The sequence below is a fragment of the Prunus avium genome, chromosome 1 (genome assembly GCF_965620075.1).
Source record: "Prunus avium chromosome 1, drPruAviu1.hap1.1, whole genome shotgun sequence".
Lineage (NCBI taxonomy): Eukaryota > Viridiplantae > Streptophyta > Magnoliopsida > Rosales > Rosaceae > Prunus > Prunus avium.
The window spans coordinates 21,384,696-21,456,784 of NC_142284.1; the positions used below are offsets into that span (position 1 = coordinate 21,384,696).

General features: G+C 38.6%; 5 protein-coding genes and 1 non-coding gene across 7 annotated transcripts in view; 3 read left to right on the forward strand and 3 right to left on the reverse strand.

Annotated features, from left to right (window-relative positions):
- Positions 1–147: 147 nt before the first annotated feature.
- On the reverse strand, positions 148–2,367 carry MSRA5 (Peptide methionine sulfoxide reductase family protein). 2 transcript variants are annotated; one of them, XM_021978085.2, is made up of 5 exons: positions 2,210–2,367; positions 1,572–1,908; positions 1,218–1,330; positions 982–1,126; positions 148–756 (listed from the first exon to the last, which is right to left on the reverse strand). In XM_021978085.2, exons 2-5 carry the CDS (start codon positions 1,872–1,874, stop codon positions 559–561), a joined length of 759 nt encoding a protein of 252 aa, XP_021833777.1. In that variant the 5' UTR covers positions 1,875–1,908; positions 2,210–2,367; the 3' UTR covers positions 148–558. The 2 variants fall into 2 exon arrangements, with proteins under 2 accessions (XP_021833777.1, XP_021833778.1); XM_021978086.2 differs by having other exon boundaries at positions 1,572–1,883; positions 2,210–2,364.
- Positions 2,368–18,756: 16,389 nt separating this feature from the next.
- Positions 18,757–27,108, reverse strand: LOC148297560 (uncharacterized). The gene is made up of 8 exons (XM_088247533.1): positions 26,860–27,108; positions 20,388–20,475; positions 20,062–20,300; positions 19,761–19,961; positions 19,585–19,683; positions 19,411–19,491; positions 18,994–19,314; positions 18,757–18,963 (listed from the first exon to the last, which is right to left on the reverse strand). The coding sequence occupies exons 1-8, from the start codon at positions 27,106–27,108 to the stop codon at positions 18,757–18,759; spliced, it is 1,485 nt and encodes a 494-aa protein (XP_088103659.1).
- A 4,365-nt stretch (positions 27,109–31,473) lies between these two features.
- On the forward strand, positions 31,474–36,738 carry LOC110763276 (uncharacterized). Its single transcript, XM_088250449.1, has 3 exons — positions 31,474–33,334; positions 35,498–35,618; positions 35,754–36,738. Exons 1-3 carry the CDS (start codon positions 31,474–31,476, stop codon positions 36,736–36,738), a joined length of 2,967 nt encoding a protein of 988 aa, XP_088106575.1.
- Positions 31,861–31,965, reverse strand: LOC148297561 (small nucleolar RNA R71). The gene has a single exon (XR_015833258.1). It is a non-coding gene; the product is annotated as a small nucleolar RNA R71 (small nucleolar RNA).
- A 13,452-nt stretch (positions 36,739–50,190) lies between the features above and the next one.
- LOC110773559 (protein SIEVE ELEMENT OCCLUSION B-like) lies at positions 50,191–53,851 on the forward strand. Its single transcript, XM_088247536.1, has 7 exons — positions 50,191–50,373; positions 50,468–50,554; positions 50,735–51,189; positions 51,357–51,454; positions 51,917–52,050; positions 52,574–53,044; positions 53,261–53,851. The coding sequence occupies exons 1-7, from the start codon at positions 50,191–50,193 to the stop codon at positions 53,849–53,851; spliced, it is 2,019 nt and encodes a 672-aa protein (XP_088103662.1).
- Positions 53,852–71,883: 18,032 nt separating this feature from the next.
- The window catches only part of LOC110747015 (UPF0481 protein At3g47200-like), a 3,169-nt gene continuing 2,963 nt past the window's right edge, over positions 71,884–72,089 (forward strand). Inside the window, exon 1 of the mRNA XM_021947232.2 lies at positions 71,884–71,985. The gene's annotated coding sequence lies outside the window, so the exon portion shown is untranslated. The remainder of the gene's footprint in view (positions 71,986–72,089) is intronic.

Here is a 72,089-nt window from a genome sequence, read left to right on the forward strand (position 1 = left end):
AGTTGGACGAGACATGTTCAAACTCATCAATCTTGAACTGAAATAATTGCACTCAATATTCCTAATCCTCACCTCAAAAGAACACTGTCAATCCTTCTCAGAACAAAAAGAAAAACTGTCAATCAGATTGAGATATGGGATCATGAATTCAGACAAGAACAAACTAAAGTATTGAAGAATATTCTCTTGCAGAACTGTAAATTTGGACAATTGGTCATGATACTTATGTTTACAGACCGTAAAGTTGGACCACCGATCAAGTTGGCTCTTGCCTAAATGCGTGAAAGTGTGGTCAAAATTCACAGTTGACAACATAAGATTTCGAATGAATGATCAGAGGATACTATACACCATAGGAGCTCAACAAACCTGCAAAAACCAGATATAACCCTAACATGATGACAGGGCATACAACACTGGTGGGTTACTCAATAATGAACTCAATTGGATTCTCTATCCTACAGATTGGGATTGAACAGGCAGATAAAATGGTGCACATGTGCGAGAACTTGATAGAGCATGCTGCATGTTTGTCTAAAGTTCTAATTTATGGGCCACCTACAAGTCTCTCAAAATAGGCCATCCTTTTTTAATAATTTCATTGATCTTTGCATCAATCTGCCTCTGAATTTTTGGAGGACAAAGCTCTGCAGCATAGCCATTCAGTTTTGCAGCCAATCTTGACCTCTCAAGTTCCTCTTCAGGCAAGTTTCCAATTAATTGGAGAAGAAATGGCCTACGCTTCAGCTCAAACTTCTGCATTTCAAAAAATTTAGGATATAGTTCAAAAGATCTGTTTTTTTTGTTTTTTCACATCTCCAAAGAGCTACAGTTCAAAACATGCTCTAAAATTTAGAGAGAAATATAGGAGACTCCCTTAAGCAAGTTGACAAACGAGGAAAGTTTTACAATACAAAGATCTGAAACAACATCCCCTCTTAAAGAGTTTTGGGAGAAGAGAAAAAGGATATTGAGTAGTACCTGATGTTCAGGCTCAGCAGAATAAAATTTTCCAAGTGGTAGGATTTGAGTAGTTACACTGCTACTCTTCGACTTAGTTTGTTCTCTCTCTTTGCTCGCAACAGCCAATCTGAACTCTTCAGTTCCGTTCGTGAAAATGATAGATCTGTTTATATATGAAAAAAATCTCACTAAGGACTCTTAAGTTATGAGTTCATGTTATGCAAGAAATTGCTGTGTGCTGTCATAACTTTTACCTGTATTGGTTACCCACATCAGGACCTTGCCCAAACACTTGCCTATAATCATGACTTGACCAGAAAATCTCCAAAAGTTGCCTAAAACTAATCAGCCTGTGATCGTATATAACCTGCTCAGGATTTACAGAATTACACATGCGACTGAAACATTCAAAAAGAGAGTAAAATGTATGTAAAAATAAATTATAAGAAGCCCACAAAGTAAAAAACTGCAAGGATTCAACTGCTCTTAAACTTTACAAAAAACAAAAAGACACCACTTGGAGATAGTTTCATTATATTCGAGCCAAAAAGAAAGGTAAAAAACCCATTCATGAAAATCTAAAAGCAACGGGAAAATGGAAGAGAGACCTGGACAGACTCAGCATGATCACCCAAGCTTCTGTACTCAGGGTTGATTTTGGATCCGCCAGCGTAACCGACAGTGGTCTGTACAACCCCATTCAAGCACCCAAAGACAGCTTCAGATCTCCAAAAGCTTCCCAGAGCGAAAACTGCTGTTTTCAAGGACTGGTTGTTGGGTACGTCTCCTGCGGTTTCAATGATCCGTTCCGGAATCCTGATGCAGACACGCCTCTCAGCCGCTAGAATAATCAGGAGCATGAGAGTTGCTAGTAGACGGCTAAGGGAAACGCTGCTGCGAAGAAAAGCCATTGGCTTTGTCTGAAAGAGGAAGGCATGAGACTTTCTGCGTTTGGTTAAAATTTCCAAGATGTTATAAAATGAAAATAAAAAATAAAAAGTCAAGAGAACTAGAATGGAAGATAGGAAACTGATGTCATATAGAAAATGCTCCTTTTTCGAAGCTACAATGTTTTTACAAAGTTGATAACCAAGTTTGAGCACACATCAACTCCTCCAATGTGTTTGGATTCGCTCACCCCCCTACGAATTTCGATCTGGATCGAGCGTACCCAATCGCGGTACGGTATCGATCTGGATCTGGAACGAAAGATTTAACGACTCAGTTCCAGAGGAGAGGACAGTACCTGATAGACGACGTCGCTGCTACGGAACAGAACCTGACCGCCGACAGCAGACGAGCAATCGAGGGCGCATGAGGGAGAGTGCTATAGCTGATGAGCCCACGTTTGATTCTTGGTCTCTTGGCATAAGGGGAAGGAAGATAATGGGTTCGGAGAGGATTATTTTGGACGAATGGATTCCAAGAGAGGACAGCCCAGCCCAGGCAAAGGGCCCCCGGTCTCCCAAAATCAGCTCCAGCGGTGACATCAAACCCGGGCAAGAGGTGGGGTCCATCAAGCCCGAGTAAGGCCCAAGGCAGGATAGCCCAAGCTGCTCTCTCATAACGTTGAAATCAATAAAGAAAAAAAAAATTCTGAAAAATTACCAATACCTAATTTTTATTTATTAATCTCATACATATAAATAAAATTAATTCCATGTGAATAGTAATTACTTTTGGATTGCCGTGGCAATGAGTGGAAAAGTACAAAAAAATTTGATATGGTAGGTACTATTCACATGAACAGTGACCACCTTTAGAGCACTTCCACTCATTTGTCATGGCAAAAGACAAGGGGAGGCAAGAGTTGTTACTATTCACGTGAATACTGCCTACCCTTACAATTTTTTAGTTGGCTTTCCATCCATTGTCATGGCAACCTAAGGGCAACCACTACTCACGTGAGATATGATGAAAGTAATTTGTATAGAGTTTTGGTGCGGGAAGTGAAGAATATGGCTAGGTATTTATTAAAAAAATCTTTTGAAATTTTTGGTTTTTTTTTCATTTTTTTTTCAATTTTTTGTTATTTAAATTGGCTGTTGACGTCAGCATTAGGTCAGCTTGCCCAAGCAGCAGCCTAAGCAAGTCTTGCCTTTAGGCTTGCCTAAGCTAATGAAGCTCAATCCTTACCCGAGCTGGACTTCGTTTTTGGGGGCTAAGGTCCTTCTGCCGGTGCTAGCTTGCACGGGTGGATGTGCTCTTACTTGCTTGCCAAAGAGCAAAGGGAGGTAAGGGCTGTTACTATTCACATGAATAGTAGTTGTGTTTCCACCCATTGCCATAGCAAAGAGCAATTACTATTCACTTAAATTTTTATTTTTATTTTTTATACTTAAACGATTAATTTGGATAAGATTTTTGGTTTCCACGTGTCAATATTTATTATAAAATTAACATCTCATATTTCGAATAAAATTTTCAAATAAGATTTTCGGATAAGATTTTTGGTTGCCACGTGTCCATATTTATTATAAAATTCACATCTCAAATTTCAGATAAGATTTTCAGTTGCCACGTGTTCATATTTATTATAAAATTCACATATAAGATTTCGGATAAGATTTTCAATTGCTACAATTGCGTCACGTGTCATCTTTATCTTCTAAATCCCTCTATAAAACCACAGCCTTAACTCAGACCTCTCACATAATGTCCTCTCTATCCTTTCAATTCTTAGATTTTAGAAAACACATTCTACTCTCAATGTCTTACACAAGGAGGTTGTTGGAGAGGGCCGAGCAAGAAAATGAAGAAAGGATGCTCAAACGTGATGAAGAAGAAATGGAGTAGGAAGAAGATGATGATCAAGTTGCCATGGTAGTGGGTATGCTCCATCAATCAAGCCAACACCATCGTGGTTCATAACCAGAGAGTAGCCCAAACGTGGATAGACGTATGCACTCTCAGGGTAAGAATTTCTTGGAAGATTACTTTATCCCAAATTCGTTGTACTCCAGTTTTGATTTTTGAGGATGATATAGAATGCATCCTCATTTGTTCAATAAAATCATGCATGATGTTTGGAATTACAATAATTCGTTCAAAAGTACGATGCTACTGGGGTTTTGGGTCTTTTTTTGGAACAAAAATTTACAACTTCTTTACGGATGTTGGCGTTGGGCGCATCTACAGACTAGGTGAATGAAATTGCTAGAATGGGGAAATCCATTATTCTGGAGAGTTTGGTCAGATTCTGTGATGCAATCGAAACTCTATACACGAGGGATTATCTTGCAAACCTACGATTAGGGACCTCCAAAGGCTTCTACAAAAAGCCAAGGCTTGAGGTTTCCCAGGCATTATTGGAAGCATCGACTGTATGCACTGGCAGTGGAAGAATTGCCCAACTGCCTAGCAAGGAGATTATGGGAATAGGAAGGGCTAACAAAGTATCATTCTGGAAGCCATTGCATCATTTGATACCTGGGTTTGGCATGCCTTTTTCGGAGTTGCGGGATATCAAAATGACCTTAACGTGCTTGGTCAATCTTTGGTGTTCAACGATGTGTTGAAAGGTCAAGCCCCTCAGATCACATATGAAATCAACAATACCATATACTTGAGTGGGTATTACCTAGCAGACAGAATTTACCCGATGTGGATGACATTTGTCAAAACAATTCCGCATCCCCAATCTGACAAGGAAAAATACTTTGCTGCCTATTAAGGGAGTTATAGGTAAGGTGTTTTAGTAACCTCCAAGTTCGGTGGGCAATCATTAGGGGGCTGCTCGTATGTTTGATGAAGAGGTGCTTCGGAGCATTATGATGACGTGCATCATCCTCCATAACATGATTGTGGAGGATGAGTATGATTATGATGAACCAAAGATGTTCAAATCCAATCCCATGAACACGACATTGACAAGAATTTATGAATGGCCCGTGGGAGCAAATGGACAACCACTGGAGCACGAACTGTTGATTAGGGGCTGTCATTACAACAACTGTATGATTGACCATTATACTGAAATGCAATCTTCTTATGTTCATGAAAGATGTCAAGTTGACTTAATGAAGCACTTATGAGCACTGAGTGAAAATCACGGTCAATGAAGTCAAGTTTAATGTTTAGTTTTGAATTATGCTTTGTTTGTGTTTTGTTTTGAATTATGCTTTGTTTGTGTTTTATTTTGAATTATGCTTTGTTTGTGTTTTATTTTGAATTATGCTTTGTTTGTGTTTTATTTTGAATTATGCTTTGTTTGTGTTTTGTAATGAATTATGTTTTTTGTGTGTTTTGTAATGAATTATGCTTTGTTTTGATGTATGCAATGTTTTAAACAAATAGTTATATTATTGAATGCTTTCTTTATTCAATAAAAGACAAGCAATACAAATAATTAAGAAATGCAACTAATTCAATAAAAGACAAGCAATACAACTAATTAATAAATGACAACTCTATCAATACAAACTAAGGGTTTTCATCATTTAACCAATCTATGTTGCTAGGTCCATCGTCATGGAAAAGCCTTCTTCTCATAACATCCCTTCGTTCTAGCTTCTAAAATGAATTTGTTTTAGGGGACATGTGGCTCGTATCCATGGCCATAGTTTCCCGATCCTTCTTGTCCATGTCTTGTTTGTGTGCATACTCCCTTTCAATTGCAAATGCTTCATCTCTTGCCTTGTCAGCCCCATCTCTTTTTATGTCTCTCTCAATTCTCAATGTGCCGTTAATACCTATTTGCTCCAAAAATTTTGAACAATCCTTGTTCGAAGTGCTCCCTCTCTTGGCCTTTGCTACCTTTCTCCCAATAGGCCTCAGCTCTTTTTGGATTGGTGAGTCTTGATTCATCAGGGAGTCCAACACTGGTGAATTGTGGAGCGGTGTCTCATTCAATACAACAGTCAGACCTATGGAAATAATTTGAATCTTGAACAATTCTTCACAACCTCCTAATACTAGTGATTGTTGAAACATCTTCCATGGTTGTCCAAGACCCTCTACCTTAAATGGAATAGGCTATTTGTATTTTTACACAAACGAAATTTAGGGGTAGAAATTTTGGTGTGGAAAGTGAATAATATTGGAGGAGAACAATTTGTATGAAGATTTGGTGTGGAAAGTGAATAATATTAGTAGGTATTTATAGAAAGAAAAAAAAATCCGAATTTTTCGGTATTTTTTTCAAATCTTTTGGAATTTTTTTACATAAAAAATTGAAAACAGTTGGATTGGAGCATAAAGATTGGATCGGACCCCCCCAAGAAGTGCCACGTGCCTTCTATCCTTTGGGGGAAAAGCAAGGCTGACACGAGGCTGGTGTTAGTGCACGAAATTTTTGAACTTGTTTTACTGTTGGCGCATTAAAAAAAATTCAAAATCATGCGCTAAAGCCAGCTTGGGGTCAACGCTGATGTCACCAGCCTTCAGGCAAGAGAACGAGCTGAATTTTCCTTGGGCCTTGCCTGAGTTGGCTTCCACCATGTCTTGCCTAGGCTGTTGGAGGGTACTGGAAACATCTTCCTAGGCCTAGCCAGCCCTGCACAGTGGAAATGCTCTAAAGGGGAACGTACTAGAGGTTGGGTGGATGGGTGTGTCAATATAATAAAAGTACTCCTTCTGGTTTCAAGAATTCAGTCCCGTTCTCCTAGGCCTTATGGTCCAAGGAAGTTGTGGTTACCTACCCTTGGATCTAATCTAAGGGTTGAGAAAAAACTGGGTTAAATATCAATATGTCATCTTTTATTTTACTTCTACTGCAATAAAATACTAATTTGGTTATTAAAACTAATTTTTTTTTAAAAAAAAGAAGAGCTTAATATTAGAGATGAAAAACATGAACAAAAAACTCATCTGCATCTAAGACCATTGTCTTCGACGCCAGTCATCTTTCTCCTTCATGCATAGTAAATAAGAAAACATGAACCTTTCATGAAAATACAATATAGTTGCAGAAACCCAAGTTTTGGTTCATGAACTAAAAAAAATAAAAAATCCCAAAATTTGTTTATAAAAAATTGAAAGCGACTTGGTTGTAGATCCTTGAAATTCAATCACATTAGAGTGTGAAGGGATGGCTTGATGGCTCCGGATTTGGGTCAATAAATTTTCTTTTGTTTCTAAAAAAATTGAATATTTGAATCTAAATTAAGAGATGAAATAGATAACCAATAAGAATTAGAGTGAATCTTAAATGACACGTGTTCTTGATTTTTGTTTGCAATGCCAAATTTGAAGGTAGTTGTGAACAACAATGGAGAAAGAACATGTTCTTGGTTATCTAAGAGAGAGCGTGTTTTGGATGGAGTGATTTTTTCTTTTTTAAAGTTTTTATTTTTGTTTAAGTCAAATTAATATTTTGTACAGTAAAAGTAATAAAATAATGACATATTGATATTTAAATTAGTTTTTTCTCAACTCTTAGATTATATCTAAGGGCGAGTGATCAAAACTTCCTTGAATCCTAGAGTAAAGAAGAACGGGACTGTTCAAGAATTGTTAAGGAAGAAGGAAAGTCACGGTTCTTTCAATACATCGAACAAATAAAATACATAACTTATTGAATAAATAAAAAACCACTTATTCATAAAATAAATAAGTTCATGATTAAAATTTGCATGCATAAACCAAAATTAAAGTTTATTGTTGAAACTTCAAAACAAACAAAACTGGTCGTTTCCCCTTCGTTTTTGCACTAATCCTTGTGCTTGAGCTCCCTCCAAGAGCAAAGTGATTGAGAATAGAGGACAGTGAGGATGATGCTTGGGCGTGAACACTTGCGTAATCCCCCTCCAACCCTTTCCATCTCATTTCCTCCAATTTTTGACCAAAAGCTAATTTTGCTTGATGTAATTGTTTGTGCCTAATAAATCTCGGCCGATAAGGCCGACCGAAGGAGCTTCTTCTCGGCCATGGCGCCTGCCCAAAAGCCGAACATGGCAAGTTGTTATTCATTTTTTCTCGTAAGACAAAGGTGAGCTGTGAAGGCGAAACCATTACGGCCTCGGTAAGCTTGAACGACGGAAATGATAACCCCTCAAATACACGGCCAAAATAGAAAAGTCAAGTGGCGTTGCCACGTGGCATCGAAGTCCCACACTTCATTTAATGAAGTAATGCCCCTGACTACAGCAGAGGGCCCACGATCCACGTAAGAGCATTTAATGTGAAAGGGAGTGATTGGAGACAGTGTAGTCAGTATATGGTGACTAAAATCAGGATGATTAGGCGCGAAATCTTCTGACCTGAAAGATTAAGTTACCAACCATCAGACCAGAGCATTAAATGCTCCTTCAAGGCCCAAGACGCAGAACCCACGGTCAAGGCGGCGACCGGAATTTATGGGGGTCACACCACCATACTTCACGTTCTCAAATGTTGCCTCGATTACCCACTATCTTTGATCAACTTCATCATGCAGATTTTCAGCCTTATTTTCCTCTCAAGACCTCTCCTATAAATAACAGGCTTCAACTACGTTTGAAAGGGTTCAAGACCAAACATAAGCCTCCAACGGAGCAGATTATATTTTCCTGTCATTTACCTTCTGCCATTTATCTTCCTGTAATGCACTTTCAATACCTTTACTTGCTTTCTTAGGAGTAATGACAACTTGTAGGAAAATCCATTCATCAATATATCATACGACCCTTGGCTTTCAAAGTGCCAGAGCACCATCCTTGTCATTTCCGTCCATCCTACGTGTCATACGACCATTGCAATCCAGCAACGCGCCAGAGCACCACCTAAAAATCCACCAGCACTGCCATCATCAACGGCCTTGTAGCTCAGGCCGTGAACCTGACGGCCGAGATCAGTTCCTCTCTCGGCCACAATCGCTCTGATTAGAAGTTACTCAAACAAGCGCACAACTCACCTATCCATCCACTCTCATCACCCTCGAATGCACGGTAGACCGTGCTGGCACGCCGGCGCACAACCGCACCGCACCAAAGAAGGACGACCCGTGTTGAAGGAGATCCCCTCGGCCCGGAGCACCAGGCCGTGAGATTTGCGGAGATCAACAGTAATTCATATAACTTGTTTATTATGATATATCATGTGTCCGCCAGTATCTTAATTAATTGGATACACCTCTAAGTCTTTCTAGCTTATACACCTGGACATGTTTTGAAGTGCTTTTTTAGGAAGCACTTCTGCTCATACCCGCTTAGCAAAAGTGCTTTTATCATAAAGATGTCGAAATTTCCATAAGACACTACTAGAAAATTGTGGTAAAAAGACGAATTCCATTTGTACTCTTTATGTCAAAGAACAAAAATAATTGTGCTATATGAAAATACCCACGGTGCAGCTACTATGAAGTTGTCGGTCTCCTGTATAGGAGTTTCCATTGCTTAGAGCATCTCCAACCGATATGTCAAATTGCCACATGGACATGAAATGACAAAAATTGAAGGTTAAAATTGCTCCAACCGATTAGTCAAATCCTACATGGATTTGAACACTGGAAAAGATATGTCAAAAATAACATATCAAAAAGGTTGATGTCAAATATTATTTTAATATTTTTTAGTCATGAACCCTACTATCATTTACTCTCTTTTAAAACCTTATGCATATGGACCCCATTTGCTTTTAAAAATATAATAAAATAATATGATATTTGGCATTTTGAGTGGAGTTAATTTTTTTTCAAAGTGTCAAATTGCCACATAAGCCATCAAATTCAAATTTAACATTTTGCATTTGGCATCTCCCTTGGAGATGCTCTTGTAGAGCACAAAATCGTCAATTCGTGTGAAACAATTAAAAGCACAAATGAAACATTTGTGCTTATATTTTGACAAATGACTGAGATGGTAACTGGGCCCACCTATACTCCACCTCTTTATCAGCAACTCTTGGAGAATATTACAATAATGTATTTTATTCAACATGGATACAAATAACTGTGGCTTAAAATGCAAACTTTTATAATAAATAAAAATTTAAATTTAAAAGAACTCAAATACCAAAAACAAATATATTTTGTTACAATAATTCTTTGTACAACTATGAGTATCTACGTATTTTACAGATTTACAATAGAACCCACTGACAATACCCGACCCAAATTCCACTTCGAAATTTGCGCTGAACCGTGTGCGCGTCCGACACCTGGCAGGTGCCGGGCACACTTGACCAAATTGACCTTCTAACTAAGATTCAACAATTCTTTTAAGGTTTGATTTCTGCCAAAAAATCGGCAGAGTCTCTCCTATAAAACGGATATTTCCTAAAAACTTTCCACCTGTAAATATACAATTAATATTGAAAACCAAATCTCAATCGTTCAGCATGCATCAAACAAATAACTTTGAATGGCCTCAAGCCTCTTAATACCAAATAAATCATTCTGGCATCGGAATCTGGTCTCAACTCTTAGAGCAACATGAATACATTATCAAGTTTTAATATAACTTAATTGAACAGATTTTCAGCACTTGATCTTGTGGATGCACCTAGCAACTCTAGGTTGCCTACGTACCCTTACTAAGGGATCAAGCCATATGTAATTCTTTCTACATAAATTGTAAGTAAACAAAGGTAACTTAATCAAATAAAATCAAGAAACCTTCATAAATAATTCAGATCAATCCACTGAAACTCAATCAAGGGCTATTGATGTTAGAACAATCTTCTACTCATCACTCATGTGCATAAATATATATATATATATATAATTAACTTATTACTTATAAGTAGGAAAACGAGCAAATTATTAAAATAGCATTGACCACGTGAAACCTTAATGTCAATATCAATAATTTAAATAAAATATGTTTCCCTCTTTCACATGTAAAAACAAATTCATCACTTAAGAAAATAACCGTGAATTATATAAAATCCTTAAAACTTAGAAAACTCTTAATCCTTGTCTCATAAGTTGGAAAACATATATTAAAACCTTCACCAATAAGTACCAAAATAAAATCATCAATTTTAGTTTAAAACATTTCAAAACTCAAATACTCTCCACCTAGGCATACCCCCCCATCCGTCAATTCCACTAATATTCCGTCAATTCTAATAATATTCTGTCAAGTCCAATAATATTCCATTAATTCCAAGTGCCACATAACTGACACATCCTCGCAAGCCTTAGAAAGACAAAGTCAACCCGAGCCGCATTCCTCGCAAAACTCGGGGGACACGAGTCAGCTTGAAAATGCACATTCTCGTAGAAATTAATTAAGATAAACACAGATTCTCATCTCAACACCCAAGAAGAAGATAAACAAAAAACTACAAAGAAAATTTACTTTAGAGAAATTGTGGTGGTGTTTTGTTACTTGAGAGGGTCTGGGTTGGTATAGGAAGGAAAAAAAGGAGAAGAAAAAGAAAAGGGAGAGAGATAGAGAGATAGAGAGAAGAAGAAGAAGAAGAAGAAAAGGCACAGATTGAGACAGACAGAGAGAGGAAGAACAAGAAGGAAAAAGAAAAGAAGAAAAAAAACAGTGAGGGAGAGACAGAGAAAATAAAAAGAAAAAAGAATGGAAAAAAGAAAGATGAAAAGACAAGAGAGAGGCATGCGTTTTTTTAAATGAAAGAGGCGTGGACCTGGCAATATTGTATATGACCCGTTAACACGACACGAATTCGCACGAAAATTTCAATATTCGGGTTTGAGTTATCGTGTCGTGTTGATATTGTGTTGACCCATTAGCCACACGTTAAGCTAACGTGTTGTGTCGTGTAAATTCTCAAATACCCGTTAAGCTCAGGGGCATTTTTGTAAATTTATATATTTCTTCTTCTTTTCTTTTCTTTTTTTTCCTTTTTTCTCCTTCTCTTCCTCCCCTATTCCCTCGATTCTCCCACTGTCTCTCTCTATAAGTTTCTTCTCTTTTCATTATTTTTCTCAGAAACCAAACATAGCTTTCTTTTCTATTCTTCTCTCTGTCCCTCTCTCTCACTGTGCCACCCTCTCACTCCTCTTCCTTCAGCAAACCCTCTATCTCACTGGCTGTGTCATTAACGGGGGTTTATGGATTGGGGAAGGAGAAGAGAAAGAGAAAGAGGAAGAGAGGGGTTGCGGAATGGTTTTGTACATGGATTTTTTTTTAAATTTTATTTTTCAGTTTTCATTTTTTTGTATAATTTTTTTAATTCTTAATGGGTAAAATGGGTCGTGTCGTGTGATTCGCGAATTGTAACAGGTCGTGTTCGTGATTGACATTCTCCACCAGTTTTTTTATCGTGTCGTGTCGTGTCAACCCGTTAAGAAAAGCGGGTTGACAAGATAGGCGTCTTTTTGACATTATTTTATTTATATTTTTTATGAAGATTTTTGAAATTACTCTACACACGATTTAAAGTATTCGTGCTCTATAGGTCACTTAAAGGGACACAATTTCAATATTCGTGCTCTATAGGCCATCATCATAGTCTAAAATATCGATAATATCGACAAAATATCGAGGATATTATTGTTTTTTCGGGTCACGAATATTTTGGAACGTATCCATACACATATCGTATAAATATTGATAATATCAGAAAATAACGATGTCGATAATTTTGCTTACACTTCAGCAGTACTTTGTCAAAATATCGCCATAATATAAAAAATATTGATGTAATAGAAAAAAAAAAAAAAACACAAGCACACACGCTAAAGGAATTCAAACCCCTGCCATTTCACTCCTCCAACGCCTTAAATACCATGTTGCTTATGTTTTTGTGATAATATACTAAAATATGTATATTCATATTGTTTTGTTTTGAATTGTTTTTGCAAGAATTAGATTTTCACATGAGAATGTGAGTCTTTGACCTTTCCTTTTGGGATGGAATTGAGCGGCTCATGGAAAGAATCCGAGACCCAATCTTCAAATGATTTTGCTTATGGACAACGTCAACCAATCTCGGATCCATATGAGTGGCATGTTAACAATTACATGGAAAACTATTTTGGGGATTTATCATTTGATGACTACTCACAATACACTTGACACATAGAGATGATGAAGATATTAAAAATTTTGAACCTCATAGTCACTCATGTATCTTACCATGCAATGTATAAAGTGTAAAATATTGTAGTAAATCATTATATATAAATAATTATGGTGTGTTTAATCTTCTTTCATTAATTACTACATAATTTCTACACTCACAGTGTTTGTCAGCTCGCTATATAATCAACTTAAATCAGTTATGTTTGTACCATATCTGACCCGCCCTCACGTCATAACACGTGGAAAGAGTATGACACTAGGGAATACCTTATGGCCCACACGGGCAAACCAAGTTGTATGGATCGGTAGGTACCTTTGGTGCCCACGACCGATTCTACGCCCAACATAGCCCTAAAACCCATGCTGGCGAGCCTAGTCCTACAAACGACAGGCGCTTCCGGCTCTATCCTCTGATTGTTCATCAACCATGCATCCGGCACGTCTTGCCGATTCTACGCCCTAAAGGACATCTTGCGGGACATCCTCGAATTCCCCGTTGGGATGTTTGCTGGGACCCATGTCGACCTCAAAAGGCACTTCCACAAGTCCCACATCAAAACCAAGTACCAAGGGAATACCCAACGCCCTCTATAAATAGGGTCTCTTGCCCCAGATACAGGGTAAGACTTTCGACTTGACTCATATGCTCCTGCATTAAAACTAACTTTAGCATCGGAGGGTCTTCGGCTGGTACCACACCAGTGCCTTAGGCCTCATATGCTGTTTTCTCTCATTGACTTAGATCCAGCATCGCCTTCCAAGGAAGAACGTGCTTACCGAAGGCACATCCGGTCCCTAGACCGCCCGCGTCACTTATAAGTTGCTCTTTTCTCTATCTGTAGATTTAGTGTTAATAAGTTAAACTCATCATGCAATGAATTTCCTTCCAATTTTTTGTGATAAACTAATAGATAATTGACTAAATAAACATCCGCCAAAGTTTCACTAAAAATTTCCATGTTTTTCTTACAATTTCCGTGGTTTTTATTTAATTTTTATCGATATCGATAATATTCCGATATTTCCATCGAAATTTCCGTATTTTTGGACTACCGATCTTTCTGATACCATCGATATTTTAGACCTTGGCCATTAGATTTTGAAATGTGTGCAGACTTAACCACAAAAATTAATATTTGTGCCCAATATTATGCCATAATGCTTAAAATAATGTGCGTTTAAGTTTCTTGTTTTTTTATTGGTAAGTAAAAGACAAATAATATTTTGTTGGTATAATTGTTTATTAATATAATTTGTAAGCAAAAGGACACAAAAGTACATTTTTCGCAGTTAAAAAAGCTTCAACTATTCTCGTAGTGAAGTGACAATTCTATGATGATATGATAATTGGACACCAAATTTGTGCCTAAACTATTTAGGGACTCACAGGACCCGCCCCGGACTCCTCGGAACTCGTGGCGAATTCCGTCGTAATTTCCGACATCTTACCGATGTCCGGGCCACTTACTAAGAACCGAGACGTTCTACCAAAATTTCGGAAGAGTCTCCCCTGTAAAAAGAACATATCCCAAATTTCCAACCTGTTAAAACAACACAATTTATAACCCAACTGCGCGCATGCAATTAGACAAACAAAGTGTTTACAAACAACGGCCTCCGGCCTCATAAATGAAACCCTACACGGGCGATAACAGAGCAATCTATGAATTCAAGTTTACAACGGAAACGAAGTTTAACATAAATGAAACCAACTTATCCTATAGAAGCTAGAGATTCAGCACTCAGGGCTCGGCTCGGCTGCTCAGCACAGTCAACTACTGTCTGGGGTGCAAAACATAAAATTGTGAGTGGACAAAACAAAGTTTAGTTCCAATTAAACCAAAGTAATATAATCTCACCATTTAGAAAAGCATGCATAAAACCAATGCATTCAAAACTGTCATATCCATAATTATATAAAGTTTGCTCAAAACCAGAGCTAAATCCGAAATCCATAATGAAACTTACAAATCAACCCATCCAAACCTTTCCTTAGAAATCTCAAATTTAACTCTCGAAATGCGTGCCCGATGGCACAATGAGCGAGGAAGTATCCTCACTGAGAAACAAGAACAAATGAATAGCTATATATATATAATTTTTTTTTTACATGTAGTTATGTAACTATGTATATATACTATAAGAGATATAATATATATGTATATGACACACCTAGTTGTACCGGGGAAACAATCCAACTGGGGATTGTTTGACTAGTCCACATGAAAGATTCCTCAATTGACCATGTGGCTAGGGAACGAGCCGTCCAACCGAGTGACTAACTCTCAGCTAGCACGTACGGACGAATCCTCAAGACCCGTACGCCTGTAACAGCCCTACGCATGCGGACTACCCAATTAAGGGTCTACAGCGACACCCCGTTAAGGATGCCCCGGGTTCCGACATTTCTGAGTATCTCACGTTTCCATGATCAAGTTCCAATCCAGGGGAGGTACACAGGGTAGTGCTTATAGCACATCAAACTGACCTTCTAATCTCACATCTTTCCACATCTCACCACAACACCCCAAGTACCCCACACATACTCAACAAAGATAGTACTTTCCCAAATATTATATATGTATACTCAAGATACCCGAATATGTCAAAACCCACGCGTATCACAAATACTTTATAAAGATAATAAATTCAACTATAAAATATAAGGTGAATTTCAATAAACCCTTAAATTCTTATGCATAAAAATTCCATCATAAAATCATGCTAATAATGTCCACTCACAAGTAGTCCCACGCTGCTTAACCCTGAGAGGGTCCCGCCTGCTAAGTACGCGTGGTCGGAGTACCTATTTCAGAATACGAGCACGACATTAAAATCAAACGCTTCAAATAAGGACTTTAAATTAAAATCCTAATTTCCCAGGTTTCAAGTAAGCATGAGGAACGAGACGTTCCTAAGGTCCAACTAAAGGTTTTGACTGATGGGATAGCCTCAGAAGACGCTCGGTCAACCGGGCGGGTCAAACTTTTCAAATTAGGTCAACCGGGCCTACGGGACCCATGACCTCAGTTTTGCGATCCGGAAGTTCCTAGGAGTTCCACAGGGTCTAGGATATACGTCTTGCAAGTTTGGTCTAGTTCGGATGGTCGGATTGCTCACGATCGCACGATCGGACGGTTATCGTAAAACACAAACTTTAAGTTGTTGAATCGGAACATCTGGGGCTCTGATTCACGATCCGCGAAATTCTACACAATCCTAGGAAAGTCTAGATCAACCCATATTAAATTGGGAACGATCCAACGTTTCAAACCTATCGAACTCGGAAAACGAACGATATGCAAAATCCGTTCGAGGTTCAAATGATATCCAAATTGAGATCCGAGCACACGTACGCGCTTGTGACAACACAAGAATCATTTTAGGACAAAATGTGACCCCACCCTACTGCCCACGCGCCACCCCAAGTGCTGGCAGCGCGTGGGTGGCTTGATAAAAAACTGGCGGTCAAAAAAACTTCAAAATCAAAAGCCAAGACTCCTACCCTAGGTAAAAGACACCATTTGGAGCCACTTTTGTTCTTGGACATACCCCAAAAAGTTGACGGAAGTGGCCAAAATTTCAATTTGAAAACGGGCCAAACTTAGGGTTCAAAATCAAGCTATCTACGCTAGGAATCGTTCCAATCCTACCCAAACATCAGCTAGGGCTCGAAGAGTAGATGAAAATCCATACCTTACTCATCGGGATCGGCGGTCGTACGGCGGAGATCGGAGCCGTGAAATTCGAAAGGAAAACCGGCGGGTTTTCGTGGTTTTCTAGCGAGATCCGTCAGTTCCAAGGGCGGGGTGGGGCTGGCCAGGAAAGGAAGAGGGAGAGGTGGCGCGTCGAACCGGTTCGGTCTCGTGGCCGGTGGTCAATGGTGGCGGCGGTTATGGCGGTTGGAAGGTGCGGCTGGGAGGTGCTGTCGAAGGGGAAGGGGAAAAATCGCGGGGAGAGAGAGAGAGAGAGAGAGAGAGAGAGAGAGAGAAGTGAGGGGTTTTCTGATTTTTATTAAAATCCAGATTTCAAAAATATTACGATTGTGCCACTGAGAGTTTTTTAGATCATATCTCCCTCGTTACAACTTTGATTCAAGCCTACCGCATGTCTACGGACTCATCTCAGTACGACCTACGTAAAAATACCATTTGTTGTCCCAACCTCTCTCCGAAACAAAGAGTGACCATTTTACCCCTACTCTCTCGAGGGTAAAATTGTAACTTCACATTTAATTAAATTAAAATAATTAATGAATAATCTTATTTTGGGTCGGGATGTTACAGGGACAATTATTTCCTTCTTCTTGGCATTAGACACAAAACAATTGTGTTTTCCCTGTGTATCGCACAAATACTACATATATGTGTCAAAGTGTTTCAAAAGGACATGAATATCATTTTTGTGCTCTTTGGATCCTGCTTTTAGCCCAATTTTTCAGTAGTGAGAAATCAAAGGTGCTTCCTGGAAACCCACTTGGAGTACTTATTGAAAAAGCACATGTTAGGTGCTTCTCCACAAAGAGCATATAAACTTTTATGTCAAATGTTGTCAAGATCGCTTTTGGTTATCAGAAAACGCTTTTTTCCCTTCCAGAAACACTGCCAAACAAGCTCGTAGTCTTTTATAATTTGACCAACTCCACCAAAATCACTTGTATAAATAAATAAATAAAAAGGTTACTTTCAAAGTTCCACATTTTTATTTTTGAGTGCAAGTGAGATAGTCTAAATTATAGGAGAGGGAGTTTCTCACACACACGCACATAATTAAGATATCATGGGGTTCTAACCTAAGACCTTTGGTATGCAAGTCAAGGCCCCTTTCCACTGAGCTAGACATCATTGACTCAAAATTCAACATTAAAAGATGACCAACAAGGTAACTTCAACAGTTCGACTTAAACAAAGACTTACAAGGTAACAATCAAATTCTAAAAAGAAATTAAGAGGTCACTCCATTATACATGGCTGGCGATGCCTGTGGCCAATCACTACTAAATTTCACTGTTTGCGCGACGAAGACAAATTTGTTGCGCAAAGTACAAAGTAGTCGCTCAAATAACAGCGCGACGAAATCACCGTCGCGCAAACTCAGTCGCGCGAAGTCCGTAAAGAAAGCCATTGCGCGACAGAACATTGCGCATTTCGTCGCGCAACAAGCTCGTTGCACCAACAGTTCAGGGACGGCTACATTGCGTCGCGCAAAATTTTTGCGCGACGATTATGTGTTCATCGCGCAAAACTGTGCGACGATTTGCCGTCGTTGCACAGACATTTGAGAGGCGGCATAAGAATCGTCGCGCACCTTTATGCGCGACGAAAGAATAATTGTCGCACAAAGCTGGTGCGACGATTTGCCATCGTCGCACAGACATTTGAGAGGCAGCATAAGAATCGTCGCTCAGCTTTATGCGCGTCGAAAAATAATTGTCGCATAAACCTGGTGCGACGATGGACTTTCGTCGCTCAGTTTTATGCGCGACGAAAAAATAATTGTCGCACGAACCATGTGCGACGATGTCCATTTGTCGCGCAAATATAGAGCGACAAAATTCTCGTCGTCGCGTTGCCTTTAGGGGACGACATTTTTCGTCGCGCAAACGTAAATATATTGTTTCTCCATTTAAATTATAAGGGTTTGTATTTTCCTGTGGATAATTTTGCGCGACGACATCACGGCATATGTTCGTCGCGCAAAATAGTAATTAAATTATAATTATTTTTTTTTGGGGAAATTTTTGTTTGGTTTATTTATTTTTATAATTAAATGAAATGACAATAAAAAAATGTAATTAAGAGAAAGTTTTTGTTATAACATAATATAGAGTCAAATACAAGAAAAATGTTTCAAATGTCATAAAGAAAATAGAAAACTAATCAAACATTGTTTGATAATCTACTTGGTCACCGATCTGGACATTGTGGACAGGGGCAGAGGTTTGATGGCCATGCTCGGGTTGGATGGGCTCAGAGGTGGATGGAGGAACAAAAGACGGTACGGGAATGCTGGACTGGGCGAGGGAGTGTAAGAACGAATCCATCTGGGACATCCGGGCTTCAAGCTCGCCCATCTGGGCCACCTTTGCTTCAAGCTCTCCCATCTGGGCCACCTTGGCTTCAAGCTGGTCCATATGGGCCACCCGGGCTTGAAGCTGGTCCATCTGGGACATCCGGGCTTCAAATTGGGCCATCATTGCTGTCATAGCACTGTTTGACTGGGACGATGAACGGGATCTAGGTTCCCGCCGCCGGGCATTCCCCATCCCTCGACAATATGTCCCTGGCCGCCTCCCGAGAGTCTGATCCAAAGCTTCCGTCAAGATCTGAAACCCCGCATCTGGTGGAGGAGCCACGGACTCGAGTGGCGTATCGGGAGGAAGCTGAGAGGCGAACTCCTGAAGAACCAATTGGCTCTTCTCAATCATGGTCATCTATTTAACATAACATAAAATATTAATTAAAACATTCATATAATAAAGTTGAAACTTGAACGTGTAAGAGAATAATTATAATTAAAGACTACTTACATGAATGGACTCTGCCAACTCATTCCCAGGTCGAACATAAACGTCGCCAAAGACGTCAATCTCTGGGAATTTGGACCCCTCCTAATTGAACAAGAGAAAAAAAAATGTTAGTACAAAAAAAACAAATTAATATTAAATACATTAAAAAGTAAATAAAAATTATATAATTATTACCTGCCGCCGCGCCTCCATCCTATAGGAGAAGGGCCTGGCACCTAAATGGTGGAGAAGAGTCTTCTTCGCCCTATTGCCCTTATTTGCTTTGGCCATCTTCTGTTATACAAAAAATAAAATATTTTAGTTGAAAATGAAATGAAAACAGAATTTTGAACTTAGTATAAAAAAAATACCACATAATCTGCCCCCTGAAAATGACCACAGAGCCACTCCCAACTATCCTCCCGCCCCTCAAGCTCCTTCGGGCAACCCTCCAGAAGAGCGACCTGCGGATCATCATATGCCTGAAAATGGTGGTGCAGGTCGCTCTTCCACTGCTTGTACCTATCCGCAAACAGTCTATCGATGTACCCGAACAAATCGTCGTTGAGATTCTCTAAATTGTAGTTGATCTGCAATAAATTAATTACATGCATTAAGTACTAGAAATATATAAAATTGGAAGGGAAAACAATTAAAAGGTAGGGTACATACCGACAGCTGTCCACGCACCTCCATCTGCACCTCGTTAGGCATGGCCTTCCAAGACTTCCATTTCATCGGACAATGGGTCCGAATGACTGAACCAACATCGTGGGCCAATGAGCTATGTTGGTCTGTGGTAGGTGCAGCCCGATGACGCTCATCGTATCTGATGTTGATACGAGTGTTGGTCACCCGAGTGAGCTTCGCCGTACTCAACTGGCGACAAGGTCCCCGGGTGTTCTTCTTGGCTGCAAAGATATATAAAATTAACGTTAATTAACAAATTATAAAAAAAATAATGGTACAGTTTATCTGTAGGTAAAGGAAATCTTTACCTGGTTGAGAACCCGACGCACCAGCAGCAGAGGTCGAAGCGGTGTCGATCAAGTGGGGAGGGCGATGACGCCGCCTGGCGCTAACAGGCTGCGCAACTGAGGCTCTAATGACGCTTGTGCATGGGAGACGTTCGGAACAGATGGGATCTCGTTCAACTGTGCTGGAGCAGTGACAGCTGACGTCGCAATCGGGGGAGGCAAACTATGAGTACTCGTCACCGTCTTACGACGTCTGATAAGGTTCGACATCTGCACAACTGATAAGGTCTTAAAATTAAAACATCCTTGCCTAAAATGTTTGTTTATTTTTAAAAAAACAACCTCAACAACTAATCAACAACAAATTCAATATTTAGCATACAAATACACAGAAACATGTATTCTTATAAAAAATAATAATAATAAACAGATGCACATTGTTTTAAAGCAAACAAAACAAAAACAGATATATATTAAAAATAACATATGCACATTGTTTGCAAACAAAACTGTTTGTACCATATCTGACCCTCCACTCGTACAACGACACGTGGATCTTATAAACTCGCCCAAGTACCCAAGGCCTCGGACAATCGGCATCGGCCACCGATGGCATTGTCTCAAAGCTGCGAACAGCCATTACGAGCCCAACTCGTCTACAATCGGCATCCCCTACCGATTGTAGAGAATCAGCCTCGAAGTATCCGCCCAAAATATCTAAGGACTCGTGTCAACCTCATAGGGCCCTCCCACGAGTCCCACATCGAAAATGAGTACTAAGAGCACACAAGATGCCCTCTATAAATGAGCCCCTTCACTACAATACAGGGGTAAGACTTTTCAGCTTGACTTTTATACTTCTATATGGTCAACAGTAAGAGCTCTTAAAACAACAAACTTACTTCGGCATCGGAGGGTCTTAGGCTGGTTCCACACCGGTTCCATAGACCTTACGAGTCTCGACTTCTTTCTATTCAGGATCGGCATCCAAGGACAGGAAGAATCGGCATCCAACATTCAATCGATCTCTCGATCGTCCATCTCGCTTGTAAGTTGCACTCATCTCCATCTGTCCAGTTTTTAGTGCCAACAGATTGGCGCCGTCTGTGGGAAACGACACAAAATGCTATGTCGTTCTCCTTCACGAGTGCTCTCGGCACCGTTTTGAGCCATGCCCTCGGCACCTCCTACAATCGGCCTTCGGCCTTCGGCACCCTTGCATCATTCGGCGCGTGCGATGTCTTCACATCCCCCCAATGATTCGGCATCTGCCATCGGCCTTCGGCACCCATCATCATTTGGCGCGTGCGATGTCTTCACATCCCCCCAATGATTCGGCATCTGCCTTTGGCCTTCGGCACCCATCATCATTCGGCGCGTGCGATGTCTTCACATCCCCCCAATGATTCGGCATCTGCCTTTGGCCTTCGGCACCCATCATCATTCGGCGCGTGCGATGTCTTCACATCACCCCAATGATTCGGCATCATGCTTCGGCCATCAGCATCAGCTTCAGCCATGCCGAACGACCCCTTCTAGGAGACACTTCTCCAGTCCAGCGCCTTTTCTCAAAGCCATCAGCTTCAGCCTTCGGCCATCAGCTTCAGCCTTCGGCCATCAGCTTCGACCATTAGCTTCAGCCATGCCGAACGGCACCTTCTTGGAGACACTTCTCCAGCGCCTTTTCTCAAAGCCATCAGCCTTCGGCCATCAGCTTCGGCCAACAGCCTTCGGCCATCAGCTTCAGCCTTCGGCCATCAGCTTCGGCCATTAGCTTCAGCCATGCCGAACGGCACCTTCTAGGAGACACTTCTCCAGCGCCTTTTCTCAAAGCCATCAGCTTCGGCCATCAGCCTTCGTCCATCAGCTTCAGCCTTCGGCCATCAGCCTTCGGCCATCAGCTTCAGCCTTCGGCCATCAGCCTTCGGCCATTAGCTTCAGCCATGCCGAACGGCACCTTCTAGGAGACACTTCTCCAGCGCCTTTTCTCAAAGCCATCAGCTTCGGCCATCAGCCTTCTGCCATCAGCCTTCGGCCATCAGCTTCAGCCTTCGGCCATCAGCCTTCGGCCATTAGCTTCAGCCATGCCGAACGGCACCTTCTAGGATACACTTCTCCAGCGCCTTTTCTCAAAGCCATCAGCTTCGGCCATCAGCCTTCGGCCATCAGCTTCGGCCATCAGCTTCAGCCTTCGGCCATCAGCCTTCGGCCATCAGCTTCAGCCTTCGGCCATCAGCCTTCGGCCATCAGCTTCGGCCATCAGCTTCAGCCTTCGGCCATCAGCTTCGGCCATCAGCCTTCGGCCATCAGCTTCGGCCATCAGCTTCAGCCTTCGGCCATCAGCCTTCGGCCATCAGCTTCAGCCTTCGGCCATCGGCACATCATGCCGTCTCTTATCCAAGCTCACTCCCTTGGGCACTTGGGGGACTACATACCACCATCGGCAACTATGGGACCATTGTGTCCGGGTCAGAATGCCGAATACACATTCAAGTCCCCAACCGAGAAGCTTCTCAATCGGCAACTTGGGGGACTACTGTTTGTACCATATCTGACCCTCCACTCGTACAACGACACGTGGATCTTATAAACTCGCCCAAGTACCCAAGGCCTCGGACAATCGGCATCGGCCACCGATGGCATTGTCTCAAAGCTGCGAACAGCCATTACGAGCCCAACTCGTCTACAATCGGCATCCCCTACCGATTGTAGAGAATCAGCCTCGAAGTATCCGCCCAAAATATCTAAGGACTCGTGTCAACCTCATAGGGCCCTCCCACGAGTCCCACATCGAAAATGAGTACTAAGAGCACACAAGATGCCCTCTATAAATGAGCCCCTTCACTACAATACAGGGGTAAGACTTTTCAGCTTGACTTTTATACTTCTATATGGTCAACAGTAAGAGCTCTTAAAACAACAAACTTACTTCGGCATCGGAGGGTCTTAGGCTGGTTCCACACCGGTTCCATAGACCTTACGAGTCTCGACTTCTTTCTATTCAGGATCGGCATCCAAGGACAGGAAGAATCGGCATCCAACATTCAATCGATCTCTCGATCGTCCATCTCGCTTGTAAGTTGCACTCATCTCCATCTGTCCAGTTTTTAGTGCCAACAAAAACAAAAACATATATATATAAATAAATAAAAAACAGAAACATGTATTCTTTTATAATTAAAAAAAAACCAAAAGCACATATTCCTGAATATATCAAATTGCTGGCCAAATTATGAAAGAGTCGGTATGTGATTACAAAAAAGAGTTGAATAGATAAAACTCGTAATGAAAATCATAAAACAGAAGTAAACTATAGCATGGTTTATTAAACAAGCTACCAAAGTTGTCGGCATATACACTATGTAGATAACGAGCACAATACACGGACCACAACAATCAAATATTCATCTCAACAAAGTGAACATCTAATTTGGTTAGTTGCACATATCTTAAATCTGAAAAGCAATCCAAATACAAAAACCAGAAAATTACGAAAAGCAATCAAAATACAAAAAACATAAAACATAAAATTGTGCTCCAATCAAATTTAAAATCTGAAACCAAACCAAATACAAAATCACAAATCCAACACTATTTCAATATTTCCAATAAAATCTGAAATCACAAATGCAAATCCAATACAAAAAGGAAATTGAAACGGAGCAATCCTAACCAACCACCAGACTAAGTAATGTAAACACTTACAAAATAAATATACAAATTCAAACAGCAGATTTCAGAAATTTAATCCTAACATATATTTTAATCCACAAATTTCAGAAAAAAAAAATCCAAAAACTTGTAATTATAAATCAGGGCTAGAGTCGGGACTTTTACCTTGTGGGTTTCGACGGTGGAGAGCGAGAGAGAGAACGAAGGGCCGTCGTCTGATGGAGGAGCGAGTGACTGAGAGCGGACGGAGGAGACAGGGACAGAGAGGGATGAGTGGAGACGGAGGAGAGAGGGATGAGTGGGGACGGAGGAGAGAGCGGCTGAGAAGGATGAGGGGCGGGGCTGAGAGCTTGCGATAGAGACTGGGTGAGAGATTTGGGGGTGCGAAGGAGAGAGACCGGGTGAGAGATCAATGGGTTCGAAGGAGAGAGAGATAGAGGGGCTGAGAGGTTGAACACGAGAGAGAGAGTGGCTGAGAGATTTGAGGGTTCGACGGATTTTAGGGTTCAAGGAGAGAGAGACAGAGGGGCTGAGAGAGGTTGAAGACGAACAGAAATGCGCGTTTTTTTTAATAAAAGCTTCACCGACTTGCGCGACGAAACATATATAAAATGTCGCGCAAATATAAATATCGCACTTTGCACGACGGACAATATAACCTGTCGTGCAAAGAATTTTTAATACGGGGGATAAACTCCGCCAAAAATTTGGGCGACTTGCGCGACGAATTTTTTAAATACGTCGCGCAAAGATAAACCCTAAACCCTAAACCCTAAACCCTAAACCCTGAAACCTGGTCCAGAAACCCTTACTTACATTGCGCGACGGAAATAACTTCTTACGTCGCGCTTAGAACTATTGCGCGACGGGAAACATCTTATTCGTCGCGCAAGAAAAGCATGGAAATGTTAGTGAGTATATTGTTTTAATGGGGCTACGCATTCTACAATACTAGTTTCACCGATCCAACCGTCAAACTTGTTTGTTTATACTTAGAGATCGTACACGCCAAAAATTGAAAAAAATACACATTCATAGATGATGTTACCAGACCAAAATTTTCAACGGTTATAAACAAAAAATCACGATTTAACGGTTATTTTAACTCCGATTTTGATGATATTTTACGGATGCACTCCTTTACCGTATATAAATACAATTACTGAATTTGATCTTCATTGAAAAATATTTACACTAGTGGATACCACAACATCTTATGTTATATTTAACAAAAGTACATCAACAACTCTTAATGTTTGTGAATATATAGTTTTGATGACATACGCATTCTACAAAACTATTTTCAACGATCCAACCGTCAAACTTGTTTCTTTAAACGTAGAGATCGTACTTAAAGAAAATTGGAAAAAATATACAGTCCTAGATGACATAATGGGACCACAATTTTCGATGGATATATATGAAAAATAACGATTGAACGGGTATTTTAACTCCGATGTTCAAGATTTTCTATGGGTGCACCCCTTTAATGTATATGAATACAATTACTGAAGTTGATCTTCATTTAAAATTATTTACACTAATGGATAGTTCGTTTAATTTCTTAACTATCATGCCATACAAAATAAATAAAATTAAAAAACTTGGTTTGGGCGACGAATAAGCCCCTTATTCGTCTCTGAAGGTTTGCGCGACGTATATTCATGTTCGTCGAGCAAAGATGATTTATCTATTTCGTAAATTTTTGTAATATTGGGAACAATGCGCGACCGATAAATCTCACTCGTCGCGCAAAGATGATTTTTTTAACATTATTATCACATATTTGTTTTTGCGCGACAAAGATGTTCGTCCCGCACAGCATGATTGTGCGACACAAAAAATAATTATCCGTCGTGCAAATATAAAGACCGGTCCTCCAGCGTAGACGACCGGTCGTTTTTTCACATATTGTAATTGCTCTTTTTCACTTCCAACCTATTTTGCGCGACGAGCAAATCCGTCCCTCCAAGCATGATTGTGCGACGCCAACTATTTGATTTCGTCGCGCCAATTTAACGACCGGTCGTTTAGTGTCGACGACCGGTCGTTTTTCCACATATTCTAATTTTTTTTTAACTTCCAACCTTATTATGCGCGACGACTATATCCGTCCCTCAAAGTATTATCGCGCGACGCTCACAAATTTCTTTCGTCGCGCAAATTTAACGACCGGTCGTTTAGTGTCGACGACCGGTCGTTTTTCCACAGATTCTAATTTTTTTTAACTTCCAACCTTATTATGCGCGACCAAATGTCCGTCCCGCAAAGTATGATTGTGCGACGCCGACACATTGTTTTCGTCGCGCAAAGTTAACGACCGGTCGTGTTGTGTAGACGACCGGTCGTTGTTTAACAGATTACTGATTACCACTTACAACATCTGTTCAGTTTTGAATCCATAACTTCTTAACCATATGTCCAAATTTCATGTTATTTATACGGTTGGATTCAGCACAGAAAAACAAAGAACGTAGCACGGACCAAAAGTCAAAAACAGTTACGAAAATGAACAGAATTCAATAAAAGAAACGAAGAATGTTGCAAACACGTTACAAAGTTCCCCACATATATTGAAGGTTTGGATATACATTCCACAAATATTCGAACAATATTCAAACAAATATTTAAGGTTTGGATAATCATTTAATATGTTTTACATGGCAAGTCGCAAATAAATTACATTATTCATCATCTGAACTATAATAATCTTCGTTTTCGTCGCTATGATCACTGTCGGTCTCCCAATCATCCTCCTCCTCTTCCTCTCCCAATCATCCTCCTCCTCTTCCTCCTCCTCCTCCTCCTCCTCCTCAAGTACATCATCATCGTTGTTCGGGCCCACGGTTGGATCGTATCGCGGAAGATAACCGAGGTCAATTGTAATTGACTGAATCGGTATTTCTCTTGGAGACACTCCTTCAAGCTGAAAAGGTTCCTGTATGACAATTGTATCTCGAAGTGTTTGTGCATCATGTTCCATGGAAGATTCGAAACGTTGGTCAGCAACGTCGACGTCGTTGTCAGATGGGTCTAGTTCTGGTATAGCATACACATTCCTCTGACCCATCTGCTGAACAACTTTCCACCCGCTCCCTGCTTTAGGGTCATCTAGATAGACAATCTGTTTTGCCATGGTTGCCAAAATGTAAGGGTCGTCATCATACCAAGTTCTGCTCATGTTCACAGATAATAACCCATGATCGATTTTAATACTTCCCTGCCTATTTTGGTTCGTATCAAACCATCGACACTTAAACATGATCACTTGGTATCGGTCTTTGTAAAGCAATTGCACGACAGTGGTGAGTTTGCCATAGAAATCAATGTCTGTACTTTCGCCTCCACCTGGAACATGGACACCGCTGTTTTGCGTACACAACTTGTCATCTCGTGCACTCACCAAAAACTTGACGCCGTTAACATGGCAACCCGAGAACAATTCAGCCCGAAGTGGGCTGAATGCTAAGTTATATAACTCTTCACTGTAAGTGGGGGAATTCTCTGATTTCAACTTGGTCACCTAATATTATTAAAAAAAAATTCAATAGCATGGAAATGTTAGTTTGACAATTTTAAATACTACAATATATATGTCAATTACAAAATACTTATAACTTACATATTGCAAGAACCATTTTGGAAATAATTCACGGTGTTTCTTGGAATACAAATGTGATGGATGTTCTCGCTTCATCATCTCTTCATGCTCATCTAAGTATGCCATTATCTCATCACAATTGTTCAATACGAACCAATGAGCTACCTCCATATCTTTCCTGGAAAATGACTCCCCTTGTACAAGATCTCCAAAGGGTCGTGCGCTTTGAGAAAAAACAGAAAGTTGCTCATTTCTCACACCTCCGTCATTATTGCGCTGAGGTCGATTGAAAGCCGTGTCCACATCTTTTAAATACATTCCACAAAAAGTCAGCGCCTCATATTGAACCCAAGCCTCTATAATTGATCCTTCGGGCTTCGCTCTGTTGCGTACGCTTCTTTTCAGCTCTCCGAGAAGCCTGCCAAAATATAATGAAAAGATGAAAATCAGGAAGTAGCAAGAATACGAACCAATGATGCATACAGAAATGATGCCAAGTTATATACCTTTCTATAGGATACATCCGGCGATAGTTGACTGGACCAGCAAGTAATGCCTCTTCTGGCAAGTGAACCATCACGTGGATCATACTTGTGAAGAAAGCCGGAGGGAATATCATCTCAAACTTGCATAGGACTTGGACAATGTCATCGCGCAACTGATGAATGTCTGTCTTTTGCAATGTCTTTGCCGTCAGTTGGGAAAAAAATCTGGACAACAATATGATTGGCTTGACTACATCTTCCGGCAACAGGTGTCGAATCCCAACAGGAAGTAGGCGTTGCATAAACACATGGCAGTCATGACTCTTGAGTCCAGTAAATTTACCCCCGTCAACATTCACGCAACGTGCGATATTAGAAGCATACCCATCAGGAAACTTTACAGACGACACAAACTGTAGAAACTCTTTTTGTCATTCGGTTTCATGGAGAAAAACGCAAGATCCCTTATAGCTTTATCATTGCCCCTTTTCAGCCATAAACCCCTTCGTATGCCCATTCTTTCTAAATCAAGACGAGCTTTTATCGTGTCCTTTGTCTTGTCCTTGATATCTAGAATCGTTCAACATGCATAACGTCGAGATTGTGCCTCAATTTTAGTTTCGACCAATATGGGAGCTCAAAAAACATAGACTTGTGCGTCCAGTTCATATGTGTAGCAGGTCTGGTTCGACTAACAGTTTTCCCGAACGGAGCAAAATCCAAATGGTTAAGCTGTTCCAAGATCTGATCACCGGACGATTCTCTAGGTCTTGCACGATGCTCTTTGTTCCCGTCGAACTCTTTATCCTTTTCCCGCCACTCGTGATCCCATGGCAACCATCTTCGATACCCAAGGTAACACACTTTTTCAGCGTGCCAACCAGAAGTTACATCTTCCTTGCATACAGGGCATGCCATATAACCCTTTGTGCTCCACCCCGACACCATTGCATATGCGGGAAAATCATTACAGTCCACATAACTGCCGCTCTCAAAGTGAACATCTTCCCAGTGGATTTATCGTACGTGCGCACACCGTTTGTCCATAAATCCTTGAGCTCATCAACCAACGGCCTTAAGTACACATCGATTGACCTGCCAGGATCCTCATTTATCAAAACAGTCATCATCATGTACTCTTTTTTCATGTATTTCCAAGGCGGCAAATTATATGGGAATACGAAAATCGGCCAAGTACTGTGATGTTGGTTTAGAACCCCGTACGGATTGAATCCGTCAGTGGCAAGTCCCAGCCTAACATTTCGGGGATCAGCAGCAAACTCGGGGAACATTCGATCGAACTCTTTCCATGCCTCCCCATCTGCAGGATGCCGCATCACATCGTCGTCTACCCGTTTTTCCTTATGCCATCTCATGTCTGTGGCAGTATGCGTCGACATATACAATCGCTGCAATCTTGGTTTCAGGGGCAGATAACGCATGACTTTTTGTGGAACCTTAGTCATTCTATTCTGAGACTTCTGTTTGAACCTCGACTCATTGCATATAGGGCATGTATCCAATGATTCATACTTGATGGGTATATTTTATATTATATTTTTAACCCCATTCTTGGTACATTTTTGTTCATATTTTGGAAGAATTTTGATACTTTGAATTGTTTTCTCAATATAGGACTTTCGACTTTCTCTGGAGCAAAACATAATCAAATGGACGAATTTTGGAGTAATTCCAGTTGGAGGATGTTCGTGAGTCACTTGGCTTGATCGTATCAAAATTTCAGACTTTTCTACCAAGCGGTTATTTTCTGGCGATAAAATAAAGGAGCAGTGTGCAGTGCTGGAAAGTGACGTGTTGGGCTTTTATGGCGTTTTTGGAGCCCGAGATGACCTCTGATGGATTCGTGGCCTTCTGGAGAAGTGTTCAGAACGTTTTTATCTTTAAAATGAGCTGTATTGGGCCGGATTTGGATCAGATTTGAGGCCAAGACGTGGCTGGGCAGATTGGGGGCAGATTCTCCTAGTCCAATTTGGATTTTATGTCATGTCATTATTTTATTTTATTTAGTTTCCTTGTGGGGATAGAAAAGCAGGTTCTGGGCAGCTAGGTTTTAGGGAGTATTTAAGTTCTATTTCACCGAATTTTGGGACTTCTCTTTTGGCTTTTGAACACGACTTTGCTAGGATTTGTGAAGAATTTCTACTTCAAGGTGTTTTCGATCTTTATTATTTGAATGAAGAACTTGATTATTTTTATTATGAACATGCGTAACTAATTCTCTTTTGCTAGGGTGAGGCCACGAGCCTTAGCAAGAATATGTAATTTCTATCCAATTTTCTTATGATTATATGCATGCAGGTTTTCGAATTATTCATCACTGGGTTAAACTATCTAAGTGTCTTGATGCTTGATCACCATTAGGATGTTTAGAAAAGTAATTTGATGCAGTTTTGGTCGGAGGTCGGTCCCTGAAATTGACGAAGGCTTCTTGTGATTAATATGTGCAAGTTCACTTAGGATGAATACCACGTCTTAAGGGTTGCATGGTTTTTCAAAAGGTTTCACAGAACTTAATGAGTCATGTATGTTTAGATTTGATCTGAATACCACAGACGGATTGCATGTGTGATATACGCTCTATGTTGGGGGTCCAAGTAGGCATATATTAGGAATACCTAACCTTCGAAATATGCATGTATAGATCATAAGTAATTGGGAGAACTATATAGAATTGTTAAGGTGACGGCGGATCCCTAGTGCTTTCTTAATTTGATTTCTAAAAACACAACTATTTCTCTTGCCCTTAGCTTTAAGTTTGCATATTGCCTTATTTTTTATTAGTTAAATTCGTTTTAAGTTAAGGTCTTAAAATCAAACATCTCAACTTTCTCTTTTACAATAATTAATTAGAATTTGGTTGCTACGAGTTATTTAATAATCCCTGCGGAGAACGACCTTGCGAGAATCATTTATACTACAATAACCTTGTCATTCTTGCAAGTTTTGTAGGAGTTTTAACCCTGTTTGCGCAGGTACTGAAAAGCCTATCAAGAAATTGGCGCCGTTGCCGGGGATTATTTCAAATAATTCGTTCTAATCAGATTCTGCATTAATTATTGCTGTACATAAAAATTTAAAAATAAAAAATAAATAAATAAACTAATTTTCGTTTTTATTTTATTTTTACAGATCACAGCAAGGCAGTGCAGATTACAATCTGTGCATGGTCAGCACACGTTCAACAGTTCAGCAATTGTTTCCGTTTGATCCAGAACCTGAGCAATCTTTAAGGAGGAGAAGCAAGGAGCAAAATTTGCTGTGGGTTCCTTCACTCCAAGGAACTTTTCTACAGTCTTTATATTCTGAGGACCTGCACAGTAAAGAAACAATGGCTTTTGTTATTCCAGAGGCTGGTGATCCTTTGGGTAATTCTTTAACAGCTCATGCAACTAACATACCAGGTTGCATTACATATCCAGCAGTGGAGGAAGGGTCTACATTCGAAATCAAGCATCACATGTTGAGTATTCTACCTACATTTCATGGGTTATCAACCGATGATCCTAACATGCACATTGCAGAATTTTTAATGGGATGCAAGAATATTTTGGTGAAAGGATTTTCAGCTGAATCTATTAAGCTTCGTTTATTTCCATACACATTGAAAGATCAAGCAAGGAGATGGCTCCTCACACTTCCATCTGGAAGCATTAGCACTTGGAACCAACTCAGTGAGAAATTTTTAAACAAGTATTATCCAGCTTCAAAGACTCTTGACATGAGAACTCAAATTTTATCTTTTGCCCAAAAACCAAATGAAGAGTTTCATGAGGCGTGGGAACGGTTTAAAGAGTTGAATAGAAAATGTCCACATTCTGGTATTAGCAGTACGGATCAAGTGCATATATTTTTCAGAGGGTTAAATATGACAACAAAAACTCTTGTCAACGCTTCATGCGGAGGTTCGTACAAGGATAAAAATGCACAAGAGGCTTGTTTATTATTTGAAAAAATGGCAGCAGATACACAGCAATGGGCAGTTGAGCAGCCACAATCTAGGTCTGTTTTTGAGATATCTAATGGTTCTCCATATATGTCGGCACAAATTGAAAAAATGGAGAAAAAGCTTGAAAGATTTGATGCAAAATTTGACATGTTATTACAAAGAATTCCAGGTTCACAGGTTGCTGTACAGCAACCTTTACCAGCTGCCTGTAGCATTTGCAATGTGACAACCCATGATTTTTTGAGCTGTCCGCATAAAGATGCTTATCCGGAATTTGCAGCAGAACAAGTTAATGCATTTAATAATTTTCAACGTCCAAGATATGACCCATATTCAAATGTTTACAACCCGGGTTGGAGAGATCATCCTAATTTTAAGTGGGACAGAGATCAGCCTGCAAGGCCACAATTTCAACAACCGGTACAGCAAACTGCTGCACCTAAGGCTGCTTGGGAGGTTGCAATTGAAAAATTAGCAAATGCCACCAGTCAAGAATTCCAAAATCTGCAGGCAACAGTGAAAAACATAGAAAAACAAATGGGGCAGATTGCATTCCAAGTTTCAGAAAGAGCACCAGGTACATTTCCTAGCCAAACTGAACAGAATCCAAGGGGAGGCGCAGATTGTAAGGCAGTTCGAGTTCTACGTTCGGGTAAAAGTTATGACAATAGAGGGGAAATTTGTGCTGGAAATTCGCAGGCAGCATCACAGCCACAAACAGATTCAGGAAAATTTGCAGATTCTGAAATTTTTGCAGATTCTACAGCATCTATGGGCAGATCCGAAAACAGTGAAAAAATTGCTGCCGAAACTGTAGAACGTGTTTATGTGCCTCCAATGCCTTATCCCGAAAGGTTGAAGCCCAAAGTTAAAGATCAACAGTTGACAGATTTTATGAAGACATTGGCCAAAGTTCAGATCAATCTCCCATTGATTGATGCAATTAAGAACATTCCATCTTATGCCAAGTTTTTAAAGGATGTATGCACAAAGAAAAAGAAGCTCGTGGATTTTGAAAAAGTTATTCTTACAGAACAATGCAGCGCAGTTTTATTACACAAACTGCCTCCCAAGAAACAAGACCCAGGGAGTTTTACAATTTCATGCACAATTGGAAATTCTAATTTTAAACGTGCTTTAATTGATTTGGGTGCCAGTATTAATTTAATGCCTTTTTCTGTTTTTCAGAGACTAGGACAAGGAGAAATCAAGCCTACATCAGTTATTCTACAACTAGCGGATCGTTCAGTTGCTTACCCTAGGGGAATTATTGAAGATCTCATTATTAAAGTGGATAATCTCTATCTTCCTGCAGATTTTGTGGTCTTGGATATGGATGAAGATATGCAAACACCGATTATTTTGGGGCGTCCGTTCATGGCTACTGCTCGAACCTTAATTGATGTTGAGGCTGGGACAGTTACACTTAGAGTGCAAGATCAGTCCGTTATTTTCAGTTTATTTGAAGTAACCAAAAGGCCAGCTGATGTGCAAGATTGTATGCGTGTTGACATGTTAGACAGCTTAATGCATGCTGAAATTATGCCCCGTTTGACATCAGATCCATTGTTAAAGGTGTTGCATGGGTTGGAGAATAAAAACACTGCAGATGAAGAGGTTTTTGAGTATGTTTCAGCTTTGGAAAGTGCTCCTTTTCTACACCCCCGTTGGAGGCACGTTTTTGAGAGTTTAGGGGAACTGAAAAAACAGTTGCAGCCCTCTAGAGTACAACCACCTAAACTAGATTTAAAAGTACTGCCAGGACACTTGAAATATGCTTATCTGGGTGCAAATTCTTCGCTGCCAGTTATTATTGCTGCTGACTTATCACCAACAGAAGAAGAAAAATTGCTGCGTATTTTAAGAAATTATCAAGATGCAATTGGTTGGACTATAGCAGACATTAAAGGGATCAGCCCTACAATTTGCATGCACCGAATTCTGATGGAAGATGGAGTAAAACCCACCATTGATGCTCAACGTCGTTTGAATCCAATTATGAAAGAAGTTGTTCGTACTGAAGTTATGAAGCTTCTAGATGCTGGGATGATCTACCCAATTTCAGATAGTAAGTGGGTTAGTGCAACTCAAGTGGTGCCCAAGCGTTCTGGAATTACAGTTGTGAAGAATGATAATAATGAACTTGTGTCTACACGTTTGACTACTGGGTGGCGTATGTGTGTTGACTACAGAAAGATCAATGCTGGTACTAGAAAGGATCATTTTCCATTGCCTTTCACTGATCAAATGTTGGAAAGGTTGGCTGGTCGTGCTTTCTATTGTTTCTTGGATGGGTATTCAGGGTACAACCAGATTCCAGTTGCACCTGAAGATCAAGAGAAGACAACATTTACATGTCCTTTTGGGACTTTTGCATATCGAAGAATGCCCTTTGGTTTGTGCAATGCTCCTGCAACGTTTCAACGATGCATGATGAGCATATTTTCCGGATTGGTTGAACAGGTAGTTGAAGTGTTTATGGATGACTTTTCTGTTTTTGGGGATTCTTTTGATGAATGTTTGAACAATTTATCCCTAGTTCTTGACAGATGCATTAAGACAAACCTTGTTTTAAATTGGGAAAAGTGTCATTTCATGGTTAAGCAGGGGATTGTCCTGGGCCACTTGATTTCTAACAAGGGTATTGAGGTTGATAAGGCCAAAATTGATGTAATTGCAAAGCTGCCACCACCGACAACTGTTAAAAGTGTTCGTTCTTTTCTTGGTCATGCTGGGTTTTACAGACGGTTTATCAAGGATTTCTCCAAGATTAGCCGACCATTGTGTAATTTATTGGCTAAGGATGCTCCTTTTGTTTTTGATGATGCTTGTTTGGAGGCTTTCAACAAGTTAAAGACGCTCCTCACTACAGCACCCATTATTGCAGCACCTAATTGGAGTTTACCTTTCGAATTGATGTGTGATGCTTCAGATTACGCAGTAGGAGCGGTTCTTGGACAGGGGAAAGATAAGCTTCCCCAAGTCATTCATTATGCTAGTCGGACTCTCAATGATGCACAGCTGAACTATGCGACCACAGAGAAGGAATTGTTGGCAGTTGTTTTTGCATTAGAAAAATTTCGGTCTTACTTAGTTGGGGCTAAGGTGATTGTTTACACAGATCATGCAGCTTTGAAGTATTTGTTGTCGAAGAAAGACGCTAAGCCTCGATTAATTCGTTGGATTCTTTTACTGCAAGAGTTTGACTTAGAAATCAGGGATAAGAAGGGTTGTGAAAATGTTGTGGCTGATCATTTGTCCAGGTTGATTGTGCCAATTTCTGCAGAAGATGACTTGCTGCCTTTAAATGAAAATTTTCCAGATGAACAACTGTTTGCTGCCCATATCATTTCACCATGGTTTGCTGATTTAGTTAATTATTTGGCTAGAGGGGTACTTCATCCAGATTTTACTTTCCAGCAGAAAAAGAAATTTTTGGCAGATGCAAAGTATTATTTTTGGGATGAACCATATTTGTACAAATATTGTTCAGACCAAGTTATTCGCAGGTGTATTCCAGAAGAAGAGCATGAAAGTGTTTTAAAGTTTGCACATCAGTATGCTTGTGGGGGACATTTTGGCCCTAAAAGAACAGCAGCTAAAATCTTGCAAAGTGGATTGTTTTGGCCTACTCTCTTCAAGGATGCTAATAGTTGGTGTAGATCTTGTGATCGTTGTCAAAGGGTGGGTAATCAGTCCAAAAGAAATGAAATGCCACAGCAAAGTATATTAGTCATTGAATTGTTTGATGTTTGGGGTATTGATTTCATGGGACCATTTCCAATGTCCCATGGCAATCAGTATATTTTGGTGGCTGTTGAATATGTTTCTAAATGGGTCGAGGCAATTGCAGCATCAACCAATCAAGGATCAGTTGTTCTGAAATTCCTCCAAGGGGTAATTTTTCCACGATTTGGAACACCGCGTGTCATTCTCAGTGATGGGGGTAAGCACTTTGTTAATAGATCGTTTGCTACGTTGCTAGCTAAGTATGGGATCACCCATCGTGTTGCTACTCCTTATCATCCACAAACATCAGGACAGGTTGAAGTTTCAAATAGAGAAATCAAGCGAATTCTTGAAAAAACAGTTAGCTCTACTCGAAGAGACTGGAGTTTGAAATTGAGTGATGCTCTCTGGGCATACAGAACTGCATTTAAAGGCCCAATTGGGATGTCCCCATTTCGGCTGGTTTATGGTAAGGCTTGTCACTTACCTATGGAGCTAGAGCATAAGGCGTTTTGGGCTATTAAAGAGTTGAATTTTTCCTATGATTCTGCTGGAGAAAAACGTAAATTGCAGATTAATGAGCTTGAGGAAATTCGTAATGATGCTTATGAGAGTTCGCGCATTTACAAAGAAAAAACCAAGGCATTTCATGACAATCAAATTCTCAGAAAGAATTTTCATCCAGGGCAAAAAGTTTTGTTATTTAGTTCAAGGTTGAAGTTATTTCCATGGAAGTTAAAGTCTCGTTGGAATGGTCCCTATTTGGTTACTAAGGTTTATCCTCATGGGGCGGTTGATATTACAAGTGAAATTAATGGCAACACATTCAAAGTGAACGGTCACAGGCTGAAACCATATTTGGAGTCGCCCTTCGATATTGCACGCGAGTCACTGACTCTGAAGGAACCAGTGATCTGACCACTAGGCTTCTGCGACGTCTAGCTACAGACTTAAAATAAAGCGCTTCTTGGGAGGCAACCCAATTTTTTTTTTTTTTTTTTTTCTAAACTTGTTTCTGTTTTTCCTTTTCTAGTTGTTTTTATTTTCTTTCCACCCCTAACACATATTTGATTCAATGCAGGACAACCATCAGCAGCAGCAAACATACTAGCAGATAATCCTACACTGGAATCATGCACCCAGTAGCAAGTCTACATGAACATCAAAGGCAGCTATTCCTATGCTGGAATCAGGCACCCAGCAGCCAGTTTACGGAATTCAAAATTATACCTGCCAGATGCCAGATCTGGGATCCTCGAAATTTTTTTTTTTGGTGCTGCGTTGTCCTCTGAGTTTGTGTGTTCCCTGCCTTGCCCTTGCACCTCTCCTGGATATACCTTTTTCCTACACAATGCACATCCATATCAGTACTTGCAGAGACAAAGAACAAACCTCCATACAGATCACAACCCACCACAAACTTGGTTGGTTATCTTACTTTCATATGGATATCAGAGCTGTTCATAGCTGCTACCTTTGCACCGAGGCCACATTGGGGTTCCTACACATGCCACAACAGACTATTACTCAGAATATGTTTTTCATGAACCAGATTATGCCTCATGCCCAATATTCAAAGTGCGAAGCACAAGGACAAGTGTTTATACCTTCCGGATTCCTCTCTCGCACATTGGGAGATGTCTCTTTCATTTTCCTAACAGATTTGCTCCTTGCGCAACTTTTCTCCCCAGATCTCTCAGATGGCCGCAATCTGCGACCAATATGGGTTAGGTCTCTGAACCAAAAGGACACCACCAATGACCAGATCGGATTTGGAGACTCACGGACTGAAGTTTCAAAGAAAGGCTGTTTATGGTTTGAGCGACGATCTGCTGGTGTGTTGAGTTTCGCTAAGGGAAGAGAGCGTTCTGTGTTTTGACAAAAGAGAGAGACCCAAATCGATCTTGGGCGCAGGTGATTGAGCTGACAGAGAGAGGGAAGGGTTTGGGTTTTGAGAAAACCACAAGAGAGAGATTTCGATTTCTTTTTGATCTGCCAAGGAGAAGTTGAGCGATAAATGACGACGGAGAGACTGATGGAGGCTACTAGCTGGCGTCCATTCCCATTTGGGTGCGTCAATTCAATTCAAAACAAGAGACAAGAAAAGAAAAAAATAAAAAAAGAGCTACAGACAACACTTTCAACATTTCATCCAAGTGGGTAATGGCCAGCGTCCACTCTTGGGGCTCGTTTGGTACGGCGGACTGTCATGGACTGGACTAAATACTGGGACTGTCTTGGATTGGCTTGGCCTGGCATAAGCTGGATAAGACTTGTCCTGCGTTTGGTGTAATGTCGGACTAAGAAGCTGGATAACGAAAATAGTACTATCCTGTGTTTGGTGTATACTTGGACTGGGACTAAATATATATATATTTTTTTTTAGGTGATATAATATTTTAATTAGAAATTATTTTTACGATAATTCCATAGCAAAAAATTAGTATTAAATTTTCCAAAACTTTGGGAACATGCCTATATTTTGAGAATATTTCCCAGATGTGAAAGCTCAACTTCCCTAACACAAATTACCAAACCGTCGCTAGGTAATTGCAAACACAACATGCAATTGCCATCACAGTTTGCGAAAACCAACTATCTGTTTGTCAATTGCCGAACCACTAGCCACATGACCTCTACACTTGGTTTTATGCTTCCTTTCTTCCTCCAAACATGGTGAGACAAGCTCCAAACCATCCCGACATCATAGCAAGCCAATTTTCATAACATAAAGTTCTACTTAATTCATTGTAAATATCCAACACCAAGTTCACAAAATAAGATGATCAATGGTGCATATACAACACCAAGTTCACAAAACAAGAAAATCAATGGTGCATATCCAACAACATTCACAAAATAAGATTATCCATAGTGGATTTCCAGCACAAAAATTACAAAAGAAAGTACACATGTTAGTGTTCACAAACTAAGACAAGTTACCATGACCATATGTAGTTTGTGACATAATTGTCATCCATAACCAAGACACCATAGAAGCACCGTCATCCTCTAGCATGGTCATTAAGCAATTTTTGAACAAACACTTCTTTGACATCATCATCTAATGACTGAAACACTGCCACAGTTTGTGGTTTCTCCAAAATGAGAGTCAATGCATCAATTTGATCCATAGGAGAAAGACCCATGTCCTTGAGCATTTTGGCAATGTCACTACGATCTTCATTACCTTTCACTATTGCCTCAGTTACTATTGCCTCACTACGATCTTCATTACCTTTCTTCGATCCATATCTAATAATTGTTATACAAACAAAACAATCTTGGTTTAGCTAGTTGTGATATTAAAATAAAATGTACGTATAAAACATAAAAATAAAATCCAAGACAGAACCCATAACATTCATACAATCCAATTAATATGCTCATACAAATTTCATAAAAAAAAAACCTACACTAAACAATAACCCATAGCAAAGAACATATAGAAAAATCGAAAGAATTGCAGAAAAATGAGTAGAAAAACTTTAAAAAGACAAACCACCCATTGCTAACAATAAAGGCTGTAAAGCCTAGAGGCATGAGGCAAAAAAGAAATATGTCAAAGCTCTGTTTTGGTTCTGAGTTATCAGCTATTTGGGTCAAAAAAGACACACCAAAGCTTTGACATATTTATTTTCTTCATGCATTCCTAATACCTCTTCCCCAATGCTTCCCCTTTCACAACAAAAGCAAAACAATGACCCATTTCTACTCCATATTAAAACCCCCAAAAAAAATTTCTAAAAACCTTGCATCCGTTTGTTATTCCAAGTTTTCTTCTTCTTCTTTAAAAAAAAAAAATCTTCTATGTAAGAAGCATTCTTACTCTGTTCTTTAACCTATTTATTATAAAAATTTCACCTAATGGAAAATTTTCAATTATTCACATAACCCAATCCTTGAACTAGCAGATCTAGCCATTATAATACGAATTACACAACCACTTTTAATTATCTCACTCAAAAGAACAAAGAAAATATCTCAAGAAGGACCCAAAGAACGAAATATTCCAAAACAAAAAAAACTGGCAGAAAACCTAAAAATAAAACAGAGAAAAATCTCAAAACATCTGCAGATTCATACCATAAACTAGAGAGAAGAGAAAGATTGAGTACAATATTCAATCAAGTTGAGAGAATAGGAAGATTCAGAGATAGAGAGAGTGGTGACCTGTTGAGAAGCAGTGAAAATTGACTTCAGTTCGCTTGGGAAGCACAAGACGATAACAAGCGATGAAAACACGCGAACGCTCTAATTAGTGAGCGTACTAATTGTCCCCCCCTTCCGCACGGGCTTAGCTAAGAACCCCTAAGGAGGTGTTTTTGGTGGGCCCAGCATTAGTAGTCCCCATTTAAAACTAGAACTAGGTCAACCAAACATGGGCCTAATTTTAATCTAGTCCAGTCCATGCATGGGAGGTGTACCAAACGAGCCCTTGCTGTTCAATTTTAGTGACTCCTCAACAATTTGCCAGGTGTGCTCTTCTCCTTCTTTTCTTGTTTTAACTTTTTCTTCGGTTCTTTCTTTTATTGGTGCTCGCATTTTCTTTCTCTGTTCTATTTTTGGCTTTGCTATTTTTCTTAACTTCCTTATTTTATTTTCCACACCTTGAGGACAATGTGTGACTTAAGTTTGGGGGTGGGAAAGTAAATTTTAGATTTTTAAAATTTTTTGAGTCTTGTTTAAAATTTTCGTTTTAAGTTAATATCCATAGATTATTTTAAAGGTTAGAACAAATGGACATGGTGAAGATCAATCCCTCATTAGAGTCTTTTCTATTTATTGTTGCTTGGATACTAATTCATGAATTACACTTTGAAATTTGCACATCACACCAACATGGTTTGTGGGGAGTGAGATCAAAATACTTACTTTTTGTCCAAGTGTGTTTTAATTTTTGTTCTATATAAAATAAAGTTAGTATGTGTTATAAAGTAATAATTGCCTCACCCGACGCTTTGCTAGTAACCGGGCCAGTCCTGCCTAATCAGCAGTGATTCTCGAGTCAAACGGTAGAGTTTTGGCATGGGGCAGGGTGGTTAGTTGGTTTCGTAGCCTTTCCAGCTCGGGTTAATAAGTCCTTAGGGGTGTTCTACACCTAGTGCCCTAAAGCCTTAGTTGGTTTGGGAGTCATTGACCTAAAGCTCGCTACATGGGTTGGATCGAAAGCTTAAGTGATCCGACATTGCATGACCACCATTATTAAAAAAAAAAAAAAAAAAAAGAGAAAAAAAAAAAAGAAAGAAAAAAAAAACAAAAAAACAAAAAAAAAACAAAAGTGAAATAAGTGTGTGAAGTTTGAATAAAAGGGATGAGAGGTAAGGGTTTTAGTCGAGTCTCCTTAACTATGATGGTTCACTTTACACCAAAGGAAATTTGTGAATTCTTTTCTAATTGACTCTAAATGGCTTAGACTCTGTAGTGGGATTGGTTGAAACTGTTGAAAAGATGTTCTGATTTTTAACATTTTCTATAGATTGAAACTTGAATGGAAATTTTGTTTAGTTAGGTTTTATTTAAAGTTTTTCGTTTATTAGTTTTTATTTATTTATTTTTGTTGTTTAGATTTGTTTTGCTTGAGGACAAGCAAAAAGCTAAGTTTGGGGGTATTTTGATGGGTATATTTTATATTATATATTTAACCCCATTCTTGGTACATTTTTGTTCATATTTTGGAAGAATTTTGATACTTTGAATTGTTTTCTCAATATAGGACTTTCGACTTTCTCTGGAGCAAAACATAATCAAATGGACGAATTTTGGAGTAATTCCAGTTGGAGGATGTTCGTGAGTCACTTGGCTTGATCGTATCAAAATTTCAGACTTTTCTACCAAGCGGTTATTTTCTGGCGATAAAATAAAGGAGCAGTGTGCAGTGCTGGAAAGTGACGTGTTGGGCTTTTATGGCGTTTTTGGAGCCCGAGATGACCTCTGATGGATTCGTGGCCTTCTGGAGAAGTGTTCAGAACGTTTTTATCTTTAAAATGAGCTGTATTGGGCCGGATTTGGATCAGATTTGAGGCCAAAACGTGGCTGGGCAGATTGGGGGCAGATTCTCCTAGTCCAATTTGGATTTTATGTCATGTCATTATTTTATTTTATTTAGTTTCCTTGTGGGGATAGAAAAGCAGGTTCTGGGCAGCTAGGTTTTAGGGAGTATTTAAGTTCTATTTCACCGAATTTTGGGACTTCTCTTTTGGCTTTTGAACACGACTTTGCTAGGATTTGTGAAGAATTTCTACTTCAAGGTGTTTTCGATCTTTATTATTTGAATGAAGAACTTGATTATTTTTATTATGAACATGCATAACTAATTCTCTTTTGCTAGGGTGAGGCCACGAGCCTTAGCAAGAATATGTAATTTCTATCCAATTTTCTTATGATTATATGCATGCAGGTTTTCGAATTATTCATCACTGGGTTAAACTATCTAAGTGTCTTGATGCTTGATCACCATTAGGATGTTTAGAAAAGTAATTTGATGCAGTTTTGGTCGAAGGTCGGTCCCTGAAATTGACGAAGGCTTCTTGTGATTAATATGTGCAAGTTCACTTAGGATGAATACCACGTCTTAAGGGTTGCATGGTTTTTCAAAAGGTTTCACAGAACTTAATGAGTCATGTATGTTTAGATTTGATCTGAATACCACAGACGGATTGCATGTGTGATATACGCTCTATGTTGGGGGTCCAAGTAGGCATATATTAGGAATACCTAACCTTCGAAATATGCATGTATAGATCATAAGTAATTGGGAGAACTATATAGAATTGTTAAGGTGACGGCGGATCCCTAGTGCTTTCTTAATTTGATTTCTAAAAACACAACTGTTTCTCTTGCCCTTAGCTTTAAGTTTGCATATTGCCTTATTTTTTATTAGTTAAATTCGTTTTAAGTTAAGGTCTTAAAATCAAACATCTCAACTTTCTCTTTTACAATAATTAATTAGAATTTGGTTGCTACGAGTTATTTAATAATCCCTGCGGAGAACGACCTTGCGAGAATCATTTATACTACAATAACCTTGTCATTCTTGCAAGTTTTGTAGGAGTTTTAACCCTGTTTGCGCAGGTACTGAAAAGCCTATCAATACTCTTTGTAGAATAACATGCAATTGTTTTTGCAAGCGTGGATTGTTTCATAACCCAATCCAAGACCACTCAACATCTTCTGTGCCTGTCTGTGGTCTTTCGGCAAACAATTGTCCGTCGGAAGCATTCTCTTGAAAACCCCCAAAAAGTAATCGAAACTCAGGTTCGACATACGGTACTTTACTTTTCCATGCATTAGCTCCACAATGGCCGTCAGAACGGAAAAGCTCTCGCACCCCGGATATAACTCTTGGTTGGCATTTCTTAACAGTTTTTCATACTGTTCAAACTCTGCACTATCCGTTGGTGTAGGCACATCATCTTTCCCTTGCTGATTGCTGCTCGTCGATGCAAATGGAAAAGCATCATTTATAATATCCATGACTTGTTCATTAGGTTCCACAATAGGTTCAACATTGTCCACTCTTGTGGCCCTTGAAGACGAAGCAATGTCTAATTGTTCCCCGTGATGGTTCCAAGTGCTGTATGTCTCAATCATTCCATTCCTTACTAAATGAAATCGAACAGTTTCAATTGTCTCCCACAACATGTTGTTACACTTCCTACAAGGACACCGGATTCTAGTTGCACCCGGGTTGTGTGACCGTGCAAAGTGAATAAAGTCCTCGATTCCATCCAAGTATTCGTCTGCGCACCTGTTAGGGTTCTATATCCACCTTCTGCTCATAATTCCTGGAACCACAATCACAATACAACAATCATGTTGTATTCTTACAAAATCATAACGTCACCTTATGCCTCCGGTAAGGGCCCTATCCCATTCGGAAATGCATAGTCATGTCACGTAATTTACAACTACATGAGATTAGATTTCGACGTGGATGAATTTCGGCAGCATCTCGGTACAGTTCTTGAGGCGTACCGTAGATATAAAATACCTACGTAGCACCCGAAGAACGTACAGAGATGACACCGAAATCTCCACAATCGAAACCTAATCCTGTAGCTGTAAACTACGTGACACGACTATGCATTTCCAAACTATCCAAAGTATGGGACAATTCAAGAATTAATTGGACCGTAGTCGTGGTTTACCCACCCATGCGCAGTCCAACTAACCTCGAACGGGAACTAAGCTTTACAAAAAAAAATGTATGAAATTAATTTCAATTAACTTCGTACATCAACGTGCATAACTGAACAACATAATATAAATATAATTTCACAACACAATTTAAACATAATGTAATTAATTTTATATAATACCTTCGCAATTGTTCTCCACCAATCGCTAATCACATATAATATCCCTATATACAACGAAATTAATGACGTTAGTATGAATTTACAGTAATATTTTTACACTAACGACAAAAAATACATAATCAATGAACTTACCGGAGGCAGAAATAGTTTAACTCATAAACGAAATGAGATTGATGCGTTTGCTTGGCATATGACGTTTGAGATAGAGGGAGAGAGTGGCTGAGGCAAGCTGCAATTGTTTTGCAGTTTGCCTCTGCCATGGCTGAAACTGAATAAGTAATAAACGACGATTTTGCGCGACGGACAGCTTATTTCGTCGCGCAAAACTGTAAGACATTGCGCGACAAATAAACATATTCGTCGCATATTGTTCGACGCGCAAACGTATTTGCCGTCCCGCAAAATTTTTTCCCCAGCGCGCATGGTGGTGCCGACATCCATTTTTGCGCGACGTATTAAACTTTAACCGTCGCGCATATATCCGTCGCTCGAATACCAATCGTCGTCGCGCAAGAATACAATGAATTTGCGCGACGAATATATCGTCGCCCAAAGTTCGTTGCGCAATCATTTGGCTCCAAAGCGATAAACCCGCGATTTTTTTTCCGCTGTTTGTTTGCGCGACGACGAAAATTTTTTTTGTCGCACATTATACCTTATCGCGACTAAACTTTTCGTAGCGCAAATATGGAACACTGTTTGTTTCCCGCTATTTATTATGCGCGACGTATTATTTTTTTGTCGCGCTAAACATCATAGGGCGACGAATACATCGTCATCGCGCAAATAGTTGTCACGCAAACGTGTTCATTTATAACATTTGAATATTTTGTCCCATTTCTAGATCTCTGAATATTTGTTATTTGCGATTTTTGGGGTATACAATCTCACAGTATATACAAACACGTTTAACGGTTGGATCGTTGAAATTAGTTTTGTAGAGTTGAATGAACACTTTTTAGTTTCAAAACATATGGAGGTTGATAACCCTACAAAAAGATTCGTACGTAAATTGGTAACCCTGAAATTTATTCGTATGGAGGTTGATAACCATACAAAAAGATTCTCCTCTACTATTCCCATAATTAAAAGGGTATGAATGATGATCTTCACTAAAATCAATGAAAAACATATGATTTAGATGGCAAAATTAAAATTAAGGCTTAGGATTAATGGTTTTGTATATCGTACCTTGCGCGACGGACAGTTCTTTGTCGCGCAAAGATGTCATTTGCGACGAGTTTAGTCGTCGTGCAAGAATTAGGCGCCAGAATATTTGTTCGCGGTTTTTTCCCCTTGTTTTACGCGACGGTCGTTTTTCTGTCGCGCGATGATCTTTTATGCGACGAAATTTCTTCGTCGCTCTAGTTTGCGCTACGCATATGATTTTCCGTCGCTCGATGATCTTTTATGCGACGAAATTTCTTCGTCGCTCTAGTTTGCGCTATGGATATGATTGTTTGTCGCGCGATGATCTTTTATGCGACGAAAGTTCTTCGTTGCTCTAGTTTGCGCTACGCAAATGATTGTCCGTCGCGCGATGATCTTTTATGCGACGATTTGTCCTTCGTCGCGCAAATAGAAAAACGTAGTAGTGAATATTTCTTTGACTTTATTTTTTTGGTTTTCTAAGTGTTTCCTTTTTCTTTTCTCTTGATATGAAGTAGGGAGGATTCAATTTCAAAGTTTCTTCCAGCAGGATACGGAGAAATATTCCTTAGATAATAAACTTCTCATTCATCTTCATATTTTTTTTCTCGGAGGATTCTTATAAGTCTTTCCTAAATAACAAATATTATTTGGAGTAGTCTTTTGTAATTTGACCACCTCCACCAATATCACATGTATAAATACATAAATAAAAAGGTTACTTACAAAGTTTAATATTTTTATTTTTGAGTAAGCGACAGTCTAAATTACTGGGGAGGGGGTTTCTCACACACACACAATAAGATGTCATGAGGGTTCGAACCTGAGACCTCTAGTATGCAAGTCAATGCCATTTTTCATTGAGCTAGACCTCGTTAACTCAAAATTCAACATTAAAAGATGACCTACAAGGTGACTTCAACAGTTCGACTTAAACAAAGACTTGCAAGGTAACAATCAAATTCTAAAAAGAAATTAAGAGGCGACTCCATTATAAGTGAGCAAATATGACAGCATAAAGCCTTCCACCTAAGTGACGTAGACTATGCTAATGTCAGCACTCAGCAATATCCAAACGGTGATGGTGGTGCACTGGTGCTCGTGACTTCTGCATATATGAATTCCATGATTCTCGGATCTGCGGAGAAACAAAATCCAGAAAGTTATCTTTTATATTGATTTAAATATCAATATGTTATCTTTTATTTTACTTCTAGTGCAGTAAAATACCATTTTGGTTATTAAAACAATTTTTTTTTTTTTTAAAGAAGAGTTTAATATTAGAGATTAAAAACATGAACAAAAAACTCATTTGCATCTAAGACCGTTGTCTTCGACGCCAGTCATCTTTCTCCTTCACGCATAGTGAATAAGAAGACATGAACCTTTCAAGAAAATACAATATAGTTGCAGAAACCCAAGTTTGGGTTCATGAAAAATATTCCCAAAATTTGTTTATAAAAAATTGAAGTTTTCCCAAAACTGGGATCATTAGTCATTCAAATCTAACATTTATAAAGAGAAAATTGATCATAAAGGCAGAGAACAACATGAAAGTGACTTGGTTGTGGGTCCTTGAAATTCAGTCACGTTAAAGTGTAAAGGGATGGCTCGATGGCTCCGGATTTGGGTCAATAAATTTTCTTTTGTTTCTAAAAAAATTGAATATTTGAGTCTAAATCAAGAGATGAAATAGATAACTAATAAGAATTAGAGTGAATCTTAAATGGTAGGTGTTCTTGATTTTCGTCTGCAACGCCAAATTTGAAGGTAATTGTGAACAACAATGGAGAAAGAACATGTTCTTGGTTTTCTGAGAGAGCACATGTTTTGGTTGGAGTGATTTTTTTCTTTTTTTTAAGTTTTTATTTTTGTTTCAGTTAGAATAATATTTTGTACAGTAAAAGGAATAAAATAATGACATATTGATATTTAAATAATTTTTTTCTCAACTCTTAGATTAGATCTAACGGCTAGTGATCAAAACTTCCCTGGATCCTAGGGTCAAGAGAACAGGACTGTTCAAGAATTGTTAAGAAAGAAGGAAAGTCACGGTTCTTTCAATACATCGAACAAATAAAATACATAACTTATTGAATAAATAAAAAAACCACTTATTCATAAAAAAATTAAGTTCATGATTAAAATTTGCATGATAAACCAAAATTAAAGTTTATTGCTGAAACTTTAAAACAAACAAAACAGAAATTGAAAATACTTAAAATTAAAAATATTAATAGCAACTTTAGCCAACTGGTCGTTTCCCTTTCGCTTTTGCATTAGTCCTTGTGCTTAATCTCCCTCCAAGAGAAAAGTGACTAGGCATAGAGGACGATGAGGATGATGCTTGGGCATGAACTCTTGCATAATCCCCCTCCAACCCTTTCCATCTCATTTCCTCCAATTTCTTAGCAAAAGCTAATTTTTTGTGATGTAATATTAATTCATATCACTTGTTTATTATGATATATCATGTGTCCACCAGTATCTTAATTAATTGGACACACCTCTATGTCTTTCTAGCGTATACACCTGGGCTTGTTTGGGAGTGCTTCTCTAGGAAGCACTTCTACTCATAAGCGCTTAGCAAAAGTGCTTTTATCATAAAGATGTTGAAATTTCCATAAGAAATTGAAGTGCTTCATGGAAACCCACTTGGAGTACCTTTTGAAGAAGCACAAGTCAGGTGCTTCTCAACAAAGAGCTTATAAACTTTTCTGTCAAATGTTGTCAAGATCGCTTTTGGTTATCAAAAAGCGCTTTTTGCCATTCCAAAACAACTATTAAACAAGCCCGTAGTCTTTTATAATTTGACCACCTCCACCAATATCACTTGTATAAATAAATAAATAAAAAGGTTACTTTCAAAGTTCCACATTTTTATTTTTGAGTACAAGCGATAGTCTAAATTATAAGGAAGGGGGTTTCTCACACACGCCCACACAATTAAGATATTATGAGGGTTCGAACCTGAGACTTTTAGTATGCAAATCAATGCCATTTTCCACTGAGCTAGACATCGTTCACTCAAAATTCAACATTAAAAGACGACCAACAAGGTGACTTCAACAGTTCGACTTAAACAAAGACTTGCAAGGTAACAATCAAATTCTAAAAAGAAATTAAGAGGTGACTCCATTATATATGACTAGCGATGCCTATGACCAATATTTCTTCGACTTTATTTTTTTGGTTTTTCAAGTGTTTCCTTTTTCTTTTCTCTTGATATGAAGTAGGGAGGATTCAAGTTCAGAGTTTCTTCCAGCAAGATACGGAGGAATACTTCTTAGATAATAAACTTCTCATTCATCTTCATATTTTTTTCTCAAAGGATTCTTGTAAGTCTTTCCTAAATAGCAAATATTATTTGGAGTAGTTTTTCTTAATTTCACCACCTCCACCAATATCACTTGTATAAATAAATAAATAAAAAGGTTACATTTTTATTTTTGAGTACAAGCGATAGTCTAATTTACAGGGGAGAGAGTTTCTCACGCACACACAACAAGATGTTATGGGGGTTCGAACATGAGACCTCTGGTATGCAAGTCAATGCACTGAGCTATACCTCGTTGGCTCAAAATTCAACATTAAAAGATGACCTACAAGGTGACTTCAACAGTTTCGACTTAAACAAAGACTTGCAAGGTAACAAATCAAATTCTAAAAAGAAATTAAGAGGCGACTCCATTATAAGTGAGCAAATATGACAGCATAGAACCTTCCACTTAAGTGACGTAGACTATGCTGATGTCAGCGCTCAGCAATATCCAAACGGTGATGGTGGTGCACTGGTGCTCGTGACTTCTGCATATATGAATTCCATGATTCTCGGATCTGCAGAGAAACAAAATTAATAGTTTCCAGAAAGTTAATACAGAGTACTTCATATATATATATATAATATATTGACTCGAGGGGAGAGATATTATACTAAAGAGCGTTCAGACTGATCTTTGTTACAAACTTAATTAGAAGCTTTAAACCTTTGGTGCAAGATGGATAGGAAATTCAGATTTCGATACGAAAATTTCAACCTTTGAATAGCAAACCGAACATCCTAAATTCCTAAATTTGAAAATTCCAAAAAAAAGTAATAAAGAAGAAGAATTGAAATGGAATTGGAGTGTATCATAGAATTGCAAAAATTTCAAATTTCAAAATATATCAGGATCTCAAGCTTGAACTACCAACAGTTACTCACATCATGTTGAAATAAATACAACACGCTCACCAAAGGATCATAGACAAGTTGTCCTAGTAAGAACAACATTTTAGTACACGATAGTTTATTCGGACTTGGTAATGAGTTTTTCATTCGAAGCCCAATTTAACCTTTCAAATTTTGGGTATGTTCAAAATGTTGAACCAGTTTGGTATTCAACTTGAATCCAACTTTTTAAACTCAAAAACAGAATTTGAGTCCAAAACAAAGAAAACCTGTTTGATAGCCCTATGTTTAAAAACTCAAACTCAAGAACAACTAAAAAACACCCCAATTATTAAAAACAAAAAAAAAAACAAAAAATCTATTTTTTTCAGGGGGGTTTTGGGATTTGATAGAAATGAGATCTGCCAAGAAACTTCCACTTATTAATTTGACTTAAAATAAAAAGTTACTGATATTCGTATTAAGATAATATAAAACGGAGACTCTCCAAGGCCTATCCTCAACGAACAGTCTGTAAATCCAAATGGTGTACCCTGCATGGCAAGTTGGCAATATTGAAACAAGAAGGAAGGGGCTATAAATAGGGGCAGCGGGCATTGTATTGAACTCACCCCAAGACTTACAGGCCATTAGCCCTAAGTCTGATATTTCTCTCTTCTTTCTTCTGCCATACTGAACGCCACAGTTAAGTCCTCTACCTATAAGGGAGGAGTATCTATTAGTACCACCATGACTCATGAGGAGCACATCTGGGTTGACAACGTTTCTGAAGACCAAATCTGGACTGTTGTTCATGAAAACCATTTTCCTGACCAGAACAAGCTCAGCTTTAGCATTCAAGATCTTTTATCGGTCACTGGGAACATCATTGATGATGCAGCCAATAACTCCGTCGTTGATAATATTCTACAGGTAAGTCTCTAAAAAGTTTTAGTATGTATTAGCTAGAACACTAGTATTTTTAGTACACTGATTACTTAATTCTCATCACTTTTATTTTCTGCAGCAAAATGCACCTGACATGACAAATATCTACAACGGGAAGGACACCTTCATCTCTCCATTATGCCTTCTGAAGTCCATTAGCTGCCAGGTCATATTACATTCATAGTAATAATTAATTGTTGTTTTTAAGTCGAATTTTTATTTTTATGCTTATATATATATATTATTATTATTTTTTCTGGAGAACACATATAGACCTTAATATATACATAAATTATTGGATCTATATGTGCACATTAACATAATTGATATTGCGATGAAATTCCAGATGTCATCATGTAAGGATGGTGAACAAGTTTCCTTCGCTTTAAGGACTGAAGCAATATTTAAAAAGCTAAAAACGTTTTCATGGGAAGCGAAGGCAGTGCTAACCCTAGCAGCCTTTGCTTTGGAATATGGAGATTTCTGGCACCTTGCCCAGCACTATGGTAAACTTGACAAACTTACCAAGTCAGTGGCAATCCTTAAGCGAGTGTCGATCCTTATCAAACATGAAATCCTAGAGAAACGCAAGGCTGCGGTTACTGAGCTTAACAATTTGATCATGGAAACATATCATGTGATTGGTTACATCTTTGAGCTGGAGCATCTTCTACAGCAGAACAATCCAAATGATGTTCCTACATTGACCACTGCAATCAAAAAAATCCCAACGGCAGTGTATTGGACAATCTACTCTATTGTAGCATGTACGGCTGAGATCAACCGTCTTACCAGTGATAAGTAAGTTTCTTCCATTTAATCAGCACAATATATATATACATATATATGCAAGAAAATTTCTTCAGTAATACCTTTTTTTTTTGTTCTTGATATACCTAAACAATACATAATTAAAATGTATCTGTGTAATTGTGTATCATGACCAAATATGATTTCCTCCGGTACAGGGAAGAGCCGGACAATCTACCCAAGCAGCTTTCCCTGAAAATCAATGAAATCCACAAGAAGCTTAAGGAAGATTATAAGAGATGCATGAAAGAAAAAGGTGGATTACCTGTGCGTGTGTGTGTACAGATCTATGGATTTTTCTTTCTAGCTCTCTGTGTTTACCTCAACCTATTCAAGGACTCTTTTTCAAATGCCCCATGACAACCATGGTTAAGGGAATATATCGTCAAATGAGCTTGAGCAATTTCAGTATATGTCTTAATGACTTTCAATTTGTCTATTTTGTTGGTCACAACTAGATGTCTTAATGTCAGACCAAAAAAAAAAAAAACTAGATGCCTTAATGTTTAAAATTTGTCTAAGCTTTCGCAATCATATATATATAATGTCTCTTTATATATATGACGGATTTGCAATTTGTCAATAACATATATATAGTTTAATAGTAACGGAAAGTAAAGTATGACAATATATACTAATTAGTTATGATGAGTTGAATTCGTTGTGTTTCCAAGAATTCAATGCTAAAGGCTTCTTTTGTTTTACTTATTCAATACAGCGGAGACAATCAAGTACCTATGGATTTCTAAGGAACTTGTAATCTGTGAAAACATCACGAAGGTTATCAGCACCTTGATTCTTTACAACGATACTGAGCAGCCCGTCGTTAGTCGTGATTCTAATAACAACAAGGTTTGATCTCCTAGTACATATTGCTTCATCAACTTATATATTGACCGACAAAAATGATAGTCATACTATATTTGTATACTATCTTGTGTACCGCTTCCCTAATAAAAGTGGGCCCCATTGTATTGGTGGGCCCCACCTCCTGTTAGAGAGGTGGTATACAAATATGGTATGCCAAGCTAGCATTGTTGTTATTGTTGACTGATTTAAATTAAGGGTAATGCTAGCTAGGCTTACCACATTTATATACCATATTGTGTATCACCTCTCTAAAAGAGGTGGAGCCCACTGATACAATTGAGGCCACCTCTACTAGAGAGATGGTAGACAATGTGGTATATAAATATGATATGCCTAACATTTTCCTTTAAATTATGGGTTCAATATTTAAACTTCCTTTATTGTTAACAATAATAACTGAAGTTTATAAAGTTATAAATTTGGTAAATAAAGTGGCCCTGGTGTTTTGGCGGGCTCTAATAAATAAAATTAAAAATCAAAATTTTGCTTGATGGATGATGAACAGATCGATGGAGATACATTTATCAATGAGGTGAAGGGGAAATATCTGTTGTTATATATCTCGAGCCTGAAAAATATATCGAAAGAAGAACTTTTGCGGCTCACAAATCTGTATAAAAGAATTGATCAAGAGTATAATTGCAAGATTGTGTGGATCCCCATTGAGGGTGACTGGACAACTGAAGCCAAAACAAAAGAGTCGCAGTTTATGGAATGGAGGAAGATGATGCCGTGGTACGCAGTGCAATATTTTTCCTCCCCATCATACATGTACCTCAAGAAAGAGTGGAAAGTCAGGGGAAATTCCACGGTGGTGTTGATCAACCCCCAAGGAAAGGTTAAAAACACCAATGCGCTTCCCTCGATTAAGGATGCCAGTATCAATTTCTTTGATTTCCTGGATATTAAGGTCCACACAATGCTTAAGCCAGTAGTGGCTCATATTACAAAGGAGGACACCCAACTTCAACAATCGGTACGTATTTATTAATCAATGATACTATTTGCATTTCTTGATTACTTTGTTGACCAACTCTCTAATAAAAATGGAACTCACTAATGTATGTAGGACCTACCTGTATTAGAGAGGTGGTCAGCAATGTGGTCAATAAATGCGTTATAAATAACAGCGCATTTTGTATAAATTGTGCAATATTAATGAGTAATTATTCCGTTAAATGAGCTTCAACAGATGGAAAACAAAGGATACACTTTCTTCATTGGAGGCAAAAACCAGAAAACGACCAGTGAGTTGTGCAACAAGATAATAAAAGCAAAGCCTGCCATTGAGAAAGAACTGAAAATACAGATTGGGTTAGCTACTGTTACGGCAGCATCAGAGACTGAGAAGACTTTCTGGGCCGGCATGGAAAACCTCTTCTTTAGCTTGGCTCACTACAGCAAGGAGTACGAGTACGAGCAGGTGACAAAAGAAGTCCACAAGCTACTTTCTTACAAATTACACAAAGACGATATCGACGGATGGATTATGCTTACCAAAGGATGGACTGTGGTGACCTGTGGTCAGTCTAACACTATTTTCACAACCCTAGAGGAATTTTCTTTCTGGAAGCAACACATAATTGGGAAGGAATGGGGACATGCTTTCACCAAGCACCATGCCCGTCTTATAACTGGGAAAAAAGGACTCTCCTGCATCACCTTTCAGATTGCTGGAAATGCCCCAATGCACTTGGACTGCCCAGTCTGTGACGACCCCATGGAGACCAAGTTGGTCAAATATAACTGCTGCCACCCTAGTCTGCAGAATGCTGCAAATTAAACAATGTCGTCGTCATCAAATATCCATGGCTTTGTGTCCTTACTAAAAATGGGAGCTTTTACGTGCTGTTTTTTGTGTGTGTGTTTCTGCGGTGTCTGTAATTGGTTAAATAACGGGCAATGTCGTCGTCGTTACATTGGTAATGTCAGTCTGATGCCCGGCTGTGTGTTTAATTTCCAGTGTTCCTGTACGAAATAATTTGTTCATCTTTTGAATAATATGCAATGTGCTTTTAATTTCATGCTTGCTCGAATATATTTATTTTCTTGGATATCTATATTGCTTGAAACACTACAAGGAAAACAACTATTAGTTGCCATCCCAAATGCTGTTCATTGAAAAAAAAATTAGTGAATTCCTTTATCAGTCATTGATGAAAATGCTATATATTCGTGATCTCGAGTTTGATCATTAAAAGGCTTATAATTTGGTCACTGAAACACGAGTCACTTTGCCTATATATTACTGACCCATCTATTTGGTCATTGAAACACATGTCACATAAATATAAGAGGGTTCAAACTCAGAAATCCATAGTCACCTCTAGATAAAATTTTAATACTCAAAAATAGTATAAATAACACAATGCAGTCCAAAAACTATGCATGTATCAACATTCCTCCAGCAAATTCACAAGACCTAACCTTTCTCAGAAACAAAATCCTAGTACTAGGATATATACTAACCATGAACAATCAGAGGGTATTTTGCTGAGCCTGTAAACTTGCTGAAAAAATTATTTTGTTGAACACTTGGGATTAGTGTCTTATTTTGATAAATACCTTAGGCAGTAGGAACCTTCAATAGTGTTCAAATACTTGGGATTAGTGTCTTATTTTGGTAAACACCCTTAGCCATTAGGCAGCCACAAATAGTGTTCAAATTATTCATTTTTTATTACTACTTGTAAAAAGCTTTGGACACTTGAGGCATGCAATTGCATATTTTGTATATTTTGATGTGATGTAAAAGGGTTCAAGACTTTATGAATGTAAAGATTGACTTTGGTGTTAAGTGCTCCAAAATCCTTGTGCCACTTCTCATCCCAAGTTCGGTTATTAGAGAGAACTCTCCAAAAGCATCTCCAACCTGTAATCCCAAGTTCAAATACTGATTTCAGTCTTTTATAATTCTACTAGAAACTATAAATATCATCAGTACATAGTGAGATTGTTTATCCTTCTCGAGAAGGTTTCAGATTGGAAAGAGTATTTGAACAGATTGATAGAGCAATCGGTACAACTACTTCAAAAATCAATTTGTCGATTTTCATTTTTCTTCTTTACAAATGTTTTACGTGGATGTGCTATGAATCTATGATGTTTAAATAAATAAAAAAGTAGTAGAATATTTTTATTGAGAAAACTCCAAAATCTGACGATGAACGATTAAGGATGGTGATGGGTTGATTTAATGGAGGAAGGGAGTGCAACGAGGGCCCGTTTGGAAGTGCTTCTGGAACAGTTAAAAGTGTTTCTGACAACCAAAAGCGCTTCTGACAGCATTTGGCATAAAAGTTTAGAAACACTTTTAGGTCTTAGAAGCGCTTTCTGGAGAAGCACCTGTCATGTGCTTCTTCAGAAAGCACTCCCAAGTGCTTTTCCAAAAAGCACTTCGATTTCTTATGAAAATTTCAATGTCTTTATAATAAAGACCAAGTTAATAAAGAAGCACTTGATTTTCACTTTATCAGAGAACGAGTTCAGCGTCATGATTTTTGATATGTCAATACTGAAATCCAAGTTGCCGACATTTTCACAAAGGGCCTGCATAGTCCATTGTTTTCGAAACACCGTCACAATCTTAGTGTTGGTCCAGCCACCACTGCGATTGAGGGGGGATGATTGGCAAAAGACATGTATATAATGCTGACATGGCATGCTGAATTGTGTAGTTTGTTAGAAGTTCACGTGGATTCACGTATTTGTTAAGTCGTAGCTGAGAAGCTAAGTGCTTCTATCCTATAAATATTAGATATTGTTCATTGTAAAGCAGATGGTAAAAGAGAGAAAATTAATACAAGAAATTGCAAGCTTCTTCTCAAAGTTTCTTCCTATGTCTTCATTGAACTTTGTTATCATGGTATCAGAGCTTTGGCTCTTGATCCAATAGCTTCCGCGTGATCTCTGTTCATCAGAATTTTTCTTATCTCTACACTTCTTAATGGCGCTTGTTCTGTACTCACTGTGGATGAAAATTGCGATGATTCTTCTCAACTTTTTCAGTGCGATTATGGAGGTATTCTGCTCTCTCATCGTCTCGAGTGGAATTTATCTTTTCTCGCACTAATTCAGCGATCTGGTATGATTCTATCGTTGTTCGGAATTGTGCCATTTGCGATTTAGGCACGAAGCCTCTGAGTTCTTAGTTTACAATTGAAGCACGAAGCATCTCTGTTCTTGCAAGTGATTTAGGCACGAAGCCTCTGAGATCTTGTTTTACAATTGAAGCACGAAGCATCTCTGTTCTTGCATCTGATTTCAATTTTTTTTCTTTTTTGGCACGAAGCCTCCAAGGTTTTGTTTGAGATATCAACAATTATTGATTGGTGATTGTATTCTTTGTTGTTCCGTGCTCAGTTTAGACAAGTTGTTTCTTGTTTTTCTCTGGATATTGTTTAGGCACGAAGCCTGCATCAATTCTGTTATTTTGCAACAATGACATTTGTGATGCCTAAAATCGAAGGACTTCTAGGAATTCTTACCATTCGTTTGTCTGAGGATAACTTTGTTAAGTGGCACTTTCAGTTCCAATCAGTGCTACAAGGTTACGATCTCTATGGTCACTTTGATGGCTCTAGTAGTTGTCCACCTAAGTATGTTGTCACAGAAAGTGAGGGCGTTACTGGTGAACTTACTGAAGCATACAAGCAGTGGATACAAATTGACAAAGCTCTATTGAGTTTGTTGATTGCAACTCTTTCAGATGATGCGATTGAATATGTTGTTGGTTGTAAGACAGCTAGAGACGCATGGCTTAATCTCACAGACCGTTATGCATCTGTATCAAGGTCTCGTGTCACACAATTAAAAACTGAGCTTCACACAATTAGTAAGGGTGCAGATTCTATTGAACGTTTTTTACTCAGACTTAAACATCTTCGAGATCAACTGACGGCTGCTGGTGTCAAGCTGACTGACGATGATATTATTATTGCGGCTCTTAATGGTCTTCCTGCTGAGTTTGATATAATCAGGACTGTTATCTTTGCTCATGAGACTCCCATTGTCACATCCCAGGATCGGCTCCGCCGTAGCACGATATTGTCCGCTTTGGGCCCCCTCTCTGCCCTCACAGTTTTGTTTTTGGGAGCTCACGACAACTTCCCAGTGGGTCACCCATTCTGGGATTGCTCTAGCCCCCAACTTGCTTAACTTCGGAGTTCCCATGACTCCGAAGCCAGTGAGCTCCCAAAAGGCCTCGTGCTAGATGGAGGCGGGCATGTACATATAAGGCACATCACCCCCTCTCCGTTGGTCGATGTGGGATCTTACAATCTACCCCACTTAGGGGCCCGACGTCCTCATCGGCACACTCGCACCACACGGCAGAGTGGCTCTGATACCAAATTATCACATCCCGGGATCGACTCCGCCGTAGAACAATATTGTCCGCTTTGGGCCCCCCTCTCTGCTCTCATGGTTTTGTTTTTGGGAGCTCACGACAACTTCCCAATGGGTCACCCATCCTGGGATTGCTCTAGCCCCCAACTCGCTTAACTTCGGAGTTCCCATGACTCCGAAGCCGGTGAGCTCCCAAAAGGCCTCATGCTAGATGGAGGCGGGCATGTACATATAAGGCACATCACCCCCTCTCCGTTGGTCGATGTGGGATCTTACACCCATCACTATGAAGGAATTCTGAGCACAATTGCTTTCTGCTGAGCGTACAATAGAGTCACAGGTGATGGCCTTGTCTCATCAAATGTCTGGTCTCATGAGTTCTGTTTCTTCCACTCATGGCTCTAGCTCACAGTCTTCTTCTCTCTCAGCATCGACTGTTGGTATTATTCATGGACAGCCTACATCTTCTCATGGTTTTACTGGTGTGAAACAGTCGGGGCATCCAGGTTTTCGATCGAATTGTTATTCCCGGTATCTACAACCCTCTCAAGGATTTTCTTCAGGGTCTGGCAGAGGCAGAGGCAATTACAATTCATCACCACAGTATTCAAATCCAAGGGGGAATTTTCAGTCACGTCCTTCTTTTGGTTCCTCTGTTCAAAAGTCTCAAGTAATTCCTGAGTGCCAAATTTGCAACAAACGAGGACATACGGCTCCAAACTGCTTCTATCGAGTTCCTGACAATTCTTCTGTGACTAATCCTGTTGTGGAATGCCAGATTTGTGGAAAGAAAGGTCACACAGCCTTGGACTGCTACCATAGAGCTAACTTTGCCTATCAAGGCACTGCACCTCCTGCTCAGCTCCATGCAATGAAAGCTCAAAACTCCCCTTCATTTTCTACTGATGAGTTTTGGATCGCCGACAGTGGTGCGTCTCATCATATGACCAATAATGTGACTCAGTTGGCTCAAGTTGCTCCTTATACCGCTGATGAGAAAATAACAGTTGGAAATGGCGAAGGTTTGTGCATTGCTCATGTTGACAATGCTTCCATTCCTAGTATTTCTGGTTCTCTTCGCCTCAATCGAGTTTATCACGTGCCTCAGTTGGCTGCCAGCTTGTTATCCATTTACCAATTGTGTAAAGATAATAAATGCTGGGTGATTTTTGATGACTCATATATCTATGTGCAGGACAAAGCAACGAAGGCTCTGCTGTACAAGGGTCGCAGTAACAAGGGTCTGTATCCAATTCCTCAAGCTCTTGGTGATTTGTCAATAAAGTCCAGTACCAAGTCTTCACCAATTGTGGCTGGTGGGATTGCCTCTACTCCAACAGCTTTACTTGGGAAACCAGTATCTTCAGTTCTTTGGCATCAGAGATTTGGTCATGTGTCCAATGAAGTTCTTAATTAGAAGTTGAAACAGTCTCAAATTTCTAGTGTTTTAGATTCCTCTCAGAGTTTATGTAGTTTTTGTTTGAGTGGTAAAATGCACCGCCTTCCGTTTGCTACTTCACAGTCTCGTTCTTTATTACCTTTTCAGCGATTACACTCTGATGTATGGGGTCCTTCCTCCTCTGTAGCCTTTGGTGGATATAGATATTATGTGTCAATCATAGATGACTGTACTCGATTCCAATGGATTTTTCCATTAATCAATAAATATGAGGTTTTTCCCACATTTGTGAAGTTTCAAGGGTATATTACTAAGCACTTTCAAGCTTCTGTGCAATATTTTCAATCTGATGGCGGTGGGGAGTATCGTAAAGCATTTAAAGATTTCTTGGCTTCTAAAGGCATTCTCCATCAGATTTCATGTCCTTATACCCCTCAGCAAAATGGGGTTGCTGAGAGGAAGAATAGGCATATTATTGAAACCATGATTACATTACTTGCTATTGCTGCCTTGAATGACAAGTTCTAGTACTATGCTGCAGCTCATGCTGCCTTTCTCATAAATCGTATGCCTTGTCAGCTTCTTCAAATGACATCTCCATACTTCAAATTGTTTGGTCATAATCCTGAGCTTCATTCATTAAAGGTTCTTGGATCTGCAGTATATCCACTTCTTCGACCCTATAATTCTCACAAGTTGGAGCCACGATCAGCAGAGCATGTATTCCTTGGATATTCTCTTGGTTATAAGGGTGTTATTTGTTTTCATCCTGACACTCATAAAGTGGTTATTTCAAGACATGTAATTCATGATGAAACTCAGTTTCCAATGAAGCATTGTTCAGTATCCTCAACCCAATCTGCTTCTGTCATGACACAATTATCTCCTTCAGCTATATCAGTTTCATTGCCTCATCGATATGTTCCTACCACGGAGTCTGATCACTCTCCTCTCCCATGTTCAAATGAGAATTCATCTTCTTCAGTATCTACATCTGTGGCTCAAGAGGTCTTAGGTTCTGCTCAGACTATGCAACCTATTTTGGATCCTGCGCAATTACAGGTTTTGCTTCCTCTCTCTGTCACAGATGCCTCTAGTTCTTCTTCTCATGTTTCCATTCCACAGCATGGTCATTCTATGCAAACTCGTCTTAGAAGTGATATTAGCAAGAAGAAAGATTTTGGTGATTTTCAATGTTTTTCCACTTGTTTATCTACAATTACTGCTCATGATGAGCCTCATACTTTTCGAGAAGCTAGTACAAAGTCTGAGTGGCAACAGGCTATGACAGAGGAAATTCAAGCATTACAAACTCAAGGTACATGGGATTTAGTTCCTCCACCCTCTGATAAGAATATTGTTGGTTGTCGTTGGATTTACAAAATTAAAAGACATGCTGATGGACGTATTGCTCGATATAAAGCTCGTTTAGTTGCACAAGGTTTTAGTTAAGAACAAGGTATAGATTTTGACCGAACTTTTAGTCCTGTAGTTCATCATACCACAGTTCGATTGATTTTAAGTTTAGCAGCAACTCATAGATGGTGTTTGCGTCAATTGGCCGTTAAAAATGCCTTTCTTCATGGTGATCTACAGGAGGAAGTGTACATGAAACAGCCTTTGGGATTCATTGATGATCATTATCCAGATTATGTATGTCGGCTTCGAAAGTCTCTTTACGGTCTTAAACAGGCACCACGTGCCTGGAATGCTAAATTCACTGGATATCTTCCAGCTTTGGGCTTTGTATCTTCACACTCCGATCCTAGTCTCTTTGTGAAGCATGATGGTAGTAATTTGGTTATTCTTTTGCTGTATGTGGATGACATTATCATCACTGGTTCAAGTTCTAACCTTGTGCAATCTGTGATTGATGATTTGGGACAAGTGTTTGATATGAAAGATATTGGCCAGCTTACTTATTTCTTGGGCTTGGAGGTTTCTTATCAGTCCAATGGTGATTTGTTTGTCAACCAAGCTAAATATGCTCATGATTTACTTAAGAGAGCTGGCATGGAAACTTGTAAACCATCAATTACACCTTGTAAGCCTCATTGTCATGTTCTGAAAACTGTTGGTACATTACTTACTGATCCTACAATGTTTCGCAGCTTGGTTGGAGCTCTTCAATACCTCACATTCACACGACCAGATCTGGCATATGCTGTGAACACTGTATGCCAGTTTATGACTACTCCTACTGATATTCATATGACTTTAGTTAAGCGTATATTGAGATATGAGCAAGGCACTTTATCTTATGGTTTGACATTTACATCTGGTTCTTCTGGTTCTTCTCTTTGGTTGGTTATAGTGATGCGGATTGGCCTGGGGATCCGTCGCTCTACTACAAGGTACATTGTATTTCTTGGGCAGAATCATATCTCTTGGTCCTCTCATAAGCAATCTTCTGTCTCTCGTAGTTCTACAGAGGCAGAGTATCGAGCTCTTGCCAATTGTGCTGCTGATATCTCTTGGATCAGATATGTTCTTCAAGACTTACATATTGTTGTTCCTAAAGCTCCAATCTTATATAGTGACAATTTATCAACATTGGCCTTAAGTTGTAATCCAGTTTTGCACTCTCGCATAAAGCATTTAGAACTTCATTTTCACTTGATCAGAGAACGAGTTCAGCGTCATGATTTTCGATATGTCAATACTGAAGACCAAGTTGCTGACATTTTCACAAAGGGCCTGCATAGTCCATTGTTTTTGAAACACTGTCACAATCTTAGTGTTGGTCCAGCCACCACTGCGATTGAGTGGGGATGATTGGCAAAAGACATGTATATAATGCTGACATGGCATGCTGAATTGTGTAGTTTGTTAGAAGTTCACGTGGATTCACGTGTTTGTTAAGTCGTAGCTGAGAAGCTAAGTGCTTCTGTCCTATAAATATTAGATACTGTTCATTGTAAAGCAGATGGTAAAAAGAGAGAAAATTAATACAAGAAATTGCAAGCTTCTTCTCAAAGTTTCTTCCTATGTCTTCATTGAACTTTGTTATCACGGACCACTTTGATCATGTACACGTATTTATTGAATTAATGGAATTTTCGGTTATGCGTTACACATGTATTGGATCCCGTACAAGTATTAATTGAATTAGTTGAATTTTCAGTTCATGTATTGAATCCCGTACAAGTATTAATCAAAATTAGTAGAATTTTCAGTTCATGCATTACACATGTAGTGGAATTTTTAGCTGATGGCAACACTCGGTGACACTGACTTCTGCATAATGGACAGCTGGCAGCAAAGTATCAAATGGACTGTACAATAATGAAGAAAGAAGAAAAGTAACCAACATATTATTATTTATTTTTTTGGTCTAAACCACGAGGTGGTCCTGGATGAGCCCCAATTATGGGTGGCACCTTTAAGCCTTAACCACAACCTAGACTAATCCCCGCTCACACCGGGTCGGCCCGTAAGGGATAAAGTGCTGGCCAAAGTAGTGACTCCATACGAGAGTAAGGATCGAACTCCTGACCTCTCTTAAGGAATGAGAGTGCCGAACCACTCACACCAACCACCTTGGTTAGTAACCAACTTATTGACTTGGTCGTCTACAAGACTTTATCTTCTCTTTTTTTTATATAGAATTTTTATCACAAATGGTCTCTAAGGTTTGCGAAATTATCTCATTTCGTCACTAACTTTTTTTGTGACACTAATGGTCCTTAAGATACCTTCCTCCACACATCAAAATGGTCACTGATGTTAGCTTCCGTCAAATTTTTTGTTAAATTATTGATGTGGCACATGTGTGGAGCGCATACATCCAAAGGTATAGAGCCACGTGACTTTAAATAAAATATAAAATATTTTAAAACTTAAATTCAAAAAATAAAAGAATAAAAAAAATTAAGTTTTTTTAGGAAAAATTAAAAACCATGCAGCAGTCCCTCCACCTAAAAAAAAACCCTCCTGCATATCCACCAAAGGACATGCGCATCTTCTTCTTCAACCTCCATTTATTTTGATGATCTCCCCTTAACCAATCCAAGGCAAGGGAATGCTCTCTCTTCAACTCCTCCCCACCATCATCAATGCCAAGCCCTCATCGTCCTCCTCCTTCCTCACCCACCAAATCCAAAACCCTAAAACCATCCCTTCTTCCGTCCTCCAATACAATAGGAAGATCCAATTTTCCGGAAACATCCCCCGCGTAGTTATCATCACCTCTGGCAAAGGCGGCGTTGGCAAGACCACAATCACCACCCATGTTGGCCTCTCCCTCGCCCGCCTCGGCTTCTCCGTCGTCTCCATCAACGCCAACGTCTACCTCCGAAACCTTGACCTCCTCCTCAGCCTCATAAGAACCACGTCAACTACACCGTTGCCGGTGTCCTCAACAGCGATTGCAGGCTTGACCAGGCCACGTGACTCTATACCATTTAAAGCCACGTGACTCTACTCCACACATGTGCCACGTCAACAATTTAACAAAAAATTTGACGGAAACTAACGGCATGGACCATTTTGATGTGTGGAGGGTAACCTTAAAGACAATTAGTGTCATAAAAAAATATTATGGACGAAAGGTGATAATTTCGCAATCCTCAGGGACCATTTGTGATAAAAAGCCCTTTTTTTTACAAAATAAAATAAAATTTATACAAACGATATTAGGATTGGAAGAATAGAACATAGAACCTCGAGTGCATAGGTAAACATTTCAACCACATGAGCTAAAAGTCCCTGACTTATAAGACTCAATCCTTAACAAGAAATCTATAAATCCAAATGGTGTGCAAACCCTACACCCATGAGGTCTTAAATTGTTTTCACAAAACTCCTTTCTTAAAATTCCTTCAAAGAATTGTTAATTTCATATATATAAATATTATAAATAACAAATCTGCCCCTTATAATTAATGATAGTAAAAACACAATAAAATAATAATAAATCTACACATTTTCAAAACTCAAAAAAGAAAAAAGTAAACCTAAGCACACATACTCTTGAGAATTTATCAAAAATAGTCAAAACTTAACCCTTAATTTCAAAAATGTCAGTTTTTGTAAAATATTTCAAATATAGCAACAACAAAAAAACTCACCTAAATAGACACAAATGCCCTCAAATTTAAATCCAAAATGTTGCTCCTAGAAAATTACATACTGAAATGCAAATTAAATATAAAAGAGAAGTAAAAACCATAGAAGTTAGGCAAGGAAGTTTAAAGTGCAATATCTGCAGACAGAGGAAACTTTTATCTTGATGTGAATGGAAAAAGTCTGGCTTATGTTCTTATTCACAATTCAGATTCACAATATACAATTTTCTGTTTAATTCACCAACAAAAAAAATGTTGTTTTTCAATGGTTTTTGGATGTCTGCCCTATATGTAATATAATATAGTATGAAGAATAAACGAAGAAGAAACTGAACGAAGAATCAAGGAAGAGCTACACTCACCATTTGACTAGGGCAACAATACGTCTGCAAACGTACGTAGAAAGATTCCTAACATAATAGAGTTTTATTTTTTAGGTGTATGTGGGATTTAAATTTGTGGGCATTTGTGTCTATTTAGGTGAGTTTTTTTTTTTTTGCTATATTTGAAATATTTTACAAAAATTGACATTTTTGAAATTAGGGGTCAAGTTTTGGCTATTTTTTTTATAAGTAGAGCATACTCTTACACCCCCACGGTCTAGACAAAAACCCCAACCTCTTGCCCTGCTGGCCATGGTTGCCAGCGATGCCCTTCTCTCTTTCTTCCCCCTGTCATCTCCTCTCTCTATATCTCTCCTTTCTGTCCTCCGCCTCCCACCAACCATGGTTGACGACGATGACCCTTCTCTCTTTCTTTTCATCCTCATCATCAAAGCCCACATAATATGCACAAAGTTACAATACATGTTTAGCTTGATGGCATATTTAAGACATGTGAAATGAAATTATATGATTAATCCTTTCATATTAGTAAGATATTTTCTAGAGAGTGTAAAACGACATTGTTTGACTGACACATTACATAATCTACTCATCGAGTGGTGGTTTGCTCACCCATCACCCTTTTATTTTTTAGATGAATTAGTGGGTAAGACAATGACTAAACCAGCTGAACTTGAATTCGATAGAGTGAATAAGTTTTATAACAGGACCCGACCCAAATTCCACTTTGGAATCTGAGCCGAACCATGTGCGTGTCTGACACTTGGCAGGTGCTGGGCACACTTGACCAAACTGCCCTTCTAACTAAGTATCAAGATTCTTTTCAAGTTTGACTCCTATCGGAATTTCGGCAGAGTCTCCTCTGTAAATTGCTCGTTTCCCAATAACTTTCCACCTGTAAATATATCATTAACATAAAAAAAAAAAACAATTCCCACATGCATCAGAGGAGAATAGCTTTGAATGGCCTCAGGCCTCCATAAATCAAATAAAACATTCCACCCTCTAAAACTGAACTCAACTCTTAGAATACTGAGAATTCTTAATCAACTTCCAATAAAATCCAACTGAACAAATTTTCGGCACTTGATTTTATGGCTGCACCTAGTAACTTTAGGTTGCCTACGTACCCTTACAAAGGGATCAAGCCATACGTAGTTCTTCCAGCCAAACTTATAAGTAATTCAAATCCATCCGTTGAAACTCAAACCAGGGTTATGGGTGTTAGAACAATCTCCCAATTATCCCATGTGCGTAATAAATATACATATATACTTAACAGTAGGAAAACGATAAGATTAATAAAATAGCATTTATTTATAGAAAATCCTTAAATTCTTGTCTCATAAAATCCAAATTTTTAAGTATTAAAATTTCTACTCAAATTACCAAGATGAAACCATCAGTTTTAGTTTAAACCTCCTAAAACTAAAGTATTCTCCCCCCAGGCATACCTCCATTTCTTTATCCGTCAACTTCACCAATTTTTTCCGTCAATTCTAATAATATACCATTAATTCCACGATTTCCTATTTATTTCTCACATTATACCGTATATTCCTTGTGTCATATAATGTGATACATCCTCGCAGCCCTCGGTAACATAAAGTCCACCCGAGCCGCATTCCTCCCAAGCCTCGGAGACACAAAGTCAACCTGAGTCGCATTCCTCGCAGAACTCTGGAGACATGTAGTCAGCCCGAGAACACACATCCTCGCACCACACGGTTCAGGCGTCCCAGAAACTCGTGAGGCATTGTGGTAAATGATAAAACTATTTCAAAGGCAACTGGGGGGAGGTACTCCCGTGATGGGTTTGAAAACCATATTCCAAGATCATAAAAAACTATCCCTTATTCCACAATCCATTTTCAAGCCACTGAGTATATATAAATTAAATTTAAACATATAATAAGATATCTAATTAATTTTCTCGTCCACTCCAAACCAAATAATAAGCCGTTTCCAGCTTTACACAATTACGCATAATATAATATCCTTAGAAAGTAAAACCGATTACATTTAAATTCATAAGCAATAAATCATCCACTAACACACCATCCGATACCTTAATAATAATCCCAATAATAATAATAAATAGATAAATAGATAAACAAATAAATAACTAGATAAGTAAGTAAGTAAATAAATAAATAATAATTTCAAGAGATTCCATCACTTCTAATAATACCAATCTCAAAATCCAACCCTAATCAAAATAATTCACAAATAGTCAAGCCTCATTTATACAGTCGTTTTAGCACTTCTCGAAGAGTAAAACTACCTCGGAAGACTCACGGTCAACCAAGGGATCAAACTACTCGAACTTGGTCAATCGGGCCCATGGGGCCCACGACCTCCGATTTCTGATCCGAAAGTTCCTATGTGTTCCACAAGGTTTAGGATACACGTCCTGCAAGTTTGGTCCGGATCGGACGGTCGGATCGCACACGATCAGATAATTATTGTTTAACGCAAACTTTAAGTTATTGAATCGGAACATCCGGGGCTCCGATTCACGATCCGCGAATTCCTACATGATCTTAGGAATGCCTAGATCAACATATATTAAAATGAAATCGATCCAACAGTCCGAACATGTCGAACCCTGATAACGCCTAATATGCGATATCCGATCGATGATCAAACGATAACCAAATTTCTATCCGAGTATACTGTCGTGGTCGGGACGACATGAGGATGATTTTCGGACTCAAGGACCGGCCAAACGAAGAGCACATAGAGTGGATCAACTTTTGTTCTTGGACCTACCCCAAAAAGTCGACGGAAGTGGCCGAAATCGAAGGCCGAAACCAGCCAAAACTTCTATCGCTTATTTGGCTACAAAAACTCAGAAATTTCTCCTAAATACCACAACCAGCAGCTAGAACACATTGAAAGGATAAGAAAGCATACCAAGTTCGCAAAATTTGGTGGCCGGAGGCGTCCGAACGAGCTCTCGAAAAAACACGAAAAATTCCAGCCTGTTTTTGACAGTTTCCTGCGATGGTAGTGGCGAATCGAGGTTTAGGAGGGGTGGGGCTGGAAGAGATAAAGGAGGGGGTCACTTTGGGTCCGATCCCGTGGCCTGTGTCGGCGGCGGCGGCGGCTCTTGGAAGCCACCGGCTGAAATGAAAATCGGGAGGGGGGTTGCTATCGTGCGAAACCAGAGGGAGCGAGAGAGAGAGAGAGAGAGAGAGAGAGAGAGAGAGAGAGAGAGAGAAAAGAAAAATCAGTTTTATGAAAACCAATTTCGAGTTATTTACGGTTATATGACTGAGTGAAATTTGATCGTATCTTTTTTAACCTTTACTTATTTCATACTTTTTATTTTTCCACAATGGTTCAAGGTAGAGCCCACGTCCATGGTAGATCAGGGACCATGGCAAAATATATTGATATTGAGTATAAGTACATTGAATAATTTACCTATAGAAAGAAAGAACCCTAAAGAAAAAATAAAAAAAGACTCATAAAAAATAGGAATTAAAAAACGACTTTGTCTTAATGACCGACTTAGAGACCTCATTAACAAACAAAGACTGGGCTGAAGTCCACCTTTTCACATTTGAAAGACGACTAAAACAAAACATTATGTTAATTGTTTATTTTTGCTACATTATTAAAAATTCACGCTTACTTGCCTAGGACGATCGAATACTAGAATAAATAGCGACACTAAAAAAATATAAAACACGACTCTCCTATAATAAAACAATAAAAGACGACTTGCTTTTAAACATTAGACACTCACATCAGACAGCTGCCAAGTAGGTATTGCCTAGTTGATCGATGCAGAAATAAATAAATAGGATGCGATTATCTATATGATGCGATACAATGCGAAATGATCCTATAATAATGTTAGAGTGAAAGAAGTCTAAAATTAACCTACTACCCAATTATTTATTGAATTACTAATTTACTCTAATGTAAAATGACAAAAAGGAATTAGAATGTACTCAATTAATTTTAGGGTTCGTTTAGATTTTCTTTTCCTTGATGTCTCCTGCCTAATGGTTTCCTGCAAGTTAAAGATATAATTAGAAAGAAAAAATGCATGTTGTTCAAAATTTATAGTATCCATCATCAACCAAACCTCAAATAATTAATTGTGGAAATTTGAAAATGGTTGGTTTTTGACAAGTCAAAAGTAGATTTTTTGTTGTCTCCTCTGCTTGATCTACATAGTACTCTCAATTCATACATCAATTTGCTAGGTGAGTCCATCAATGGTGAGGCCCTATTGTTAAAAATGAGAAACTCTCATGCAACGGGAATAACACTTTCTGCTATTTATGGCAAATAATGCAATAACACGTAGGATAACTTTTTCACATGTCATTATATTTTGCTATCCCCATTATAGGTAAGTTTTTTTGGTCAACAACTGAATAAGAAACCCATTTTGGTGTACAAGTTTCCATCTTGGAAAAAAATCAACCCAATATTTTACATTGTTACTGCCTTAGCTAAAAGAAAATATGAGATTTTTCACTCAAAATCTTGGCCGATATGAATTCGTTTCCTTACATTTCAAAAAAGAACTATCAAAAGAAAAAATTTGGGTTCTGGTAACTTACTGTTGGCAGTTGCAAATTGTCAAATACAGAGAAAGTGGTGGCCTTGTTTCAATGATACTAATTTATCCTGATACAAAATGGCCAAAAAGTATTAGGGTGTAGTAAGGGTATTTTTGATAGTTAATTAGGGTGTACGTAGTTAATTTTTTATTTAGTGAATGTAGTATATATTAACCACGACGGTTTCTACGTTATAAACGACGGTAGTTTTTCAAATAAAGATGTGGATAACTTTTTTTTTACGTCGGCATGGATGTAGCTCTTGACATGTAACAGTTTTTAGATGTCTCTATTTTCCTAAAACAGTCGTATAAGGTTGTTGAAGTTTTCCTTTTTTGCTATTTATATAGTAATTAGACGTCAGTTTGTATTTTGGTATGACGTTGTATGTCTTAAAGACGTCGGTTATTTGCCTTCATTACTTTATATATAAAAAGATGGCGGTCGATTTCACAACGGTTTGAAAACCTTCTAGACGACTAAAAATTGAAATAGATGACGAGAATCCACTGTCTATTTCAATTTTTGTAGTAGTGAAGGTAGAGCCCACGTGCATGGTCAGTGGCGGTTCCAGGATTCGAAAGCCGACCGGGCAAAACTTATATAAGAAACTCGACGGTACAAGTGAATTTCATTAATAAACATGAAAAGATACACATAGTAAGGGGGGACGTAATGAGCCTTACCCTAAAATGTAGATTACAAATACAAAAACTAAAATAAAAACAAAAAGTAAATGCGATGCAATGCAATACAAAACAACACTATTTAAATCTAAAATTTAACCCTACGAGGCTTAGAACTCTTAAATTCCTCAATTATGGATGCATTGTCAATAGTATTGGCAACTCTCTTTCAATGTGGAGGATCATACAATCAGCAAGAAATTCATCACTTATGGTGCTTCGAAGTCGATTCTTAATAATTCTCATACATGAGAAAGCTCGTTCTATTGTTGCTGTAGAAACAGGAAGAGTCAACACCAACCGAATCAACTTGTGTCAATCAAATAATAGTTTTCCCCCAAAGTTGTTTCCACCAATTGTTGACATAACTGAGGAAGAGTAGTGATTTCCTTAAAGCATGGAAGGCGTTTTATATCATTTTGAAAATACTTGAGCTCTACTTCTAAAGCTTTCAACTCCTGAGGAAGGAAATCAGCAGGATAAAATTTCTCGGCAAGTTTACTTATATGCTCAATATTAAATGACATAAAAGAATTACGCTGATCCATAGCTGGAACCGCCACTGTCCATGGTAGATCAGGGACCATGGCAAAATATATTGGTATTGAGTATAAGTACATTGCATTGAATAATTTACCTATGGAAAGAAAGAACCCTAAAGAAAAAAATAAAAAACGACTCTCATGAAAAATAGGAATTAAAAAACGACTTTGTCTTTATGAACGACCTAGAGACCTCATTAACAAACAAAGACCGAGCAGTCCACCTTTTCACATTTGAAAGACGACTAAAACAAAACACTATGTTAATTGTTTATTTTTGCTACATTATTAAAAATTCATGCTTACTTGCTTAGGACGATCGAATACTAGAATAAATAACGACACAAAAAAATATAAAAAACGACTCTCCTATAAAAAAAAAAAAAAAAAAAAGACGACTTGCTTTTTAAACATTAGACACTCACATCAGACAGCTGCCAAGTAGGTATTGCCCAGTTGATCGATGCAGAAATAAATAAATAGGATGCGATTATCTTTATGATGCGATACAATGCGAAATGAACCTATAATAATGTTAGAGTGAAAGAAGTCTAAAATTAACTGAGTATACCCTAGTACCAAATTATTTATTGAATTACTAATTTACTCTAATATAAAATGACAAAAAAGAATTAGGATGTACTCAATTAATTTTAGGGTTCGTTTAGATTGTTTTTTCCCTTGATGTCTCCCGGTAATGGTTTCCTGCAAGTTAAAGATATAATTAGAAAGAAAAAATGCTTGTTGTTCAAAATTTATAGTATCCATCCACAACCAAACCTCAAATAATTAATTGTGGAAATTTGAAAATGGTTCGTTTTTGACAAGTCAAAGTAGATTTTTTGTTGTCTCCTCTACTTGATCTACATAGTACTCTCAATTCATTCATCAATTTGCTAGGTGAGTCCATCAATGGTGAAACTTTATTGTTAACAACGAGAAACTCTCATGCAATGAGAATAACACTTTTTGCTAGTCATGGTCAATAATGCAATGACATGTAGGATAACTTTTCAATATGTCATGGTGTTATTAGCCGGGGATAGCAAACCAGTGCTATCCCCATTATAGGTAAGTTTTATTGGTCAACAACTAAATAAAAAAAAGCATTTTGGAGTACAAGTTTCCATCTTGGACGAAAATCAACCCAATATTTTACATTGTTATTGCCTTAGCTAAAAGAAATATGAGATTTTTCGCTCAAAATCTTGGCTGAGTTGAATTCATTTCCTTAAATTTCAAAAGAGAACTATCAAAAGAAAAAATTTAGGTTCTGGTTACTTACTGTTGGCAATTGCAAATTGTCAAAGACAAAGAAAGTGGTGGCCTTGTTTCAATGATACTAATTTATCCTGATACAAAATGACCAAAAAGTATTAGGTTGTAGCACGAGTATTTTTTATAGTACTAATTTATCCTTAAATTTCAATAATAATGTTAGAGTGAAAGAAGTCTAAAATTAACCTACTACCCAATTATTTATTGAAGAAGTGTTAGCGTAAATAATTATATATATATATAGAGCTTCTATTGAGGGATCCCTAAAATAGAATGTAGACTTAAAAAATAGATAGTTTGGATTATTGGAAAAAAATTCGTAGGGTACCCTAAAGAGTGTCCCTCAAATAAAATTATTTAAGAGATCCCTCAATAGAAGGAGACTATATATATATGATTTTGATGCAAACCTTTGCATGTGCACTGCATATGAAAAGACAATCGGCAGCTGGCAGCATGAGTTTTGATTTCTCAAGAATAAAGAAAGAACCAACAAGTTGACTCAGAAGTCTATAAACAAGATAAGTTGAGAAACCTTGTTTACGCTCTCAGTGATCTTATTTCTGTTTTGGGTTCAACATTACTGCAAGAAAGCCTTTCTCTTATTCCCGTAAATATATAGGTCGTAGCTGTCTTGTGGTCTACTTGTACTACGAGTTCCAGCTTCTCCGATGTAACTCTCTCTCTCTCTCTCTCTCTCTCTCTCTCTCTTCGTTAATTAAGCAGGTCTTTGTTTCTTGTTTTTTCTTTTGACGTAATATATGTGATTGAAAATCA

What these genes read in the sequence shown, in the direction of transcription:
- MSRA5 (XM_021978085.2), bottom strand. Translation starts at nt 1,874, where the DNA reads ATGGCTTTTCTTCGCAGCAGCGTTTCCCTTAGCCGTCTACTAGCAACT. An exon ending in ATCATGCTGAGTCTGTCCAG is followed by an intron (nt 1,331 to 1,571) that starts GTCTCTCTTCCA and finishes AATCCTGAGCAG; the next exon opens with GTTATATACGATCACAGGCT. An exon ending in CTGCTGAGCCTGAACATCAG is followed by an intron (nt 757 to 981) that starts GTACTACTCAAT and finishes TTTGAAATGCAG; the next exon opens with AAGTTTGAGCTGAAGCGTAG.
- LOC148297560 (XM_088247533.1), bottom strand. Translation starts at nt 27,108, where the DNA reads ATGGGTCAGAGGAATGTGTATGCTATACCAGAACTAGACCCATCTGAC. An exon ending in GCCCGAACAACGATGATGAT is followed by an intron (nt 20,476 to 26,859) that starts GTACTTGAGGAG and finishes TCAGTTGCGCAG; the next exon opens with CCTGTTAGCGCCAGGCGGCG. An exon ending in TGCGTCGGGTTCTCAACCAG is followed by an intron (nt 20,301 to 20,387) that starts GTAAAGATTTCC and finishes ATATCTTTGCAG; the next exon opens with CCAAGAAGAACACCCGGGGA.
- LOC110763276 (XM_088250449.1), top strand. Translation starts at nt 31,474, where the DNA reads ATGGCTTTTGTTATTCCAGAGGCTGGTGATCCTTTGGGTAATTCTTTA. An exon ending in TATTCTACAACTAGCGGATC is followed by an intron (nt 33,335 to 35,497) that starts GTTCAGTTGCTT and finishes TACTTCATCCAG; the next exon opens with ATTTTACTTTCCAGCAGAAA. An exon ending in AGGTGTATTCCAGAAGAAGA is followed by an intron (nt 35,619 to 35,753) that starts GCATGAAAGTGT and finishes TAGTTGGTGTAG; the next exon opens with ATCTTGTGATCGTTGTCAAA.
- LOC110773559 (XM_088247536.1), top strand. Translation starts at nt 50,191, where the DNA reads ATGACTCATGAGGAGCACATCTGGGTTGACAACGTTTCTGAAGACCAA. An exon ending in TGAAGTCCATTAGCTGCCAG is followed by an intron (nt 50,555 to 50,734) that starts GTCATATTACAT and finishes ATGAAATTCCAG; the next exon opens with ATGTCATCATGTAAGGATGG. An exon ending in ACACCCAACTTCAACAATCG is followed by an intron (nt 53,045 to 53,260) that starts GTACGTATTTAT and finishes GAGCTTCAACAG; the next exon opens with ATGGAAAACAAAGGATACAC.